Here is a 72,089-nt window from a genome sequence, read left to right on the forward strand (position 1 = left end):
ATTTGCTTAGTTTATTTTGGGCTTTAAGAATATTTACTTTTTTTTTTTCCCCCCCCCCCCCCCCTAATTATTCAGCTTTTCTTCACAGGAGTCCTAGACCACAGCAATGTATATATATAATATACAGCACTCCCACACATCCACCAGAAAACCTTTTCCCTTCCACAGTGATACTCTTACGCCCTATTCATATCATATTTACTTAAAGTGATGTACAGAGTCTGAGACATTAGCTTTCTAACAAGGTGACATCTGTGCTTACATTATGGTGCATACTTTAGGATACACAGTTCTTTACATTTTTAGTTATCCTATGTTTTACATTATGGTTTACATTATCAGTCTGTCATCTCCTATATGTTATGGTGTAATATTACATGTTTTATATCCATCCTTGTGTACTCTCAAGAAACTCCTCTCTTACCCCCCATTTACTTTGGTTCCACACATTTAACGTCCATTTTCCCTTCCACCTTGGTGCCCTCAGTGATAGCCAACCTCCCTTCTTTTTTATATAATTTTTGTCTTTGTTTTTTTTCATGTTATATTCTACAAGTATGAGTTTCCCATACACACCCCACCCCCCTCACCCCACTCCTCCCATATCAACAGCCTCTTTCATCATCATGGGACATTCATTGCATTTGGTGAATACATTTCTGAGCACTGCTCCACCGCATGGATAACGGGTTGCATTATAGTTTACACTTTCCCCCAGTCTACCCAGTGGGCCATGGTAGGACATAAAGTGTTCAACAACTGTCCCTAAACTACCACCCAGGACAACTCCAAGTCCTGAAAATGCCCCTGCATCATATCTCTTCTTCCCTCTCCCTGCCCTCAGTAGCTACTGGGGCCACTTTCTTCACATCTTTGCTACATTTTCTTCCATTACTAATCACAATAGTTCCAGAATAGAATATCAGTAAGTCCACTCTAATCCATACTCTATTCCTCCATCCTGTGGGCCCTGGGATGGTTATGTCCACTCCACCTCTATATCAAAAGGGGGCTTATATTCCACATGGATGATGGATGCAATTCTCCTGCTTGCAGTTGTAGGCACTCTTGGCTCCCTGGTGTGGTGGTTGACCTTCTTTACCTCTCTGTTAGCTGGCTGAGGTAAGTCCAAGAAACCAGAGGGTAGGAGTTACAAGTCTGTTGATGCTCAGGGCCTGGCTATCACATGGACAGTCCAGAGATGCAGGTCCCCTGAATATACACCGAACCCCAGCACCAACCACAAGTCCAGTAAAAGTAACAAGAGAGACTTATGAACAAAGATCACATCTCAGTACAACTCCATCACACTCAGGAACACAAACTCCAAAGTAGGGCCAACTGACATGGCACTGAACTCCATCCGACATGAACATAGAAACTGTGGATTTCTGTAGCCCTCAGAAGTACCAATATCTGGGCTTGTGTCTACTTTGGCTCTCTTTGGGACCCTGCTGAGGCATGCGTAAGGGCGTCCCCACTGATGACTGCCTGATTCTTTGTTGGAGACTCATAGCCATATAAAATAATTTGTCCTTTCCATTTCCCCTTTTATTCAGGGTCAAAAAGCATTTTTAATGCCAGACATTACATGTAGGCTGAGATAGTGTGCTGGTCTTGGGTGACCCTTTTATTCAAGGTTGCTTTCTAATTACACCTTCAGCTGGTACTTGGTAGTAATCCCTCGGTGCCAGGGAGGCTCATCCCCACGAGTCATGTCCCACACTGGGGGGAAGGTAATGTATTTACATGCTGAGTTTGGCTTAGAGAGTGGCCACATGTGAGCAACATGGAGGCTCTCAGGTGGTAACGCTTAGGCACCCTGCAACTCTAGGCCCAGTTCATATTTCAGATGCACAGGCTCATAAGCATAGCCATCAATATCAAGGGCTCATTATTGGACTATCATTCTTTATTGGTCTTTAACAAAGCACTTGAGACATTGTTGCTGTTCCACTGCAGAATGTGATAGAGCTCCCCTGGCTAGGAACTCAGCACTGCCTCAGTTATCATTTTTAACGGTTACCACTATGAAAATATCCAAACATTTTTATGTACCCTGTATCCATGCCCTGGAGAACTCCCTCCCAATCAAGTGCCCCCTATCAATAACACCCAACACGAGTGTTTCCCACCCTGCCACATTTGAACCTCTCTGTGGTCCAAAACTTCTTCGACATTGAAGCCTAATATATTGCCAGTTCCCATTAATAGTGAAATGGAATACAGTGATAGTTTTAAAGGTTAGATATAGAATACATACAAATTTAGAAAAATTAAAGTAAAAATAAATTGGGGTATCAAAAAATTAAAGAACAAAAAAGCTTTGTTTTTGATGTTTTGCCTTTTATCACTGCAATAAGTGTTGTCCTGTATGTCCAGTAGCAAGGCAATTTCTTCCATTTCTTCCTCCGAGACTACACCCTTTCTTTTTCTTTTTTTTCAATTATTAAGTTTGTCTTTACAAAATTTTAGATCACAGCAATTCATATACAAAATATACAGTACTCCCACATATCCAATATCCAACAATTTGTTCCTTCCCCATCAATGATCTTTTTACATGTTTATATTATATTTGTTGCAACTGAGTGCAGATAATGAGACAATAGCTTTCAAACATGGTTACATTTGCATTTACGTTATGGTTTATATTTTAGACTATACAATTTTCTACATTTTTATTTATCTTATGTTTACACTGTGGTTTACATTTTAGCCTATAGGCTTTTATACAGTTTTGGTCTGATTTAAAATGTCCTATATCCATCATTGCTTGATCTTGTGGAACACTTCCATCGCCCCACAGTTACACTGATTCCATCTATTCAATACCTCTTTCCCCCTCCCCTCAGGGCCCACAGTGACAATCAATCTTCATTGCTTGAAGGACCATATTCAGAGATACTTGCAACAATGTTGAGGGCTTGACATGCTCGACTGCCCTAACCCACTGGGAGCACCAATTCTTTCGAGAGATACAATTCCCTCTATTTGAGAATATCAGTCCTCCCCAGGATGTGGGTATACCTTTGCTATCATAGTATGGGAGTCCATCCAATGATATAACCCACTATGACAAAATGAATACCCACACACTCCCTAGAAGCCTGCCCTGTGTCAGATTCTTCTCTTTAAGCATATTAAACATGTGACCTGAATTATTAAAATTTGGAAAAGTTTTCTCAACAGTATAACTTAAACCACATACCTAATAATCTCCTATGTTCAAATGTTCGCCCTACCCTCACACTAATTTCTTGGGCCTTCTTACTATAATCCCATCCCTAGCCCCTCTCAAGCCTGCAAAGCCCTACCCAAAGCTATCCCTATGCCCCCATCTTATCCCTTCCCTGTACAAATACTTACCTCCAGCTTATCATAGATTTCACCCAGGTAGGTGTCAGCTTGAAACCTTCCTCTACCCCCCAAAAACCTTTAAGCCTATCATCCAGTCTTTAGCTCTCTAAGACAGCTTCGTTTACTCATTTCATATCAGGGAGGTCATGTAGTATTTGACCTTCAATGCCTGAGTTGCTTCACTCAACATAAGGTTCTCAAGATTCATCCATGTTATCACATTTGTTACTACTGTATTCATTCTTATAGCTTAGTAGTATTCTATTGCATGTACATAACAAATTGTATGTATCCATTCTTCTGTTGATGGGCATTTGGGTTGATTCGAACTTTTGGCAATAGTGAATCGTGCGGCTATGAAGAGTGGTGTGCATATATCGGTTTGTGTCCTTGTTTTCAGTTCTATTGGGTATATACCAAGCAGTGGAATTGTTGTGTCATATGGCAAATCTATAGCTAGTTTTTTGAGAAACCGCCAAACTGTCCTCCAGAATGGCTGGATCCTCCTGCATTCCCACCAGCAGTGGATGAGTGTTCCCATTCCTCCACATCCTCTCCAGCACTTGTAGACTTCCGTTTTTATCATAGCTGCCAATCTTATGGGAGTAAGATAGTATCTCATTATAGTTTTGATTTGCATTTCCCTAAGAGCTAGTAATTTTGAGCAATTTTCAGTGCTTTTTAGCCATTTGCATGTCTTCTTTGGAGAAGTGTCTGTTCAAATCTTTTTCCCATCTTTTAAATGGGTTGTTTGTATTTTTATTTTCGAGATAGGAGTTCCTTATATATGCAGGATATGTCTCCTTTCAGATATATGTTTACCAAATATCTTCTCCCATTGTGTATGCTCTCTTTTCACTTTCTTCATAAACTCCTTTGAAGTGCAGAAGGTTTTACTTTTGAGGAAGTCCCATTTATCTATTTGTTCTTTTGCTGCTTGTACTTTGAGTGTGAAGTTCATGAAGCCCTTCCTATTACAAGGTCCAGTAGAGGGTTCCCTACATTGCTTTCCAAAGTCTTTCTCATCTTCGCTCTTATATTTAGGTCTTTGATCCATCTTGAGTTGATTTTTGTATCTGGTGTCAGTTGGTAATCCTCTTTCTTTTTTTTACATAGGGATATCCAGTTCTGCAGGCACCATTTGTTGAAGAGGCCATTCTCTCCCAGTTGAGTGGGTTTGGTGGCCTTGTCAAATATTATATTCCTGTATATATGAGGATCTATATCAGAACTCTCAATTCAGTTCCATTGGTCAATCTGTCTATCCTTGTGCCAATACCACACCATTTTCACTGCTGTAGCTTTGTAGTATGTTTTGAAGTCAGATAGTGTGATTCCTCCAATTTCATTTTTCTTTTTCAATATGTCTTTGGCTATTTGGGGCCTCTTTCCTTTCCAAACAAATTTCATAGCTAGTTTTTCTAGTTCGTTAAAGAATGTTGTGTTCATTTTTAATGGGATTGCATTGAATGGGTAAATCAGGTTTGGTAGGATAGACCTTAATAATATTTAGTCTTCCTATGCTTGAACAGGGAATATTCTTCCACTTATTTAGGTTTTCTTTGATTTCATTGAACAGGGTTGTGTAGTTTTCTATGTATAAGTCTTTTACATCTTTAGTTAAATTTATTCCTAGGTATTTAATTTTTTTATTTACTATTGTAAATGGTATTTCTTTCTTGATTTCCTCCTGATCTTGCTCATTACTCTTGTACAGAAATGCTACTGATTTTTGCACATTGATGTTATAACCTGCAACTTTACTGAACTCATGAGTTCTAGAAGCTTTCTTGTAGACTTCTCAGGATTTTCTATGTATAGGATCATGTCATGTGCAAATAATGAAATTTTGACTTCTTCCTTTCCAGTTTGGATGCCTTTTATGTCTGCTTCTTGCCTCAGTGCTTAAGCAAGTACTTCTAACTTAATATTAAATAGAAGGGGTGATAGTGGGCTTCCTTCTCTTGTTCCTGATCTTAGAGGGAAAAATTTTAGGATTTCACCATTGTAAATGATGTTAGTTGTGAGTTTTTCATGTACACTCTTTATCATGTTCAGAATGTTTCCTTCTATTCCAATCTTTTGCAGTGTTTTTATCAAGGAAGGGTGCTGTACATAGGAGGTCCACAGTTCAAACCCTGGGCCTCCTTGACCCATGTGCAGCTGGCCCACGTGCAATGCTGATGTGCACAAGGAGTGCTGTGCCATGCAGGGGTGTCCCCGTCGTAGGGGAGCCCAATGCACAAGGAGCGTGCCCCGTAAGGAGAGCCGCCCAGCATGAAAGAATATGCAGCCTGCCCAGGAATGGTGCCCGACACATGCAGAGATGACGCAACAAAGAGAAACAGATTCCCATGCAGCTGACAGAACCGGACAAAGAAGACGCAGCAAATAGACACATAGAGCAGACATCCGTGGTGGGGGGGGGAGAGAAGAGAAATAAATAAATAAATAAATTAATTAATTAATTAATCTTTTTTTTAAAAAAGGGTGCTTGTTTTGTCAAATGCTTTTTCCGCATCTATAGATATGATCATGTGATTTTGTTCCTTCAATCTGTTTATATGCTGTATTACATTCATTGATTTTCGTATGTTGAACCACCCTTGCATACCTGGAATCAATCCCACTTGGTCATGGTGTATAATTCATTTAATGGGTTGTGGAATATAATTACCAAGTATTTTCTTGAGGAGTTTCGTGTAGAGGTTCATTAGAGAGATTGGTCTGTAATTTTCCTTTCTTGTGGTGTCTTTGTTTGTCTTTGGTACTAGGGTAATGTTAGCTTCATAGATGAGTTAGGCAATGTTCCTTCAGTTTCAATTTTTTGGAAGAGTTTCACCAAGATTGGTGCTAGTTCTTTCTGGAATGTTTTGTAGAATTCACCTGGGAAGCCATCTGACCCAGAGCTCTTCTTAGTTGGGAGGTTTTTAGTGACTGATTCTATCTCTTTTCTTGTGATTGCTTTGGTGAGATCATCAACTTTTTCTTTCATCAATGTAGGCTGCTTATGTGTTTCTAGGAATTTGTCCATTTCCTTTAAATTGTCCTTCTTGTTGGAATATAGTTTTTCAAAGTATCCTCTAACGATAGTCTTTATTTTTCTGGGGTGAGTGGTGATAGCTCTTTTCTCATTTCTTACTTTCTGTATTTACATCTCTCTTTTTTTCTTTGTTAGACTAGCTAAGGTTTTGTCAATTTTATTGCTATCAAAGAACGAGCTCTTGGATTTGTTTATTTTTTTTGAATGCTTTCTTATTTTCTATTTCATTTAGTTCTGCTCTTATCTTTCTTATTTCTTTCTTTCTTCTTCCTGTGGGGTTACATTGTTGTAGTTTTACTAATTCTTCCAAGTGTACAGTTAGGTCTTCCATTTTACCTCTTTCTTCTTTTTTGATGTATGAATTTATGGGTATAAATCTCCCTCTCAGTGCTGCTTTTGCTGCAGCCCATAAGTTTTTATATGTTGTGCTATCATTTTCATTAGTTTCATGGTAGTTATTGATTTCTTTTGAAATTTCCTCCTTGACCACTGTTTTTCTAAGAGTGTGTTGTTTAACTTCCAAATCTTGTTGCCCAATCTGGGTCTGTGGCCTTGCACATTTCCAGCTTCATTCCACTGTGATCAGAGAAATTATTTTGTATGATTTCAATCTTTCTGTATTCATTGAGACGTTTTCTGTGGCCTAGCATGTGGTCCCTCTTGGAGAGTGATCCATGTGCACTTGAGAAGAATGTATATCCTGCTGTATTTGGGTGTAATGTTCTGTATATGTCTATTAGGTCCAGCTACTCTAATGTACTGTTCAAAGTTTTTGTTTCTGTATATGTCTCTTAAGTCCAGCTCCTCTAATATACTGTTCAAAGTTTTTGATTGTCTTTTGACATCTTCTGTCCAAAGTTGATAGTGGTGTATGAAAGTCCTCCACTATAATTGTAGAGGCACCTATTCTTTCACTTAGTTTTTCCAGTGTTTGCCTCATGTATTTGGAGGCACACTTTTTAGGAGTATAAAAGTTTATGATTGTTTTTTCTTCTTGAGAGATTATACTTTCCACTAATATGTAGTGTCCATCTTTGTCTCTCAAAACTGTTTTGCATTTAAAGTCTATTTTGTCTTATATTAATAAAGCTACTCCTGCACTTTTTGGTTATTGTTTGCTTGTAAGATTGTTTTCCAGTCATTCACTTTCAACCTCCTTGAATGCCTGGGTCTAAGATGTATTTCTTGTAGACAGAATATAGATGGGTCATATTTCCTTACCCAACTTTCCAGTCTGAATCTTTTGACAGGTGAGTTTAATCCATTGTCATTCAGTCTTATAATTTTTAAGGAATTATTCATATTAGCCATATTTTCTTCGGACTTCTGTTTGTCATACTTTAATTTTTTTCTCTTTTTGTCGCTTTAGTTATTGTTACACTTTTCTCCAACTCTGCCTCTCCTGATTTTTTCTTCCTGCAAAACTCCCGTTAATATTTCTTGAAAGGCAGGATTCTTGTTGGCAACCCTCTTAGTTTCTGTTTATCTGTGAATATTTTGAACTCTCCATCCATTTTGAATGTTAGCTTAGCTGGATAGAGTATTCTTGGTTGAAAATTGTTTTCTTTTAGTACCTTGACTGTGTCATACCACTGCCTTCTTGCCTCCATGGTTTCAGATGAGAAACAACACTTAATCTTATGGAGCCTCCCTTGTATGTGATGCTTCTCTTTTCTCTTGTTGTTTTTAGAATTTTCCCTTTGTCTTGAGCATTGGATAATTTGACAAGTATATGTTTTGTGGTAGGCCTGTTGGGATTTATGTGTTCTGCTTCCTGGACATGTACATCCATCTCCCTTAGTAGATTTGGCAAGTTTTCAGCCTTATTTACTCCAACACCGCTTCTGTCCCCTTTCTCTTCTTTTCTCCTTCTGGTATGCCTATAATGTGTATGTTTGTGTGTTTTGTCTTGTCATTCAGTTCCCTAAGTCCCTGCTAGATTTTTTCTCTCTTTTTATTGATGAGTTCTACTATCTGTTCAATTTCAGATGTACTGTCTTCCACATCACTAATTCTTTCCTCTGCCTCTTCAAATCTGCTGTTATTTCTTGAGAGTGTATTTTTGATTTCTTGAATTGTGCTGTTCATCACCATCATATCCATTATGATTTTGCTTATGATTGCAATTTCTTCTGTTTTCTCTCCAAGTGTTTCCTTCATATTCTAAATCTCTTCCTTCACTTCATGAAATTGGTTACTAATATATGTTTTGAGAGCTCTCATTACTTGTTTGATGGTCTGCTCCTCTTCCTGGTTTTTAGTTTGTTCTTTCAATTGGGGCATAGTTTCCTGATTATTGGTTGGTTTGTCGTTTTTTGTTACTGTCTGGTCATCATTTTATCTTGATGGGTTTAATCAGTTCCTTAGCTTCCTTGTCTAGTCTTGGGGCTTAATTAGTTGTTGTTTTTGCTTACATGTTATGTCTTCTCTTTTTCACTTTGTTCTTCTTGTTCCATATTCTTGTGGCTAGCTAAGTTCACTTGAAGGAAAATATTAGCGCCAGAGGAAGCAAAAGGAGCAAGAAAAGAAAATGTCTAAAAATAGTATTGATAGTAAATGTTAACAGAGGAACCATGTGAGATCTAGGAGAATGGATATTAGACTCATGTAAGTTGTGTAGAGTTATAACAGTAAGTAAAGTAGAGTACCTATACTGAGACAGTCAACTGAATATGGGGAGGAATATAGTATGAATTAAAAGGCCAGTGTTTTCAGGAGAGAGGGAAAAAGAAAAGAAAGACAGTAATATTAAGAGTGAATAAAAGACAGAAAACAGAAGAAAGGTATTGGAAATAAAAAGTCAAAAAATTGGGGGCCAAAAAAGAGAGGTGGAATGTAGGAGAAATAATAAATGATGAAGGATAGAAAGATGTAGAGGAAAGGGGATAGTGCTGGTGGCCAACATCAATACACACTGAAAAGAGGAAATGGAGGATGAGGAAATACAGCAAATGTGAAGTGCTCCCTCCACCATCTAATGTAAAAAGAGAAAAGAAAAGAAAAGAAATAAAAACAGGGGGCAAAAAGGGGGGGAAGCAAGCAAGAAAATAAAAAGAGAAAAAAAAAAGAAAAAGGCCTTGGGAGGATAAAGAGGAAGGAAAAACAAGAAGACACACCATCAAAAAAAAAAAAAAAAGATTTAGCAAGGAATCCTCTTTGCAGTTAAATAAAGCACTTGGGAATCTGATGTTCCCCCTTTCTCCCTTCTTCACTTCCCTCTCTCCCAGGGCAGTAGGAAAGCTGCATGAGCGTTATGGTGGGAGATTCAAGTGGGTCCTTGCTGAATCAACTCAACACAGAAGACAAGGAGTCTATTTCCAGTGAGAGAGCACCTACACCTCACCAGGAACTCCAAATCTGTTATTGGAAGCATGGAAAGCACGTCCTACAGTCCCTCTCCCTTAGGTGTGCTAGGGGAGGGCTAATTGATTTTCTAACTCCACCTTCTCCCAGACCAAGTTTCCTATCCCAGGGCATTTAGGTAAATTGGGCTTTCTCAGCAGATTCACCTCTCCTTTCTTCTCAGGCTCTCCCCAAGCCAGCTGGCATGCTCCTCCCAGGTCAGAAAAAGGGAGGGAGGGGCCCAGAACATTGAACCCATACTCGCCTAGCCACTCTGTGTCTCACACCAAATCTCTCACACTAACAGAGTCAGCCCAAAACTGGAGGGCTATGGTAATCATGGACCTCAGGAAATGCTGGATTCAGGAATCGGAAGTCTGGGATATTGCGCACTCAAGGTATGTGTGTCTGTGGAGCATGGGTTATGGGGGCTTAGGGGACACGGACCCCGGAACCATGCATCGAGGAAACAGGGGGCTTGGGAACACAAACAACCAACAGTTTTCACGGAATGCTGTGGCCGCCAGCCATAGGGGGAAGGGTCCCACCTCCCCCACAACTTCTGACCTCCTTGTCAGAAACCTAAATTCTACCTCTAGCAAGAACCGCTTCTGTCACTGTCTCTCCGAATCAACGTCCAGACACCTCCTGATCTGCAAGCCCACAAAACAACCTGATCCAGCAAGACTCCAACCCTACTCAGCTGCTTCTTTGCAGGAGAGATTATGAGGTACACTCACTCAGATGCCTTCTTGCCCTGCCTCTCTTATATATATATATATATTTTTTTTAATATAGCAATTTTGTGATCTATGTATCTTTTTTAAAAAAAACACTATTAAAAAGTAAGAGACAAATCTTTTTAAATCAGGGGGAAAAAATTTCCTATTAACTTTCTGGTGGCTTGTGAATTTCCTCAAACAGCTGGACCCCTGTTTGTTGCTTGCAGGCCACATATCTTATTAATCACTAATTGGCAACTATTCCTGCATACTATTTTGACTAAATATGTATCAGTTGTATCCATCTCGTTCACATTTCATAAACGGTATAACATTAGGCCTCAGTTCTTGTTAACTTTTATTTGACAGAACAGTGTATGACAATGGATAAATTCTTCAGAGAGAAGTAAAGGAAAGGAGGGAGTGAAGGGTCAGGAAGGGCATGTGGTCAGGGATGGCGTTCCTGAGAAGGCACCACCTGAGCAAAGGCTCAAAGGAGGCAAAGGCTCAAGGATACTTGTGGGGAGACAATTCCACACAGAGAGAATGACTAGAGACTGCCTGGAATCCTCAGTGGTGTGCCAGAGACCAGCATGCTTGAGGGTGAGATGAGACTAATAAGAGAAGGAGAATAACAGAGCCCAGAGCAGGGTGGAACCTTGGAGAACTCTGGACTCAGCTCTACCTCTGATGGAAATGAAGGGGAAGGTTGGGAGCTGCGGAGGTGAACAGAGAGGACCATGATCGGGCTACTGAAACAAGACTGGCCCTATCAGGTGGAGAAGATTCAAGGCCTTCTAAGGCTAGGGAGAGGTGTATAGACAAGCTAGGGTGTGCCTGTGAGATGACTATGCAGAACGTCCTTGCTCTCAGCAGTAGGGGCAGAAAGGCGGGACCACATATGGCCGGGGGCTCCCCTCAGGCCTGGGCATCCTGCACCCTAGAAGGTCAGGACAATGCACATGCAGGGGCCACAGACTGGCGCTGGCCCACAGGCATGCTTACCCTAGGCTTCCAAGAGTAGGCAGGACCCTGATATTGCCACTGCCTCTGGCCCTGCCTGGGCCTGCCTGGCTTTCTCCTTCTTCATCCAACCAGGGGTGGGCCTTTGCTTTCTGATCTTGTATGCCCTTAGCCTGCTGTGTTTTTGATGCTCATCTGTTTCATTCACTCCTGTATCATCAGAGATCTGTACACAGGAATAAAGACTTTGGAGGCACTGAGGGAATAAACACTTGAATGAATGGTCAAGCTCTTGTCAAGGACCTATTTATGGAATGTAAATATGAATTTCTGGAGGACAGGACTTTTACCCTGTTATTTTTTTCAGTCATTTAATAGACACTTATTATGTGTCTACTCTGTCATTTCTCCAGTGTCTCCAGGTTTGGAGAGTACTTTCCTGCCTCCTTCCTTCCTTCCTGCTTTCCTCATCCCTCCCTCCCTTCTTTTCCCTTCCTTTGTTCCTTCTTTCCCTCCTTCCTTCCCCCTTCCTTCATTTCTTCCTTCCTTCCCTCTCCCTCCCTCCCTCTCTCCTTCCCTCTTTCCTTCCTTTCTTCCCTCTTTTCTTCCTCCTTCCCTCCCTCCCTTCTTTCCTTTCTCCTTTCCTTCTTGTTTCTTCCTTTGTTTACTCCTTCCCTCTTTCCTTCCTTATTTGTTCCCTCCTTCCTTTCGTTCCCCCTCCTCCTTCCCACTCCCTCCTTTCTTCCCTCCCTTCCTTCCTTCTCTCCACCCTTCCTTCCTTCCATTCTATTAGACTTTGCTCCTAGAGGCAATCAAGGTACCACAGAGACTGGTTCTTTAGGATTTGTTCAGTCAGTCCTTAACTGTGGCATGAAGGAATGAGAGAGGGTAGAAGGAGGGTTTGAGAAGGATGGAGTAGCCTCCTCAGTCCAAACATGAGGACTCCTCCAGTGTGTCCCCCACATTAATTCATCCTTCAAGCTGCTCCAAGGATGACATTGGAGAAAGAACAGGTTGCTGACATGGAGAGACAGGGAAGAATTTGGGTCAGACTCCACTCTTCCTCCCTCCCTTCTTCCCCTAGACCCATCTGGGTCCTTCTTTCTGAGGGTAGAAATGCCCCAGACATTATCTCCAGGGAACTCCCTCTGCTGCCTCTTCTAGTGTCCAAGGGACCACATCTTGTCTCCCAAGAGAATATTGACCTCCTGGCCTGAGGCAACCTGGCAGGAAGGTATCTGGACAGGAGTGGCAGTTTTCCCCCTCCTCTCTGGCGATGAGGTCCTGGAGGCATTAGTCCCACTCTTGAAGAAATAAGGGGATCAAGAGAGGGATCGATTAGAAGATCAAGATCTGTGATGCAGCTACTCTCACACCCCATCATCATCCTTAAAAGCCTTAGAGGAAGGGGGAAATGCTGGATCATATTCATAGCTCACAAACCAAAATCTCATATTCTTCTTACCTTAACATTAATATAAACTTAATTGCTTTTGCAACAAAAATTACAAAGTTGTTGTTAACTACTGTCTATAAATCACATAGTTGTATTTTCCTATATATCAGCACATTCTTAACACCCTGTAGAACATTCCTGTATTTATATTAATCACAATCCCCATTAACGCCAAAATAATGGTTGTACATCCCTATATTGTCTTCCAGCTGTCCTCCAACAAACATTAACCTTCCTAGACTACTTGTTTCAGCCAGAATCACATCCATAAAGAAACAGTGCTTCTTATACTCATTATAATGTAATACCATCAAGTCCATCCATTATTCCATATTTACATTTGAGGGGAGGTGGAGTTGGGACTCTAATCCCGCTTTGGGAGGGTATTAAATAGGCACCCTGAAACAGGACTGTGACATGACATCCCTGATGTGCATTGATTGCTAAACACTGTGGCAACCCTTCATGACTCTGGGTTTCAGGAAATGTAGCTGATGTGCCAGGAGCAGACACATTGACTTCCCATTGCCAACCTCCACTTCCTATTCCCATCAAGCTCCATGCTTCTCCTAATTTCCTAGAGATGCTAAAATAAAATATTATGGCTTAAAGCAACCGAAATGTATTGTCCCATCATTCTGTAGGCCAAAAGTCCAAAACCAGGGTCTCCCTGAAACCTGTAGATGAGTCTTTCCCACGCTTTGCTTAGCATCCAGTGTTTTGCCAGTACTCTGTGGTGGTCCACAGTTTCCAGCTGCAGCTTCTGTTGTTCCATGGTCTTCTCCCCTCCAGCTGACACTGTATCTAAATTTCCTCCCCTTATAAGCACACCAGTCATATGGGACTAGAGTTTACCTGAATCCAGTTTGGTCTCATCTAAGCTAAACACATGTCCAAAGACCCTTTATACAAATAAGGTGACACGCCAAGACCTGGGGTTAGGAGTTGAATATCTTTTAAGGGGAAACAATTGTGTGTGTGTTGCCTTTTGATTGATTGATTGATAATCGCCATGAGTATTTTTTTAAAAACAGTTTTTTAAAATTTTTTAAAAGACGCATACATTACATAAATGTTACACCAAAAATACAGGAGATTCCCACATGTCCCAATCCCATCCCACCATTCACAGCCCTCATTAGCATGACACACTTACCACAACTGTGAGCATGTCCTCGAGCACCACCACTAAGCATAGATGATGGCCCTCACCATAGTCCCGTTCTGTAAGTGATGACCAGATGAGGGGACATGATTTAACCCATGACAATCCCCCTTCTCTCCAGGCCAGCCCATATGCCTGGACTCTGCTGCCCCCCATCACCCTTGGGTGGCAACCCCCAACACATCCCTTGGTATGAGGGAGGAACATCAACCTCTACAAAGGGACAGGACAGGGCCCAGAATAGGATTAGAGGGAAGAAAGCAAGACAGAGGTTTCCTGTCCCAGACGGTGGAAAAGAATGCTGAGTACAGAAATGCCCAGGGGAGTTTATAGACAGAAAGTGCCAGCTCACACCCCAGTTGAGGACCAGATGGAGAACTGTCCCTCCTAGACAGACTGAAGCACAGGATACAGGAGGGAAGTGGAATCCCTTTGAGGAGAACTATATCTTAGTAGATATGGAGGGGAGAATAGGCTGGTGGCCATGACTTAGGAGCAGTGGAGGCTGGATCAGCCATGCCCTTGGGGGTATCATGTTAGGACTCAGCCTCACTGCTGTCCATGGTGCAGCCCCAAAACCTCATTGGTGCATTCTTTGGTCAAGCACTCATTAAGCACCGCTCCGCTAGGCATCCTAGAGGGGAAGATGGGAAATAAGTGCCTTCAAAACAAACAGATCCCAGGTGAGGTGAGCAGAACAAATAAATGTATAATCAGTTAAAAATAGAGCTTTTGGAAGAAGAAGGGAAAAGGCTCTCAGTGTTGCAGATTTGGGCCTGCAGGATATTGGGAATGAAACAAAGAGAAAGAGAATGAAACAAAGAAAAAGAAAGAAAGAGAAACCTGGGATCAGGGGGTTTGGTGAGTAAAGACTCATCAGAAAACTTTATTGTTTACAAGAGGCTTTATATATACCTCAGTCTACGTGAGAACAAGAAGGAACATGCAGTTAACTATTAGCATTATTCATGATCTAAGGATTTCAAAGAATCTTACCTCAAGGTACAAAGTGTAAATGTTCTACCTACAAAATGTATGTCCTCATCTTTTCTTTCAGCCTTTAACAGCTTCATCATGTTTGCTCAAAACTCTTAATTGCCACATTCTTAGGTTGCTAGTGTAACCATGGACACAACACATTTCTCCTTGTGAGACCACTATGCCTTAGTTTCCAACATTTCCCCCTTTTTGTTTTAGTCAAGGTGACCATGCCTGTCTCAGGTTGCACTCCTCTTGAGAGTCTTACCCATCATTAACTACCAGCCAAGCTCTTCAACTAGAGGAAGTTATTGAAGTGCTTTTGTTAGCACCAAATTATTCGTGTGTCCCGTGGCTGTTATGCTTTGCAATTTTCTTCTAAAGCACTGTCCAGCATAGGCAAAAATCATGAGCAACAGAACAAATATGATTAGCCCTATTCCGAAAGCTGACGACAGAAAATGCTGTGATTTCCACCAATCAACTGGATTAAACTTTGTAATATGTGAAATCAAGTCTGAAAAAATATCCTTATCATTCGCTAAATGAATTTGATTATGAGGCCTTTCTAATATTTTTCTTTGTCATTCAATTATTTCCAGCAAGATATTACTTTTTTGGCCTAGCAAATGAGTCTTAATTTTTTCCATTCTATATCTGATGAATTATATACAAATGGAGTTATACAGAAATTACTTTCACTCTAATTAACACACCTCGACCCCCTTAACAAATTTAAATTATACAATTGATCTCCAATATGTAACACAGCTGATTCCAAATCTTTAACTCAGTTATTTAATTACTCATCTAAATGCTCTTGACTATTCCACAAATCACTAGCATTTTTATGCCAATCATATACGTATTGTTGTGTTCGTACTGTTTCATGTAGAGCTACTGCAGCAGTAGCAGCAGCTGTAATGATTCCAGTTAGTCCCAAAATGCTTATAATACCAGTCCAATAAAGCAGCCAGTCTGTCTCAAGAATTCCTGTGCCATATGTAGCAATAACTGACTTTCAGGAGACAACTGCCAAATCCACATCATTCTCACAGGTATCCAGATGCCTTTTCTTTTTCTGGCCCTCGCTATTGTTTCTCCATCTTGCAACACACTTTATGATAGACATGTATGCAACGTACACTTTTCATAAAACAGTGACTCATTCTTAATAGTTATCCTACCAGTTATGAAAACAAATGGATCTCTAGCACAGGCATTAAGATGATATCTTTAATTAAGAGTCAAATGCTATCCTGTCTTGTCTTTATTTCCCAACCATTCATAAGGATGGGCAATTCCAAGAAAAAGTTTCCACAAATTTTTTTGTAAGTTATGACTATGAGTGTCATTAGCCCAAAGGGTCAGTATCCATTTTCCATTGTAATATTAACGGTTCCTGCCACAAAAGCATAAGGAGAAAGCACACAGCCCCAAAGTCCTTAGGCAGACACAAGCTGCAAGTTCACAGCTCCAGGATTTGTAAAGTTAATGCGATGTGTGGCAGCAATTGCCACAGTTCCCAGTGAAGTATTTTAACCTCTGGCCGTATCTCCACATTTCCCCCTTTTTGTTTTAGTAAAGTAATGAATACAGCTCAGGTGGTTTTTTGTTGTATTACTCTCCAGAGGGTTTGTAGTATACACCTGAGGACTCATTCCTCTCAAGAGCAGGAGGAATCTGATGTTACAGTCATTGGAGTAAGCACAAAAGAACTTATGGGGGGTGTCTATGCACTGTTGGTGAGTAACAGGCAGCCAGAATTGCTGAGCCAGGCACCACAAGGTTTGGTACTCATGATGTTCACCTTTTCAGTGGAGCCACTTTGCCTTTTCTCAGGTTTCAGGGGTAGGGCCCTGGATCTTCACAAAAGCATTTTCATCAACAGTCCTAAAAGGGATGTTAGTGGAGTGGGCAGGGAGATGACAGACAGTCACCTGTTACTACTAGCAGGTATCCCAGGTGTTTTTCCATAGATCTGAGGGTGATTTACAATAGTCCATCATTTCTGTCTTGCTTTTAGTATTTGCAATCCACCCCTGGATAGGGATGGCAGTCTTCAGAGTCTATCACTATCAGGGTTAAATCTTTCACTTTTAGCAGGGCCTCCCATGCTGCACACAACTGTGTTTTTATATTTTGCTTTTGGAATCCTTCCAGAATTGTGATTAAAATCCAAGGGGACTTACCCCACTCTGCTAAGATGGAGTTGAAGAATGTCAACCACCACACCATGGAGCCAAGAGGGCCTACAACTGAAAGCAGGAGAATTACATCTAGCATCCATGGGGAATCTAAGCCCCCTCTTGACATAGATGTGGAATGGACACAACCAATCCTGGGTCCACAGGATGGAGGAATAGAATATGGATTAGAGTGGACTTACTGATATTCTATTCATGAACTATTGTGGTTAGTAATTGAAGAAAATGTGGCATTGGTGTGGAAAAAGTGGCGATGGTGGCTGCTGGGTGTGGGGAATGGGAGGGAGAGATGAGATGTGGAGGGGTTTTTAGGACTTGTAGTTGTCCTGGGTGGTGCTGCAGGGACAATTACCGGACATTGTAGGTCCTCCCATGGCCCGCTGGATGGAACGTGGGAGAGTGTGGGCTATGATGTGGACCACTGACTATGGGGTGCAGTGATGCTCAGAGATGAACCTACCAGGTGCAATGGATGTGTCATGATGATGGGAAAGAGTGTTGCTGTGAGGGGAGTGGGGGGCGGGGGCAGTGGGGTTGAATGGGACCTCATTTTTTTTTAATGTAATTAAAAAAATATATTAATAAATAAATAATTTAAAAAAAAACAAAGTGATAGTGACATAGTTGGATATTAATTTTTTGCAACAAAGTAGCAATATTTGGGAATACTGCATACTACAGTGTTGTTACTTTAATTTATGACAAGAGGTTGTTTCTGTGACACACGCTTTTTTATAATAATTAACACCATAATTAACCATATTATACTTTTGTTTAGTATTATGTTGAAATATTGGTGAATGTATACACTCTTAAGCATTCATATGAATCTTTCACTCATACAACTTTTATTAACAGAGGGTTAAAAAAACTGTTAATTTTATAACCCTTTTAAACACCTTCCATTCAACTTATAATATATGAACTCAACTATTTTATTACTTTAATTTTGCTTTCAAGGTAAAAGAACAAATCTTTTGTAACCAGTTTGAAATAAAAAGCTACTTTTCAGGATTTGACTTTGAGAAAGCAGGTTTGAACATTATGTTCCTTTAAAAGAGATAAGGCCTTTTCTTCTTGGAGCACCGAGGAAGTTAAAGCACAAGAAGCTATTTTGATAAAACAGACTTTCTTTGTGTACTGATTATTCAGGATAAAAACTGTTCATAAGCTTTTACCAAAACAGACTAATGACTTGAGAGACTTTGAGAAAGAACAAAATTTTAACTTTGCATCTATATACTATTTGATACTAAAGCTTTTAAAACTTAATAGATAGACATAGATAGACCCATTAAATATTACTCAACTTTTTTCTTTTATTTTAAAAGAATTAAAATTTCTTTTCCATGACCCTTCCACATTTTCAGTATTCATACAGGTTTTGTCCCACACTCCACTCCGTCCCAGTAATCAATCATTTTTTCTTAGGACAAAATCATCTCCTGTTTCCTCAACAATAAAAACACATTCCATACATCCTACATACATAAGTTACCAGGAAAAATTCTTACAGCATATAATTATCATGAACACTAAACAAGATTGTTAAAATAATTAACTTTTCTTCACTTTAAATACTTAGAAGTACACAATACCAGAAACAGTCTTTTAGAAGCAAGTTGGCAGGAGAGGCTGGCCACTGACAAGTTTTCCTGTTATAAAATTACCCTTTATTATTATTATTATCAATTCAGGTTTTGTTTAATAATGACTTTTTGAGTTAGCCATTTAAATACCTTATTTTAACAATGTTTCATTAAACTTCTTATAATTACTTATAACTCTATAGACTATAATTATATTAATTTAAGACAAATTTTATCTTCAGAGAACACATTCCCTGACTTAAAGTTACCACAATACTTTCTACAACTTGCCACATGCATTTAAGTCCCACGAGTTTATGAAAATTAGCCATCCTATTTTAGGACAAAACACACCTTTTTGAAAAAATGTATTAAATTTCAGTCAACATTCCCACAAATTTTTAACCTTCTTTAATATTCATTTAAGTTTTACATTCTTCATTTCACCCTGTGAAGAAAAATAAACTATTCATTTCAATCTAGGCAAGAACTATTTTTTATGAAAAGACTTCTAGTAATTTTGTTAATCAAGACTTACAGTTTTTATCATTGTAGAGATCTTATTAACATTTAAGCTTATGTATTAATATAAGCACTTATTTAATACTTGGGCATTTGAATAGAGCTCTTTTTAAAATTTTTTATTTCTTAATTTATATCACTTTCCAAAGGGATCAAAATATACACTGACATTGAACAAACAGACAAACACAAAACAATTACAACACACCAATAGAAACATACACTTTACAATTCACTCTTAATTCTTACTTTCTTACTTTTTTGGTATAGCTGTTTTTAAGTTCTCCATCATTTCACATCTTAGATTTGACTGTTTTTAAGATTTCTTCTGGAACCCATGTTGCCTGTAACATGCAAGCTTGTTCTTGGAAACATTTTTATTAGTTATCAGCAATCAGTTAAGATAACTCGAGCAGCATAAATGTAGTTAAGCTCATATTTAGCAGTTTAGACAGACCGTTAACACATAATTTTTGAATTACTATTCTTTAAGACTACACTGAGACTTGAAGTTCAGGAGTAAACTATTGATTTAAAACTGAGAGTTCCTTTTAACACATCGATAAAAAAAATTTTGTACTAATTTTATTAATTTAGTTAAATAGGCCAATCAGAGGTAGCATGGAAACAAAACAGAACACCAGTGTTGCCATGTTTTTCTCCTTTTCCAGTGGTTTAATTCTGCTAACCCCCACTAGCCCACAGCTACATTATCATGTAGACAGCAGGGGGTTTGCAGAGTTGCTGCCAGAAGAGTTTCCTTACTTAGTTAACACTTTAACAGAGAGTTTTCTTACAAGCCTGATTTCACTAACAAGGAATTTATTTAGTACTTTTGCCTGTTTTAAAACTTTCAATAGTTTAAAAGGTATTGGCTCGGGATGAAACTCGACACCCCCTTGTGCATTATTTGAATCTGCTGGTATTGCATGTATTGTTACCTGGAAAGCAGACAATAATTGCATAGCAATAAACATTGCATCAAGAGTGTTTGTCGGGTTAGATAGGAACAACAATCTTATTAACATAAGGCAAAGCATCAGCAACATCTGAAAAAATTTCTAATTTAGGTTTAGTAGCACAAAGTAATTCAGTAGGTGCACAGGGTTGTACTGGATACATAGAAGATATTCCATTAGGACACTTCATAGAGTTTTTGTTGAGGAAAGAGTTAGTATCAGAATGAGAGAAAAAAACTGATGTTTCCCCATTCCCCGCAAGCTCCTGTTCTTCTTCCAATTTACTTTCTTTTATTTCAAATTTACTTATGGGCTTAGAAAATATAGTAATTTCATCTTTCTCTTCTTCTTCAGACTGTAAAGGATCTAAAGCTGCTGCTATCTAGTGGCATAAGGCCCATACTGAAATGGAATGAATTCCCTTTTTTGATGTGCTTTTCATAAAGCTTTTCATTGCGCATCTCCACTGTTTCAAATTTAAAACATTATGCCCCTGCGACTGAAACCAGCAACAATAATTTTGTATTAAAGCAAATAATTCTAGTAACTCAGAATTTTTTACAGTCACCTCTGTAGCTTTCAACAAAGTTTTTCACACTTGTGAATATTGTTCCACACGTCCTGTTTGATTACCCATTACCCTGATGATTCTCGGAAATGTTACTTACCAAGAAGACTCGAGTCAAACTTGTTTGGACATCATTCATGATGCTCGGAGGAGTCCTTTCCATGGTTCCTGATACTGTTTTGGAAGACATTTCTTCAGGACCCATATTGGGCACCAGATGTTGGAGATTTGGGCCCGAAGCATATTGGGAATTGTTGTAGAATTTGAGAGAGGTTCAATTATTTGCGTATAGAGAGGCCAGGACTCAGGAATGCTTTTGAAAAGGAAAAATGATTTATTGATAGCCAGCTGGACTCGGGAGCATTCTGTTTCAATCCCGAGCCCCAAACAAGATTTTTGAGTCCCTTTTGTACAGAGAGGAAAGGCCAAATGGTCCTTTTGTTTCAGTTCTCAATAGGCTTGAATTAGCATATATCTTCCACATCCTAGGTAAGCTTTGAGCATGGACTTCATACATTCTAGATATGTTTTTAGTACATTTGGTTTGCATTTTCCCTGAATATTTAAAATTTATAGACTTTGCATTGTTAAACTGTTTCCTGGGCCTGGAGTCATTGCCATGGTCACCAAGGGCAGGACTGCAGCCTCTTACCATCACACCCACAAGTCAGGACAGACAGTTTAGGTTAAGGTTATCTCTGAAGAGACAAAGAGCCTCCCACCCATAGCATACATCAGAATGAAACAAAGAGAAAGGGAGAATGAAACAAAGAGAAAGAGAGAGAGAGCTGGGATGAGGGGGTTCTGTGAGTAAAGACTCATCAGACAACTTTATTGTTTACAAGGCGGCTCTGTATATACCTCAGTCTATGTGAGAACAAGCAGCAACATGCAGTTAACTACTAGCATTATTCATGATCTAAGGATTTCAAGAACTCTTATCTCAAAGTACAAAGTGTAAATGTTCTATCTACCTACCAAGTGTATGTCCTCATCTTTTCTTTCAGCCTTTAACAGCTTCATCCTGTTTGCTCGAAACCCTTCATTGCCACATTCCTTAGGTTTCTAGTGCAGCCATGGACACAGCACGTCTCTCCTTGTGAGACCACTATGCTTTAGTTCCTACATCCCAGGAGCACAGGGAGGGGGCTTAAAGCAAGGGGCTGCCATAACACAACTTGGACTCGGAGCCATTGTGATGGATGTAGCCAAGGGATACTAGGGACTCATAGAGAGCTGTCAAAGGCAGGGCCAGGAGGGGAAGAGAGCAACTCTTGGCCAGTTTGGGGGAGGGAGTCTTGGCAAGAAAAGGCAGGAGGCTGGTGAGAAAGGCCCTCAGCCAGAATTGATCAGACTGGTTCCTTGGATGTGGATACTCAGAGGGAAGGAAGGTCTCAAAAAGCACTGCAAAGTGTCTAACAAAGAAACTGCACATGCAAAGGGCCCACTCAGCCCAGGTAGAGGGGCAGAAGGAAGGGTAGTTCTGGCAGGTGGGGAAAAGGACCATACTACAGGGTTCTGCCTCACTGTTCCCGGGGTACAAGCCTCCCCCATCTAGAACCTCTTCCCTACTGGACCCCACTGGCCCAGGCTAGAATGATCCAGAGACAGAGCAGGAAAGGGCCTATAATTAATGGGTAGGAGTGGGGACATGCAGGGCAGGACAGAGTCTGCGGACCTTCCCTGCAACTCTCAGGCAGACCTCAGGGACCCCATGAGTCCCACCTCTTGGAGTAGAAACGCAACCCATCTGTTAGAACCCAACAACTATATGGAGTGAAATTACTGGTATTCTGCTATAGAACCATTGTGACTAGTAATGGAAGAAACTGGAGCATTGATCTAGAGAAAGTGTTCACAGTAGTTTCTGAGGCCAAGGAGAGGGAAGAAGAGATGTGATGTGGGACATTTTAGGGACTTGGAGTTGTCCTGAATGATATTGCAGGGACAGATGGTGGACATTATGTATCCTGCCATAACCCACTGAATGGACTAGGGGAAAGTGTAAACTACAATGTAAACTATAATCCATGTGGTGCAGCAGCGCTCCAAAATGGATTCACCAAATGCAATGAATGTGCCACAATGATGAGGGAGGTTGTTGATGTGGGAGGAGGTATGTGAGAACCTCTTATATTTTTTAATGTAACATTTTTTTGTGATTTAGTTATCTTTGTTTAAAAAAAGACAGTTTAATTAAAGAGGAAAAAGAGAGAAGAAAGAACTCTATGGAGATCCTGTAAGTATTCCAAGGTACTCAGAGTAATCTCTCTCTTTCATTATGACTCCCTCCCACCTCTTCCACTGCCTTAACCCTAGGACTTCATTCCAAACCATAAATGGAGACACATCATTTGACAACTTGATTTTGGAGAGGACAAGGAACAAGAATTCTTGAAGTTGAAAATCTGGGTCAGGTGGTTTTCACATCTATTCTTCAGCCATTCACTTACTCATTCATCCAGAACATAGTCACAATGTGGCCCCAGTGGAGTCACGACCATGCTAAGTGTGCGGCAGAGAGACACAGCCCAAAGCAGATATCTGAGCTCCTCAGCGGCTCCCCCACACACACACCTCAGGACAGGATGCAGTGCCCTTCAAGGCGGGTGGTTGAGTAACTCAGGGGAGCACAGTTGGCCAGTGGGACGGGGGGTCACTCAGAACTTTGTGTCTGGTGTCCATTTGGCTTTGCAAATAGTAATTGCCTGTGCTGTGGAGCCCCACGGCCATGACAGTCTTTCTGGATCTCATTTTTTCACCGTGAAGTAAAGGGACCGTACCGGGCTTTCCTTCACCTCAAAGAAAATAGGCTCTACTTTTCCCACCAGCCAGAGAGGAATCCTTTGCCCTAATGTGCTGAATCTGGTGCACCTCTTTCATGCACAGCTCTTCCTATTTCGGAGAAGACAGCTCAAAGTGCCTGCACCAAAATGAGCACGTATTTCCTAAGGCAAGAGGGAGTGAGGCCATAGCCAGCCTCCCTAGTTTTCCCACAGTGGGGAAAGAGTCAGAGGTAAATGAGGTCAAGGATATTAGCTTGGAAAGGAACAGCAACAAGAAACCAAGGAAAATGGAAAAGCAGCCTTTCCTAGGGCCCACAGGGAAAGTAGTAAGGTCCTAGGAGGTAGAGCATGTCCTTCCTTGAAGTCAAGTCAGGAGAAAACATGCAAATGTCCAGAGGCAGATGGAAATGCAGGCTTTCCATCTGGAATATTCTTTTCTTTTCTGTCTTTGTAATTAAAGTTTTATTGGAATACTCATTCGTTTACCTGTCATCTGTGGCTGCTTTTTTGTTTTGTTTTGGTTTTTGGTTTTTGTTGTTTTGTTTCTCTTCTTTATTTTCTTTTAAAGGTTACATTCAAAACATATGAGGTTCCCACCTCACCCCACTCCTCTCACATTAACAACCTCTTTAACCTCAGCGAGGCGAGGCTTTCTGGGAAACGAGGCGCAGGAACAATCATGAACCCATAACGTTGAAAACAGAAGAGCCAGTGGCTCTCGGGGGCTTGGAAAGGATCTTCCTTCCACATCTCAAATCCTGTTGTATTATCAAATAAGGCCATCACACGCCCCATCTTCGCTCCTGTCCTTCCACAGCTCCAGATGAGTCAGAGTCTTCTCACTGCAATTACCACTGGTACAGTCTGTCTACTTGGAGAGGGGAGAGGGAAAGATGGGCAGCCCCCCACTGGGCGGAGGTCCTCATCCCCTGAGGGGACTATACAAACTGACAACAGAAGCTAGCAGAGAGAGGTGTGGGGCAGGCAGGGCCATCCCTGTGCCTGAAGCGCCACGGGGGAAGGAGGAAGGCAAATGGCAGTGATGCACTATTGCATCACAGGTGCAGGGATATAACCTGCGCTCGCTCAAGTGCTCCTCTGTGTTCCCGGCCGCTCACCTGACTGCTGCCTCCACCGCCATGCACCCAGGGTGGCTGTCGCTTCTGCTCCTGTCCACGGTGGCCCCAGGTGCCCGGGCCTTCAGCAGCCAGCTTCTGAAATGTTTCGAGGACCCCCAGTATGAAGAGATGGTGCAGCTGGCCAAGGACGGGCTGGGGCAGACAGCAGAGAGGAAAAGCATCGTGGTGATTGGAGCGGGCATGGCCGGGCTCACTGTTGCCAAGACCCTGCAAGACGCGGGCCACCAGGTACACTAGGGGTGCAGGAGACCTCTACGGGGGGCAGGGGAGAAGCAGGTGGGATGTCCCCCGAAGCTAGTGCAAGCGATGGGTTTAGGGGTCTAGGCAAGGGCAGGGCGAGGGGCACTGGTTGGTCTGACTACTGGGTTCTGAACTGAGTTCTAACTAGGAGAGGCAAGCAAGGGCTGTGGCAGCTGGGTGACCCTCCCAGAACCAAGTAGAGGGTGTGGGAGGGATGTGTTTGGGTTTGGTGAGGCCAGGCAAGTCTGTCCTTCTAGGTGACTGTCCTGGAGGCCTCGGGGCATGTAGGTGGCAGAATTGAGACACACAGAGTGCCTGGATCCCAGTGGTACGTGGACCTTGGTCCCATGAGGATTCCTAGCAACCACAAGTAAGTGTCGGGAGACTGGCGGGGCAGCTGGGAAGGACAGGGCGGGGTCAGCACAGGGGCCAAGAGGCATAGGGCAGGCAGAATGCTTCCACCGGAGTGCCGGTGACTGCGAAGCAGGACCACCCACCTCAGGTTCAGAATCGGTCTTCTTTTTTTTTAATTAATTAATTAATTTATTTTTTTTTAATTAAAATTATTTATTTTTACAAATGACATTCAAAAAATACGAGGTCCCAATCAACCCCACCGCCCCCACCCCCCACTCCCCCCACAGCAACACTCGCTCCCATCATCGTGCCACATCCATTGCACCCAGTAAGTACATCTCTGAACATCACTGCACCCCGTAGTCAATGGTCCACATCAAAGCCCACACTCTCCCCCATTCCATCCAGTGGGCCCTGGGGGGGTCTACAATGTCCTGTAATTGTCCGTGAAGCACCACCCAGGACAACTCCACGTCCCAAAAACACCTCCACCTCTCATCTCTTCCTCCCATTCCCCAAACCCAGCAGCCACCATGGCTACCCTTCCCACACCCATTCCCCATTTTCTCTGTGGACATTGGCTTGGTTGTGTCCATTGCACATCTATGTCAAGTGGGGGCTTCCACATGGATACTGGATGCACTCCTCCTGCTTTCAGTTGAAGACACTCTAGGCTCCATGGTGTGGTGGTTGACCTTCTTCAACTCCATGTTAGCTGAGTGGGGTCAGTCCAATAAATCAAAGTGTAGGAGCTGAAGTCTGTTGAGGCTCTGGGCCTGGGTGTCTTACAGAATCAGTCTTAAATCATTATGCGGCCCCAGGTCACTTGCAGAGCCTCCGGGGGCACCCGGTTTTGCTTGTTTTTTTAAATGAAATTATTTTTATTGTCTTTTTTAAAAATGATATATAGATCACACAAAATGTTACATTAAAAAATATAAGAAAGAATTTGATGATGTCGGAGGAGTGGAGGGTGTGGGGAGTGGGGTATATGGGATCCTCATATTTCTTTGTCTTTTTTTAATTTAATTTTAAACTTTTTCTTTTTAAAAAGATACCTAGATCACAAAAATGTTACATTAAAATTATTTTTAATGTACCATGGGTATGATCTATGTATCTTTAAAAAAATGTTTTTAAGCTATTAAAAACAGAAAAAAATATGAGGTTCCCATATACCCACACCCCACACCCCACTCGTCCCACATCAACAAACTCTTTTTTTATTATTATGAAATTGTCTGTTTTTAAGATACAGAGATCACAAAAAATGTTACATTAAAAAATATAAGAGGTTCCCATATACCCCACAACCCACACTCTCACTCCTCTGACCACAACATATTTTTTAGATCATTTTTTTACTAAATTGCCTTTTTTTAAAAAAGATACATAGATCACAAAAAATGTTACACTAAAAAATATAAGAGTTTCCCATATACCCCACTTCCTACCCCTCACTCCTCCCACATCAACAACTTCTTTCATCATTGTGGCAAATTCATTGTATTTGGTGGATACATTTTGGAGCACTGCTGTACCACATGGATAAGAGTTTGCATCATAGTTTCACTCTCTCCCATTTCCTTCAGTAGGTTATGACAGGATATATAATGCCCATCATGTGACCCTGCAGTATCATTATGGACAACTCCAAGTCCCAAAAAAGTCCCCATATCTCCTCTCTTCTTCCTTCTTCTGCCCTCAGCAACTACCATGGCCACGTTCTCAAGATCAATGCTACAGTTTCTTCCATTACTTGTCACAACAGTTCTATAGTAGAATAAAAGTAAATACACTATTCCATATTTTATTCCTCCATCCTGTGTACAATGGGATGTTGATGTCCACTCCACCTCTATATCGAGAGCGTGCTTAGATCCCACATGGTTGATGGCTACAATTCTCCTGCTTGGAGTTGTAGGTACTCTGTTTCCTGGTGTGGTGGTTGACCATCTTCAGCTCCCTGTTAGCTGACCTCTGTAAGTCCAACAAACTGGAGAGTAGGAGTTGCAACTCTGCTGAGGCTCAGGGCCCAGTGGGCACATGGCCAGTCCAGAGATTCAAGTCTCCTGGGTATACACCAACCCCCTATCCAATCACAGTTTCAGTAGAAGTGACACAAAAGACATGTGTAGAAAGATCACCTCTGAGTCCAACTCTATCACACTCAGGAACACAAATTCCAAAAATAGGGCCCGTTGACAAGGCACTGAACCCCAGAGCCAACTGCCATGACCACAGAAACTGTGTTTCTCTTAGCCCTCAGGAGCATCAGTAACTGGAGTTCTATCTACTTTGGATGTCTCTGGGATCCTGCTGAGGCATGCGTAAGCATGACCCCTCTGATGACTTCCTGACTCTTTTTGAAGACTCTTAGCCATATAATCTCATTGGTCTTTACCAATCCCCCCTTTCATTCAAGGTTTTTTTCTAGATGCATCACCCATTAGTGATTGGTACTAATCCCTCAGCACCAAGGAGGCTCATCCCTGGGAGTCATGTCCCATGGTGAGGGGGAAGGTAATGCATTTACATGCTGAGTTTGGCTTAGAGAGTGGCCACATGTGAGCAACATGGAGACTCCCAGGAGGTAACTCTTAGGCACCCTGCAGCTCTAGGCCTCGTTCATCTTTCAGGTACACAGGCCATAAGCATAGTCATCAATATCGAGGGCTCATTGTTGGACCATCCACCTTCCCTGGTCTTTGCTGTTGCACTTGGGAGATTGTTGTTGTTCCATTGGGGAATGTGACAGAGTTCCCCTGTCTAGGAACTCAGCACTCCCGTAGTTGTTATTTGTAACTGTAACTACTATGAAAATATCCTACATATATCTGAACATTTTTATGTACCCGATATAATGCCCCAGAGAACTCCCTCCCAACCACATGTCCCCCATCAATAACACCCCATGCCAGTGTTCCTCCCCTGCCATTGTTGAAACTCTCTGTGGTTTAAAACTTCAAAAGTGAAGCCTAATATATTGCCAAGTTCAATTAATAGGAAAATGAAATAGTAGTGGTAGGTTTAAAGATTAGAAATAGGATACATACTAATTTAGAAAAATTAAAATAAAGTAAAAATAAATGAAAAATATCATAAAACATTGTTTTTGACATTTTGCCTTTCATCACTGTAATAGTTGTTTCCCTGTAGGTACAGTGGTAGGACAATTCCTTTTGTTTCTACCTTAGTGTCTACCTCCTTTTATTTTTCCTACTTTTTAATTTTGTCTTCAAAAAGGGTTTAGATCACAGTAATTCAGATATACAACATAGGGGACTCCAATATATCCAACATCCAACTCTTTTCCCCTTCCCCAGCAATGATCTTTCTACATGTTCATGTTATATTTGCTGCAGTAGATGTACAGATATTGAAACAGAGCTACCAATCATGGTTCCATTTGGGTTTACATTATGGTTTATATTTTAGACTCTATACTTTTCTAAATTTTTAGTTATGTTATGGTTTACATTATGGTTTACATTTTAGCCTATAGACTTTCATACATTTTTGGTGAAATTTAACATGTCCTATATCCATCATTGCATGATCTTGTGGAACACATCCATTGCCCTCCCAGTTACCTGCTTCCATCTATTTTATTCCTCTCTCCCCTCCCCTCAGAGCCCATAGTGACAACCATTCTTCACTGTTTGAAGGCCCAGATTCACAGATACTTGCAACAATGCTGAGGGCTTGACATATTACACTCTCCCCCACTGGGAGCCACCAATTCACTTGGGAGACACAATTTCCTTTATTTCCAGAACTTCAGGCCTCCCCAGGATATTGGTTTACCTTCCCACTCATTGTATGGGTCTCCACCCAATGATATAACAATGATGTAACACACTATGACAAGATGAGCACTCACACACTCCCTAGAAGCCTGCCCCTCTGCCAGACGCTCCCCTTAAGCACCTTAAGCAGGTAACCCTTCTTTATTATATTTTCTAAAGAGTTTTCTCACCATTGTAGTTTCAACCACATACCTAACAATCTCCCTTGTTCAACTGTTCCCCCAAGTCCTCCCACCAATTCTTTGGGCCATCTGACCCACCCTCCCAAACCGAGCCCCCATCAAGCCTGGAAAGCCCCACTCAAAAGTATCCTATGCCCCCATCCTATCCCTTCACTGAACTACTTACCTCCACTTTATCATAGATTTCACCCTTGTAGGCATCAGCTCACAAACTTCCTCTCCCCCACCCCCCACCCCCAATTTCCTGTAAGCCTATCATCCAGTCTCTAGCTCTCTGAGACAGCTTGGTTTGCTTATTTCATATCAGAGAGGTAATGTCGTATCTGTCCTTCAATGCCTGGCTTGCTTCACTCAACCTAAGGTCCTCAAGATTCATCCACGTCATTCCATGTGTCTGTACTGCATTCCTTCTTATAGCTGAGTAGTATTCCATTGTATGTATGTACCACATTTTGTTTATCCATTCATCTGTTCAACAACCTTTTTCATCATTGTAGCGCTATCATTGCATTTGGTGAACACTTTTTGGAGCACTGCCACACCACATGGACTACAGTTTACTAGTAGTTTACACTCCCTAGCACCAGTTTTGTTGTGCTTTTAAAAATATTTTTTGTTTTTAAAAGATACATAGATCACACAAAATGTTACATTAAAAAATATAAGATACCAAACTTCACACCCCACTCTCCCACATCAACAATCTCTTTCATCATTGTGACACATTCATTGCATTTGGTGAATACATTTAGGAGCACTACTTCACCTCATGGATTATACTTTACATTGTAGGTTACCCTCTCCCCCAGTCCATTCAGTGGGTTATGTCAGGATATTTAAGTGAGAGCAGAACTGATTCTTCTCTGCCTCTCTAGAAGGGCACAGTTGCCGAAGTTAACTGGGATTGAAGAGGCAGAGGGCAGTGTTTGCTATGGCAGGAGTAGCAAGGTGCCCTCCTGGGCAGGAAGGTCTGGGTGCCCCCTGGGTAGGCTGGGGTTCCAGGAGGGACACCTGGGCATTGGCTTGGGGCGGGCTTCCTCTACAGGAGACCCTGCCCTTCAGAGCAGAGCCGGTCAAGCACAGGACCTGTTAGAGACCAGAGGAAGATGCCTGTGGTGTCCAAGTGGCACAGCCAACAGACGGCCAGAGCTGGAGTCCCAGGAACTGTAGCCAGCAAGGAGGGGCCGGGAGGTGTGGAGAGACCAGAGAGCACTGAGGGGGGGGGGCCCAGGGGCCCTGCTCCTCAGGAGCAACGCACCTGTGCATCGAGGCCTGGGGGGCCCCAGGGAATCCTTGAGGGCAAGGAAGGGGCAGGCGGCACGCTCCACCAGCAGGAAGGAGGCCAGCAGCTTCCAAGTCCTGGCTCAGCCCTCTCTGACTCACCCCACAGGCTGTCCCGTGAGTTCATCAGGAAGCTGGGGCTGAAACTCAATAAGTTCATCATGCACAATCCGCGGACCTGGGTGCTGGTCAATGGGGTGCGGCGGCAGGTTAGGGAGGTGGAGGCCCGTCCCCACCTACTGGACTACCGCCTCAAGGCGGATGAGGAGGGCAAGACGGCGCAGCAGCTGCTCATCAAGTCTCTGGGGAAGGTGAGTGGAGGCGGGCACAGGCAGCCCTCATGCGTGGCAGGCCTCTGACCCTTCCCCGTGAACCCCGGGAACTCCTGGGTCGCCGCATCCTCTAATTTCTCTCTCATTTGCCCTGACCCTAGGCCCAGCCATAGGGGCATCTACTGCTCTGATCTTTGTCGTCCTTCCCTCTTTAACACCCCAACTCAAACCTGTGCTCAGTAGGCTCCGACACCCCAGCATCTCCACATCCCAGCACCGACACTGAACTTGTGCAGGAAGCAAAAGTGCTTCCGTTAATCTAAGACCCCTCTCGATATAGAGATAGAGTGGACATCACCATCCCAGGGTGTACAGGATGGCAGAATAGAGTATGGATTAGAGTGGACTTACTGATATTCTACTATGGAACTATTGTGATTAGTAATGGAAGAAACTGTAGCATTGATGTGGAGCAAGTGGCCACGGTATCTGCTGAGAGTAGGGAGAGGGAAGAAGAGATATGATGTGAAGGCATTTTCAGGACTTGGAGTTGTCCTGGGTGGTACTGCAGGGACAGTTGCTGGACATTGTATGTCCTGCCATGGCCCACTGGGTGGACTGGGGGACAGTGTAAACTACAATGTAAACCACTATCCATGTGATGCAGCAGTGCTCCAAAATGTATTCACAAAATGCAATGAATGTCCCATGATGATGAAAGAGGTTGTTAATGTGGTAGAAGTGGGGTGAGGGGGCTGGGGGGTATATGGGGACCTCTTATATTTTTTTAATGTAACATTTTAAAAAATTTTTTAATAAAATAAAATAGAAAAAAAAAGAGCTTCCATTAAAACTGTCTTCCCAATCGAGGTGTTAGGTAGGTGTGCTAGAACCCAGACTCTTCAAACACTGCCCCAGCTGCTTCTGCCTGTGGCCTCATTTGTCAGCACTGCTACAGGCTGGGGTGATTCAAAAGCACAGAAACACATTGTCAGTTCTTGAAGCCAGAATCCAAAATCAGTGTGTCCCCAGGGTCGTGCTGGTGCTGAAGTCTGCAGGAATCTGCCAGGGGCTTGAGGTCTAACTCTACCTTGCCTTCCATCATATGGCTATCTTCTCTCTGTCCGTGCCTAAATTTCTTCTTCTTATAAGGACACCAGTCACATTGGTTTAAGGCCCACACTAACCTGGGTATTACCTCATCTTAACTAAAGAGCCTCTTCATATATCTAGGAGAGGGACGTGGACTCTTCATTTGGGGGGACACAGTTGAACTTTTAGTAGGCCATTGAACCTGCCTGGTTTCTGTAGAATGACCACAGGTTGGTGGTGGGGATGAAACGAGTGAGCGTGGGAATGTCAAAGTCCTGGAAATGTGGTGAGGGCCGGGGTGATAAGAATCATCAAGTCAGATGAGTGCTAGAGAGGAGGAGCAATGCCAGACTCTGCCTGTGGTAGCTGCTCACCTTTCTCTGTTGAGCTGGGATTCCCTCCGCTTTGAAAACCCCTTGAACTCCCTGCAGAGGAGCCAGGCTCTTTCACAGGAATGCGCTCCTGCGAGGCCTTGCCCACAGCCTGGGTTTGCCAAGATGGTGCAGAGGCTCTGCAGGGACACGCCCAGCCCTTGGACAGCTCAACTGGAGCCTTACTCAGCAGCTCAGGGGCCCCAACATTTTCATTTCCTAGGTTGTGCAAAGCACCTGCCATGAAATGAGTTCGACTTAAGCAAGGGAAATTTATGAGCTTATGGTTCGGGGTCAGGAAAATATCCACATCAAGGCCTCATCAAGGCGATGCTTTCTTCCTGGAGCTTGGCTGCTGGCGATCCTTGGCTTCTCTGAAATGCGGCAGGGCGCATGGTGGCACCTGCTGGTTTCTCCCTTCTCCCTGGGTTTCCTCGCTGCTGTGGCTTTCTCTCTGTGTTTATCCTCTTGTAAAGGCCTTCAGAAACAAGATGAAGACTTGTCCTGAATAAGGCAGGCCACACATTAACTAGACAGCCTCATCAAAAGAGAAAGTGGTCACAGGAGTTGCTGAGGCCAGGGAGAGGGAAGAAGAGATGTGATGTGCGGGCGTTTTCGGGGCTTGGAGTTGTCAGAAATGATATTTCAGGGACAGGTGCTGGACATTATCTATCCTGCCATAACTCACTGAATGGACAGGGGGAGGGTGTCAAACTACAATGTGAGCTATAATCCATGTGGTGCAGCAGTGCCGCAAAATGTATTCACCAAATGAAGTGAATGTGCCACAGTGATAAAAGAAGTTGTTGATGTGGGAGGAGTGCGGGTGGGAGGTGGGGTATGTGGGAATCTAATATTTTTTAATGTAACATTTTTTGTGATTTATGTATCTTCAAAAACATACTGTTAAAAAATTAAATGCTCAAAAAAAAAAGACCCATCCTGAATGAGAGTGGTGGGTCACGCCTTAACTGAACAGCCTCATCAAAAGCCCTGCTTCCAACGGCTTTACAACCACAACCGGGGGCCCCAGCCATTCCTGTACCATTCACCATGACCTGGTTAAGACTAAAGAAGTGTGCCCCACACAGCAAGAGGGTGGTAGACTTTCCTCCTCCAGAACTCCAGTATAATGGCCTGGCCCTCACCTCCACAATCCTCATCGTCTGTCCAGAACCAGAGGTTCAGTTTTCACCACCTGAACTCATCTAGCAAGTTTCACGTGCCTGCACAATTAGAAGGGAGTGGATGGGGATGGGCCAAGGGGCATGCACAGAGCCTTCAGATCTGATGGGCACCAGTCCCCAGCATCTCTCCTTCTCTCTTTTCCCCATGCCCAGGTGGAGGAAGAGCTGAAGCAAGGTACCACCTGCAGCCAGCTGCTGGCGAAATATGACTCCTTCTCCACCAAGGTCAGTCCCCCTGGAACCTCCCTTCCTGCAGCCCACACCCCATCAAGCAGGGCTCAGTCCCCTCCCCAGGCTCAAGGCAGAAGTTAGGGATGTTCAGCATTGAGGTAGTCCCAGATCTTAGAGGGAACCTGTGCCCAGAAATCACCCTCCCATTGGTCAGGGATCCCCAAGAGTGAAAGCCACATCCTTCCTCTCTGCCCTTTACCTGTGGCAGTCACAATGGCCCCTGCAATTTCCTAAGTACACCAAGCCGACCCTTCCTTCAGGACATCTTCCCTCTGCCTGGAGTCACTCACATGTCCCCTTTGAGTTGAGCTTTCCCTCTCCACTCTGGCAGTCCAGTATTGACTGCCCTTCCCTGCTTTGTCTCCCTCCACAACACTGTTTACACATTTCACCATGTGTACTTTACTTAACATGTGTGTGATCTGTATCGCACGATAGAAGGTGAGTTCTATGAGGGCAGGAACAGGCTTTCTTCTTTATTATAGAAGTGGTGCATTTAGAGAAAAATCATGTAGAACATACAGGGTCCCCATATACCATGCCATGATTAACACCTTACATGGGTGTGGTACGTCTGTTGCAATTGATGAAAGCACATTTTTATAATTGTACTATTAACTGTAGTCCATGGTATAACTTAGGGTTCACTGTGTTGTGCATTCCTTGGATTTTTAAAAAAATTTGATTCTAGTAACCTATATAAATCCAACATTCCCCCTTTTAACTACACACAAATATATAGTCCAGTATTACTGATTACATTCACAATGTTGTGCTACCACCACCATCCATTACCAAAACGTTTTGATCATCCCAAATTAAAAATTCTGTACATTTTAGCCTTAACTCCTTATTCCCTACCCTCTCGCTATCAGTGCCCTTGTGTTACCAGATTCTATCTAGGTTCTTGGCTATGCTGCAGAAGTGAATTTCAAAAGCATGCCGGGTGAGTTAGGCCAGTAAGTTATTCAGGTAGGGAGGGAAGAGAAATGGGAGAAAATAACAGAAAATAACAGAGCAGGGGTCCCAGGTAGAGAGAAAAGTGGTGAAAGGGATGCAGAGGGCTGATTTTAAAACCACAATTCCCCATTATAGATTATAAAAAGTCCCCAGGTTTACTTGTGTGGCCATATGAAATGTAGTGGAGAAATTCGGGTATGCGCGGTTTCGAAGGCCAGGACACGAGAATACCGAGAAGGAAGTTGGTTTATTTCGACAGGCCGGGCTCGGCGGACTCTTGTCCTAATAAAAACTGAGCCCCGAACAGCCTTTTCCAGACCCTTTTATACAGAGGATATAGGATTAGGAAGACTAACAGTGATGGTAAATAGACCTTTGGTTAGGTTCTTCAGATCTTACTATCAGATAGGTTATTTCCTCCAGGTGAGTTACATATTCTCCACATCCAAGCCAGTTTGGATTAGCATAGCTCCACATTGTCTGGAGGCAGCCCTGAATACACACTCAGTCTCACATCCCTTCTGAACATTCAAAGACTGTAGGGCCTATATTACTTATCTGGCCATCTTGGAGACTAGGTACTCTTGGAAATAATTTTGATTTAATGCACAGGCTATATCAATATGGTGGAGGAAAAATGGCAAAAATGACACAAAGAGGGCAGGATGGATCTGTAGACAAAAAGAGCAAGGCAAGCACCTCCACTTTGTGCCTGACTTTTAAACTGTTAATTATTTTGTCACTTTGCTAATGGCAGGGGAGGGGGTTCCAGCTGTTTGCTGTTTGGATGGATTAGCCCACACATCAGTACCTTAGTGAAGACACAATGATAAAGTTTCTAAGGAACATCCAGGGTTTTCCTTGTTGTTGGAGGAAGACTGTTCTGGGTGGCAGAATCCGGGGGTGGGGTTCCTACCATCTTGGGGGTTTCTGAAATCCACGTGGACTCTCTGTCAGGTTCCAGATCCGTCTATTCCCTATCTTACTAGCCTGCCTCATTGCCCCCTCAGCGAGTTCTACACCTTTAATCTTAAAGCGGTGCTGAAGGAAGATGATCTTTCTTCTGTAGCTGCTTCCTGCCAGTTACGGGCTCACAGACCCTGCCTGACAAGGCATAGAACTCCCTTGCTACTCTATCTCGACTGGGAGAAGATGGATCTTGCATCCTGTATGAAACTGGATGAAGTCCCCATATGGTTAACAAGATGTTGATCCTGGAAGAAATAAATTTAATTAGAACTTTAAGAATACACGGGTCCACTAAGAGGACACTGGACCATAAGAATAGAAAAGGCCAGGTGTTTATAAAGGCTGCATTTTCTTGACATTGGTGGGTTTTATTTTGCAGGTTTTGATTACTGTCTAGGACTGTTTTAGAGTAATTTAAGTAGAGATGACATTTTTCATTAAGGAAAGGACATACCCTTCCCTGTGCTGCAGTTAGAATGTCAAGTTCCCTGTGACTTTGCATTACCATAGCAGCAAGAGAGTCTGCCTGCTGTTACGGAGCGTTTAAGGCACAGTTGGTTTTATTCATGCTGTTAGTTGTAGGGAGCAATTGAAATAGATAAGGAGTTTTAGTATAGACTGCCAACCCCAATTTTCAATACTGCTGGTTATGCTTAAAGCAGCTAAGAGGGGGATGAGAAGGGACACTGCCTTTTTTAAAAGAAAAAAGGATGAGGGGTTTTTAAGGCAATGGGTTAGAGATTTAGATGATACGTAGCTTCATTTCTTGAAGAGATGTTTTAGGTCATCCAATGGCTGGCACTTGCATGACCTGTCAGTTGCTTCTGCTGAGTTGATCCCTCCTTGGACAGCTGGTTTCACTCGGGATAAAAGTACCCAGCTGGCAATTCCTTTAGCTTTAACAGCTATGGGAGTGGTTAAAACCACAGGATAAGGTTCCTTCCATTTAGGCTCTAACTGAGAGTGAGGCCTGTTTCCTTGCCAGGTTTTTATTAGAACCTGGTCTCCAGGGTTAATTTTAGGTAAAGATAATTCATGGATTTGTTGAGTTTTCCCTAGGTTGATAAAATATTTTGTGACTTTGAATTTCTTGATCTAGCATGAGGTCCCGGATAAGGAAAGGCCGTCCATAAACCATTTCAAAGGGGCTAAGCTGAAGTGGGTCTTTTGGAGCTAAACGTGGCCTACGGGTAAATTGATGACTTAATGAGATGCAGTTTCCTGGCAGAGTTTAGCTGGAATTTCCTTTAAAGTGCGGTTAACTCTCTCTGCTTTCCCTGAGGATCGGGGCCTCCAGGAACTATGGAGATGATATGTAATTCCAAGGGCAGCTGATAGACCTTGGGTTATTTTACTAGTAAAAGCTGGCCCATTATCACTTTGGAGGGACTTAGGCAATCCAAACCTGGGAACTATTTCTTTTATGAGAGCTTTAAACACTTGACTTGCTGTTTCTCTCCTGGTGGGAAATGCTTCTACCCATCCAGGCAAAGTATCTACCAGTACCAAGAGGTACTTACAGCCCTGGCAAGATGGCATGTGGATGAAGTCTATTTGCCAGCTTTCCCCAGGGTATGATCCCTGCATCTGGACAGGAGGGTTTAAGGGGGGAGGATAGTTGAGCGTCCCATTGTCTGAGTTATTAACTGTATACAGGGAGCAACTCCTGATAACTTCTTTGACTGTTTGCACTAGGCCCTGTCCTTTGAAGACCCACTTGGCAAAGCCAGTTAGGACATCCTTCCCCAGATGAGTGGCTTGGTGAAGTCCATGAAGGACTTTCCATTGCAGTGCTTCTGGAAGGTAGTCTTGAGTATTTCTAACAAGCCACCATCAGCCTCCAGGGTGAACCCCAGGCTAGCTGCCCTGGTTTGTTCATCCCAGGTATACAGTGGGACTTCAAGTACTGGTACAGGTGTTGGGATAAGGGGTAGGAGGGAGACCTGGCTTTGTGCTGCTGCTTTAGCAGCTGCATCAGCTCAAGCATTTCCCTTTGCTATAGCAGTGTTTGTTTTCTGATGTCCTGGGCAATGCATAACAGCTATTTCTTAAGGTAACAGTGTGGCTTCTAGTTAATCTAGGGTTTCTTGTCTATGATTAATAGGTGACCCACTGTTTGTAAGCAAGCCTCGTTCTCACCAACAGCAGAGTGAGCGTTAAGGACAAGGAAAGCATACTTAGAGTCCGTGTAAATATGAGCCCATTTCCCAGCTGCTAGTGTTGGAGATTTGGACCCAAAGGGTATCGGGAATGAAAAAAAGAGAAAAGGTAGAAGGAAACAAAGAGAAAGAATGAGCGAGAGAGCTGGGATCAGGGGGTCTGCAAGTAATAACTCCTCAGACTACTTTATTGTTTACAAGGGACTCTTTATATAACCCAGTGGACGTGCCAATAAGCAGGAACACGGAGCCTACGTGCCAATAAGCAGGAACATCACTTGATTACCCATAGTCTAAGGAATTTTTTACAATCTTATCTCAAGGTACAAAGTCTAAGTGTTCTATTCACTACAAAAGGTATGTGCTCATCTTTTCTTTCAGCCTTGAACAGCTTGTTCCGATTTGCCAGAAACTCTTAATTAGCTGAGGTTTCAAGAGTAGCCATGGAGACAGCACTAGCCTGGAGACAGCATGTCTCTCCTTGAGAGGCCACTGCACCTCAGTTTCCAACAGCTAGTTTTAAACTTTCGGTAAGAGCAATTAGCTCTGCTTTCTGGTCTGAAGTTTCAGGGGGAAAGCTTTGACTTCTATGGTTTCAAACTGAGAAACCACTACATAGCCTGCCTTTTTAATTCCTTCCTTCATAAAACTGCTTCCATCTCTGAACCATTCAATGTCCGGGTTCACAAGAGGCTCATCTTTATATCCGGCCTGCTGGAATAGTTTTGGTTATGTTTCGAGGCAGAAGCAGAGAAGGGGTCCGTCAGGATCTGGCTTTGGGCCTTCTACTGGTGATAGGGTGTCTGGGTTAAGAGTCTGACACACCCTCATGTACACATCAGGGGTTTCTAGCAATTGAACCTGGTATTTAATTAACTGGCTACCTGTAAACCACTGGTGGCCCCTGGCCTCAAGCACATCCTTTACCTGGTGTGGGGTGAAAACTGTGAGAGGTTGTCCCCAAATTAGTTTGCCGGCTTTCTCAATTAAAAGGGCTGTTGCCCCCACTGCTCTTAAGCAATGTGGCCATCCCTGTGCTGTACTGTTTAGCAGTTTAGAGAAATAAGCTACAGGTTAAGAAACTTCACCCAGTTTTTGGACTAACACTCCCAGAACTATTCCTTTCTTTTCAGTTATGTATAGAAAGAAAGGCTTGCTTAGGTTAGAAATTCCTAGTGCTGGAGCCCTAACTAAGGCCTCTTTTAGGGCATTGAAGGCAACTTTCTGGCTTGTTCCCCACTCTAAGGGTTGGTTATGCACTCCTGCAATAGCACTGTACAGTGACTGGGCTATTTTCCCAAACTTCGATACCCACAGTCTACAGTAACCAGCCATTCCTAGAAAAGTTCTCAGCTGTTTCTTTGAGGTAGGAGAATACTAGTGATAGCTTGAATTCTTTCTGGGGAGAGAGGCCTTTCCCCCAGGGTAAGAAGGAACCCTAAATAGGAAGCTTTTTGCTGAGAGATTCATGCCTTGGATGCTGATACCCTATAGCCCCTATCAGCTAGGTAATGAAGGACTAAAACGGTATTGGCATCAGAAACTTCCTTCATTGGACGGCAAAGCAACAGATCATCCACATATTGTAAAAGGACACTCTGTGGCAAGTGGCGGTCAGCTAGATCCTGAGCTAAGGCATTCCCAAAAATATGGGGGCTGTTTCAGAACCCTTGAGGCAACATAGTCCGTGTAAGTTGGACTGGGTCCCTAGTGTTGGACTCCTGCCATTCAAAGGCTAAAAGGAATTGAGAGTCCAGGTAGAGAGGAATGCAGAAAAAGGCATCCTTTAAGTCTAGAATGGTAAACGAAACTGCAGTTTCTGGAACCCGGTTTAGCAGAGTATAAGGGTTGGGTACAACTGGGTGAATTGGTATTACAAAGCTATTGACTGCTCTAAAGTCTTGAACTAGCCTGTAGGTACCATTGGGCTTTTTCACAGGTAGAATTGTCATGTTGCAGGGAGATTGGCAGGGAATTAGTAGGTTATTCTCCAAGAATTTTTAAACTGTGGGCTGGAGGCCTTTAACAGCATCCTCCTTGAGGGGGAACTGCTTTTCATGAGGGTTTGGCTAGTTAACATCATAAGAAATGGAAACTGGGGGAATCCAGAGGGCCCTTCCAGGTATCCCAATTTCCCAAACAATAGAATTTATGTTACTTTTGATTTCCTGGGGAATGGCTGTTGATGAAACAACAGACTCTTGATCCAGAACCATGGCTAAACACAGAGTTCCACGTTCTTCCTGGGATCACTGGGCTACAGGCACGTTAGAGGTTCTGTTTATACTTACAAGTTGGATGCATGCCCCCAGAGTACTAAGTAAATCTCACCCCAGTAAGGGGGTGGGACATTCAGGGACAATTAAAAATTGATGGCTTATAATTAGGTTTCCTATCTGGCAAAGAAGGGGTTCAGTAAAAGATCAAACTTTAGTTCTACCATCAACACCCACTACCGGACAGGTTCTGGTGGGGGGAGGTTTGGAGTGACAGGTCAGAACTGAGTAAGTGGCTTCTGTATCAATTAAAAAGTTAAATTTTTTACTTGCCACATCGAAGATCACCTGTGGCTCCTCTAGTTCGATGTTCCATGGAGTCATCCACGGAGATGCTCTGTGTCCCAGGCCCCCTCAGTCCTCCACAGGGAAGCTGCTGCCACCAGGGGCCTGCGGCCTGTTTCCCCATACTGGGGGCAGGAATGGGGGGTAGGGGGGTCCTTGTGTGGGTTAGGGCAGTTTTTCTTCCAGGGGCTAGTCTCTTCAAAGTTGAAGCGGGATCTCGAGGGTCTGGAGCCTGAGCTCCGGTGACCCCGAAGTGGCCGGCTGCCATTTATGGCAACTGCAAGTAGCTGAGCCTACTGCCTGTCCCTCTTTGCCCTCTACTCTTTAAAGGCCTGGACAGGGTTGTTGAAGACAGAAAAAGCTACTTTTCAAAGAGAATTCATTGAGGTTCCAGGACCTAGAGCTAGCTTTTGGAGTTTTCTTTCCATATCTGGAGCTGCCTGGCCGATGAAATAGGTTTTTAATATAATCTGTCCCTCCGCTGAGTCTGGATTAACTTGGGTGTACTTTCTCATAGTTACTACTAGTCTCCCTTGAAACAGGGCAGGGTTTTCCTTTTCCATCTGGGTTATTCCCTGCAGCTTATTATAATTAACAGACTTGACAATTCACTTGTTCATTCCCAGTAGTAATCATGTTATCAAATAATCATATAGGCTCTTGCTTGCCCTCTGGTAGTTCCTGTTATGAACTGCCGCAACCCCTACAGCATATTGCTGGGGCTGCTGGGCAGCCATCCCATCCCCATGCCCCTGGGCTGCTTCTCAAATGCCACGCTTTTCTTCAGGGGTGCAGCACGAGACTAGGTAACATGCACGTCTCCCCGTGTTAGCTCAAAATTTAGGGTTAACTTTTGGAATTCCTCAGTAAACTTTTCTGGGTCTTCTGAAAATTGCCCTGACTGTTCCTTACACTGAGTTAAATCTGTCATGGTGAAGGGAACATGGACTCTAATTGTTCTTGCTTCTCCATTTGCTCCTTCCCTTACTGGGTAGAGGCCGTCTTTGTGTTTCCTAATAAGGGTGGAAAGATGCTCCACTTCTTGTGACTCCTGCTGGGGTAGCATAGGCACAGGAGGCATGGAAGCAGAGGCTGGAGGGAGGCGGGACCAAGGAGGGGATCATCTAAGATGATCCCTTCAGGAAGTGCTTTCACTTCTTGAGCATAACATAACTTGCAAGATCCACTGAACCTTGTATCCTCATATAGAGCCATAAAAAGTTGAACATATGAAACCTCTGACTGCTTTCTTTCCTTCTTACAGAGGAGGTCTATTTGCAAAATGCAGTCATAATATAAAGTACCATTTACATGCCAATTTTGACCACCTTCAAGGCTATATTGTGGCCATGCAGTATTGCAGAAGATCAGTTTGTCCTTCAACCCTTCAGTTGGTAGGGTTGTCCAGTTCATGAGAATACATCCAAATGGGGAGCCTGCTAGTATGTTAGAGGTTGCACCCATTATTCTAGGAAGATTGAGAAGTACTTTTTAGTCGACCATTCTGGCATCCCAGGATTCTAGCCTGACTAAACTCACCAGTCCACATAATTTGGAGCTGAAGCCCTGTCTCAGCATCCTGAGAATATTTATTTTCAGGGCGTAAGTGGCCCACAAGCATCCTTGTGGGCAGGTCTTGGGGGTATCTGATTCCGGATATCAGATAAATGAGCCCAAGCTGACTGGGAGGCCTGAGCAGTGACCCCAAATCAAAGCACCTGAGATGTTTGTCCCAGGGGATATTTGGCTGCTCTCTGAATGGATGGGCCCAAGGAATGGGGGCCATTCAGTTTCCTGCTCTGGTTCTCGACTCCCCTACTTTCCAGGGTCCGAGACCAACCCAAATAGAAGTTCCTGAGTCAAATCTCAGGATATGTTTGGCTGCTCACTGATCGCCACCACCCCAGGAAATCAGAGAGCCCCTGCCACAGGGATACCCGGGGCAGGCTGGACTTGGGAGACAGGCCGAATTGATTTCTAACCTGAAGCTGCCAAGCCGAACTGTGCTTCTTCCTCCTATCCTTCCAGAATTATTAAGCGCAGCCTTAGTTCTTACTTTACTGTGATACTTTTCCAGTTAAACCAGTTATTAAAAGACCATTAAGTAATTAGAGGTTAATCGTACAAAGTTAATAGATTCTGGGGTCCGGAGACAATAGCTTCCCTGCTAAACAAAAGGCACTTTCCACGAGAACTTTATTTTACCGGTTTTTAAAACAGACCAAAGCATCCTAACAAACCTGCAAAGAGAGATTCAGTAAAAAATTAAAATATGGGTAAAGGTTAGAAATTGCAAGGGTGTTCTCGCCACGTGGCCACCCTGAGGAGAACGCCCATGGCATCCGTTTAGACTCTGCCCATGGTCTTCGGGCTTCCTTCCTCCAGGTGGGTGCGGTCAGTAGGAAAGCCGCTTGCAGAGGCCTGGGCCCAGTGGAGGGGTAAGTTCGCAGGCCTCCACTACTGCCCTGTGCCCTCACGAAAGGGCTGCGGGAGAAGGAAGGCAGCGGTCTCCAGCGTCGAGGGCAAAGTCTTGCTTGAAAGACCAGCCTCATAGTGAACTCCCATGCTGTGCCCCAGCCCTCCCGACTGGGGTTAGATCTAACAAGATGGGGTGGGTGGCACAGACACAAAGAATTTCCAGACCTCAGCCCCTTCCCTCCCAGGATCACAACCTTTCGGGACTCAGAAGCAAACCCGTTTAAAATAGAGAACCAAAGGAAGGCATTAAGCAGGCTGTAGCCCATAGTTTCACTTACCAATAAACGCCTCGACCTGGCTAGCCAAATATGTTACCAGATTCTATCTGGATTCTCAGGTGTGCTGCAGAAATTAATTTTGAAAGCATGCCAGGTGAGTAAGGCCAGTAATTTATTCAGGTAGGGAGGGAAGAGAAATGGGAGAAAATAACAGAGCAGGGGTCCCAGGGAGAGGAAAAAGGGGTGAAAGCAATGAAGAGGGCTGATTTACAAGCTACAATTCCCCATTATAGATTATAAATCCCTAGGTTTACTTGCGTGACCACGTGGCAGAAGAAAAATGATGAAAACAACACAAAGATGGCAGGATGGGTCCCTAGGCGAAAAGAGCAAGGCAAGAGCCCGCGCTTGTGCCTAGCTTTTAAACTGTTAATTATTTTGTCCCGTTGCAAATGGCAGGGGAGGGGGTTCCAGTTGTTTGCTATTTGGATTGGTTACCCCACCTGTAATTCCTTAGTGAGGACCCAATGATAAAGTTTCTAGGGAACATTTGGGCTTTTCGTTGTTCTCAGGAGGGAGTCTTTGTTCTGGATAGCAGAATCTGGAGGTGGGGTTCCTCCAGCAGCCATCTTGGGGGTTTCTGATGTCCACGTGGACTCTCTGTCAGGTTCCAGATCAGTCTATTCCCTATCTTATTAGCCTGCTTCACTTGTAATGTGTATTCTAGATTCTGGTTCTTTGCTTGCTTATTCTAATTTTGTCATACTAGTGTGACCTTACATATTTGTCCTTTTGTGTCTGACTTCTTTCACTCAACCTGATGTCTTCAGGGTTCTTTCATGTTGTCATATGTATCAAAATGTTACACCTTTTTATGGCTGGATAATACTCCATTGTGGGCATTTACCACATTTTGTTTATCCATTCATTGATTGATTGGCTCTTGGATTGCATCCATCTTTCAACAGATGTGAATAACACAAATGTTCATGTTTGTTTGAAACACTGCTTTCAATTATTTTGGGTATATACCTAAAGTGGAATTGCCAGGTCATATGGTAAATACATACTTAACTCTCTGAGAAACTGCCAAACTGTCTTCCCACCAGCATTGAATGACTCTTCCTGTATCTTCATATCTTCTTTAATACTCGTATTTTTCTGTTTAACAGTAGCTTCTAGAGGGTATAAAATGGTATGTTCTAGTGGTTTTGATTTGCATTTCTTTAATGGTTAATAATGTTGAGGATCTTCTCGTGTGCTTTATGGCCATTTGTATATCTTCTTTGGAAAAATGTCTATTCAACTATTTACCCATTTTCAATTGGGTTGCTTTTCTTTGTTGATAATTTAAAGGATTTCTTTATATATTCTAGATATTAAACACTTGAGATATGTGATTTCCAAACATTTTCTCCCATTGTGTAAGTTGTCATTTTACTTTCATGATAAAGTCCACTGAGATGCAAAACTTTTAAATTTTGATGCGGTCCCATTGATCTATTTTTTTTCTTTTGTTATTTGCACTTCAGATGTAAAGTCTATGAAACCGTTGACTGACACAAGGTCCTGAAGATGCTTCCCTAGGTTTTCTTCTAGGAGTTTTATAGTCCTCATTCTTATATTTAGGTATTTGATCAATTTTGAGTTGACTTTTATATATGCATGTGGTAGTGTTGTCCAATTTGAGAGAGGTTTAATTATTTGCGTATAGGGAGGCCAGGACTCAGGAATGATTTTGAGAAGGAAAAAAGGTTTATTGATGGCCGGCTGGACTCAGGAGATTTTTGTTTTAATCCCGAGCCTGGAACAAGATTTTTGAGTTCATTTTATACAGAGGAAAGGCTAAAAGGTCTTTTTGTTTCAGTTTTTAATAGGCTTAAATTAGCATATATATCTTCTACATCTTAGGTAAGCTTTTAGCATGGACTTCAGGCATTCTAGATAAGCTTTTAGCATATTTGGTTTGCATTTCCCCTGAATACTTAAAATTTATAGACTTTGCATTGATAAACTGTTTCCTGGGACAGGAGTCCTTGCCATGGTTACTAAGGGCAGGACTGCAGCCTTTTATCACCGCACACTCACAAGTTACAGATAGTTTAGGTTATCTCTGAAGAGACAAAGACCCTTCCACCCATAGCCCACATTATTTCCCCCTTTTGCCAAAGTTTAACTTGTTAAGCTTTGGCATAATTATTGTTGGAACTATGAGGTGGATGGCTGTTTGTTGTTTTGATTGATTATTAATCTTTAGTGTAGCCTTCAGGACTGTTTTTAGAAGTTTAGAAGTTTTTATTTTGGACAGCAGAATTTTGGCGCAGGGCCCCCTGCAGTTATTCTGGGGCTACAGGTGTCACGTGGATTTTTAGGTAGGTTTTAGATCTATGTATTAATTTGTTTTATCTTTAAATAAGAGTTTACACCTTTAATTTAAAAGGGATGCTGAAGGGAGATGATTTTTTTTTTTTGTAACTGCTTTCTGTTGGCTATGGGCTGTAGTTATTGCTTAATAAGGTGTAAACTTCTTATTTTATTTTAACTGGAGGAAGATGGATTCGGCATTTTGTAGGAAGTTGGATGAAGTTTTTATATGGTTAATAAGATGTTTACTCTGAAAGCAATGAACTTAATTAAAAATGTGGAATACCTTTTTTTAAAAGAGGACATTGGATTACAGAGGTAGACAAGGTTAGGTGCTTATAAAGATGGCACTCTTTTTAAAAAGCTGGTGGGAATAGCATAGGTATATATTTTTTTAAGTTATTTATTTTTTAGAGAGAAATTGCAACAGACACTTAGCTTTGTCTGAAGATACATTTTAATCTGTTTAATGATTGGCATTTATTTGCTTCGTTAGATGCTCTTGGTGAACTAGCACTTCTTGGGCAACTGGCTTTATTTAGGATTAGAATACTAAGTTGGAAATTCTTTTAGTTTTTAGCTGTGGGAGTGATTAGAACTACAGAATAAAGGTTTTTTACACTTTGGTTTTAATTGTACAATTTTTAGCAATTTTGACTTGTTTAATAGGTGACTTAGTATTAGCAAGAAAGCTTTACTTTTGCTTCACAGTAGAGTACAGTAGAATATAGTAAGCTGACTGAGCTTGGCTGAGACTGCTACTTCACTTTACAGACATGTTTATTAACTGTTTAGAAAATGAATTTACTAGGAATTTAACATGTTTAATATATTCTCGCACTTGATTTAAAATAGAAAAGATAATGTTATAATTACTAAGCATGTATTTAGTACGGGATAAGAGTACAGCACTTAATATTAATTAATGTCTTACTTAATGCATAAGGATTTAGAGTTGCAATTATTAGTTTTAAGTTTCAGGTTTGTAATACTTTCCATGTTATTTTTTCATGAGAGCAGGCTATAATGCCAATTGTGTTTAAGGTTTATTTACAGTATTTTGGTATTATGGCTTTACTTAGCATGTTTTTTATGCAGTGAGCAAGTGGCAGCATTGTTGATTCTAGAGATTTTTTAGTCTTGTACTAGTTTGGTGCATAGTGCTTTTGGCACTATGGAATAGTGCCATTTTGGAGGCGATGTCTATTGTACACTTGGTTGTACCGAGTTATTATTGGCTGCTGCAGGAGCTTGAAACTGCAACGTAGTTTCCACTGACTTTAGGAGCAGAACTAGAGGCTGATACAGCAAATATTTTAATTGAGGGGTTAGTGACTACCTTAGCCAATAACACACATGGAGAGGAAAAATGCAATGTATACAAGGCCTGGTTTGAATGCACAAAAGAGTTTGATAATGTTAAAGTTTATTTCTTGTTTATATATATATATTTTAGACAATTTAATGCCACACATTATATATTAAATGACTGTTTACTTACACAATTTTACTATGAAGATAATAGTAGGTATTTTACTTTAGTAACAGGGAAAAATTATTTTTTATTGTTAAAATGAAAACAGAATATTTCTAATAGAATTAAGACAACTTTTTATTACTATTTACTTACATATGTACTTTGTGGTGGCCTTTAGACAGATTTTATTATTATGCCAAAGTTATTTTTTTGCAACTAATACTAATTTAAGTTTTAGTTAACAATGACTTTTAGAACTAGAACTACTTGAACATTTTTAGTTTGGAAGATGTTTTATAAACTCTTTATAATTGATTATAACTACATTGACTAGCTACTTTATGATTAAATAAATTTATTTAATTACAATTATTAACTAAAGAAATTTACTCTATTTAAGAGAGCATATTTACAATTTTTTCTTTGGCTTAATTTTACTAATGTGAACTTATAATTTTTATTACTTTAAAGATTTTGTACATATAGTGTTAATTTAGTTTCTAAATTAGCTATGGGAGATTACACTCAAGTTAAATAAAATTGAAACGATTATAGTTTATTTCAGGAATGTCTTTTTTCTTACAGGAAGCTAAAAACTTTTTTTCTTTGTTTAAGTTATGAAAATGAATAATTTAAGAGCATACTGATTATCAGGTTTTAAAACACATTACACAATTACCTAATTTGTTTATTTATAACCTAGGAAAGATTTTTCTGTTGTTTTTATGGACTTTACTTACTGAAATTTGTTAATAGAGCCACTAATTACTTTTATTTTGTTGGGAAGAAATTTTTTGGAAGAAAATAAGGCTCACCAGATTGTGGAGAAGAAGAAAATAATTTATTCTTAATTGTGCAATAAGGGGCGCAGAGCCAGATATGGCTGGCGCCTCGAACAAAGAAAAATGACACAATTTACACGCTTAAGCCTAGCATGCAAGCTCTTCCTCTGTTTTTTTATAGATTGGATACTTTAGAAGTTATAGCTTATTTGAGAAGATTTAACTTTCTCTTGCAAAAGTTTGTGATTTAACTGCTTCCTTTATTACATTTCAATCATTTTAGCTTTTACTTGCTCTCTTTTGTTAAATAAGGAATAGAATTTAGTGCTGAAATAGCACTGACCTAGCTACTTTTTGGGCATTCTTTTATTGCCCATAGGATTGGCTTAAGCTGGTTTTTTCTACTGCTGTTCAACTCGGGAGTGGGAGACTGAGGCAGCAGGCTGCCAGGTTACACTAATTAACTTTTTTTTTCTTTATGTGGAAATTAACTTAATTTTTGTTTTTTACATTTTATGGTTGACAAAAGGTTTACACTGGGAAATTACAGGGCAAACTGATTTTCAATTTCCTAGCCTAGTAGATAGGTTTAATTTGCTACACCTAGTTTTGCCTTTAAAGCTCTTGCAAAGAGGAGGCCCTTTTTTAATTGTTTTTATGATTAGATTTTTATATGACTTTTTCAATTTGCTTAGTTTAATTTGGGCTTTAAGAATATTTACTTACATATGTAACTGCATATTTAATTTTCAAATTATTAAAAATTAAATATGTTTTTAATAATTTGAATTGAGCTTCTTTAAGAATTTTTATTTGTTAATTTGATATTACTCTGCTGTATGAAGATATACACTGAGCAAATGGGCAGATACAAAGAGACAAAGAAATAACTTGTTGATGTTACTTATAATTTGCATTATTTTATATACTCTTTAGCTTAATTTGGGGTTTAGAAATATATATTACTTCTATAACTGCATATTTAACAATTGGAGCAAATAGGCAGACATGAATAGTTTGACACAAAAATGTAACTTTAGTTACTTTAAAAAACAAGTGTGACTGCAAAACATTTTAAAGACTTTTGAAACTTTTTTTAAATTTGCACTATGACTGCAGTTTTATACAAGAATTTTTTTTTATTTAATGGATTGTAACTAAAATGTTTTTAATGCTTTAGCACTATTTTTTATTTTAGAACTTTATATTTTATTTTGAATTTAGCAGAATTTTGGATAATCAACAAGATTAATCTTATATATATTTATTGAGGCTATTTGAAGCCTCAGGGAGGCAGACTGGTTTTTCTCATGAATTGCCACTCTTAGGAGCACTGACTGTTAGGGCAGGGGACTTTTCCCCCTTTCCTTATTTTTTTTTTAATTTTTTATTTTGGAGATAATAAAACTTCAGTGGTTGTTTAACTTTATTTTATCAGGCAGCAATTTATTTAGTTTATACTTGAATTCATGAGAGAAAGGGTTACTAATACTAGGACAGTTGACAGTGATGTTTTAGCTTTTTTTTGGCTTGTAGGGGCAGAAGCTATTATGAAAAAAACTATAGGCAAAGGCAAGGGGTGAGGTTAGGCTTGAAGTAACCATAAACAAAGGAAAGATTAGTTTAGAATTTACACTTCAATAATAGTTTTAGGCTAAATTCACTTAGCTATAATTTTAGTTATTATTTTTCTGCTGTTTTAAAATATAAATGCATTTATAAATGTTTTTAACTCTTAGTTACAGTTTTTATTAAATTTTTAAAACTTGTTAATTTTATAACACTTTTAAACAATTTTTATTTGACTTATAATATATTAAATGAATTTAACTCTCATTTTAATTTTTTCTTTTAAGGTAAAAGAATAAATTTCTTGCAGTTTGAAATAAAAAGCTACTTTTCGGGATTTGATTTTTAGAACATAATGTTTTTTAAAAGAGATAAGACTTTGTTTTTAAACACTGAGGAAATGATGAGGTTAAAGCACAAGAAGCTATTTTGATAAAACAGATTTATTTTGTATATTGATTTTATTTAATTTTAATTATAAAAAGTTTTTTTCCACAAACCTACACTTTTAGTATTCATTCAGGTTTTGTTCCACACTTGACTCTTTCCAATAATCAATTATTTTATCTTAGGACAAAATCATTTTCTGTTTCCTTAACAATAAAAACATATTTTATATATCCTATATACTAAGTTACCAGGCAAATTTTTTACAATATATAATTCCCATTAATACTAAACAAGCTTGTTAAAATAATGAACTTTTTTTTTACTTTAAATACTTAGTAGCATGTAATATTAGAAATAGTTTTTTGGAAGCAAGTTGGCAGGGGAGCCTGGCTGCTAAAGAAAAGTTTTTTTGTTATAAAATTACTTTTATTATTAATTCAGTTTTTGTTTAATAATGACTTTTTGCAATTAGCCATTTAAATACCTTAATTTAAAGAATGCTTTGTTAAACTTTTATAATTATTTATATTTTTAAGACAAATTTTACTTTCACAGAACACATTCTCTTACTTAAAGTTACTACAATATCTTTTAAGAACCTGGGCAGAATGCAAACATATTTTGGCTTTGACACTCTAGGGAGGGAACTGCATTTATTTTGATTCTGCTTCTTACTCCCTTCACTTTCTCCCCACCCCCACCCCTTCCAGGCAGTTGGGTACACAACAATCAAATAGGAAAGCCACTTATGAATAGAAAGTATGTGGACTCACTAGAAAAGGGCAAGCTGCTCTTTTTTTTCTAGCTTTCTGTTAAAATGGGCAGACAGAACCTACTTAAATTCGGCAGCTCTTTTAGGGACTCAGCCACTCTGACTGGGACAGCCCTAACAAATTTGGGTGTGTGGCAAGGACACAGATGGCTTCCAAGCCCCGGCAAAGGGGCAGACCAGAGACAAGACAGCAGAGTATACACAAACATCTAGACTCTGCAAACATCCAGACTTTTCAGTTTTGCTCCATAATTATTTCACCTCTTTGCTAATGGCAAGGGAGGGCTCCAGCTTTACTGATTTCTACTTTACATAACGACACAACTCTAACACTAGCATTGAGCTGACACAGACAGAAGCACAAAGGTTACTAATTTGACCCACAAATTTTACATATATATTTTCAGCATGGATGCCCCTACAGCCATCACAAACCTTAGAACACTTAACATTTGGTATAAAGCGAATTCATTTATAATTTAGCACCATAACAAAAGATTTCAGCTAGACTTTTTTTACTGTTTAACTTTATACCCAGACCAAGCTCCACTAGAAAAGCTGATTTATTTTCCTGTAACTAAGTTGGTTTTTTTTTTTTTTTAATATTAGACTAATTTCTAGGACATTAGGACTTGAACCTATAAACAACCCTTTTTATTAAAATCAAGCCTCCACTCCTTTAGTGGATATAAGACCAGTACCAGATTTTAACATACAGTTAGACAAACCTAAAACACCAGGGCTTTTTCCTGGTTTTTCTCCTGGATATTAGGACTCAAATCTATTAACAGCCTTTCCTATTAAAATTAAGCCTCCACTCCTTTACTGGGTATAAGACTAGTACTAGATTCTAACATGCAGTTAGACAAACCTAAAACACCAGGAGATTTTCCTGGTTTTTCTCCTTATTCCAGACTTAAGAGAGAACGGCTTTCCCCCAATTTTCTGTGGCTACTAGGGTTCTCTCGGGAGGTGATCTGCCTCTCCTTCCTACCAATTAAAGCTAGGGCTTTCCAGACTGTGCTCACCCAGGGAGTTTTACATTCCTTCATGTTTGGAGTTTTTTTTCATTTCCAGAATCTTTTTCTTCAGACCTCAATTACCCTCGATTTTGTCAGGAAGATTCTGGTAGAGCTCACATCTTTTCTGGATTAAATTTAATCCAGGGACACCCAGATTTGGGGTCCACCTGAGTCCTCCTGGCTTCCTCAGGGATTTGGAAGGTGCAGCAAAATGCTACTGTCTCTGGCCTTCGTTTGCGATCCCTTTGTGGACCGAAAATGTTGTAGAATTTGAGAGACGTTTAATTATTTGCATATAGAGAGGCCAGGACTCAGGAATGATTTTGAGAAGCAAAAATGGTTCATTGATGGCCAGCCAGACTCGGGAGTTTTTTGTTTTAATCCCGAGCCTGGAACAAGATTTTTGAGTTCTTTTTATACAGAGGAAAGGCTAAAAGGTCTTTTTGTTTCAGTTTTTAATAGGCTTGAATTAGCATATATATCTTCTACATCTTAGGTAAGCTTTTAGCATGGACTTCAGGCATTCTAGATAAGCTTTTAGCATATTTTGTTTGCATTTCCCCTGAATACTTAAAGTTTATAGACTTTGCATTGATAAACTGTTTCCTGGGACTGGAGTCCTTGCCATGGTTACTAAGGGCAGGACTGCAGCCTTTTATCACCTCACACTCACAAGTTACATATAGTTTACGTTATCTCTGAAGAGACAAAGAGCCTTCCACTCATAGCCCACATTAGGAGGAGTCCTCTTTTATTCTTTTGCAAATGAGTGGAGATCCAGTTTTCCTAGCACCATTTGTTAAAGATACTATTCTTTCCTAGTTGAGTGGTTTTTGCCCCCCTGTCAAAATTCAATAAGTGACAGGCATGATTTCTGAACCCTCATTTTGATACCAGAGTCAGTCTATTCTTGTGCCAGTACCAGGCTATTTTAATTGCAGTGGCTTTGTAATCAGTTTTATAACTGGAAAGTGTTCATCCTCCAACTTTCTTCCTCTTTTTCAGGATGGCTTTGGCTATTTAGGGCCCCTCACCCTACCATATAAATATGATGATTGTCTTTTCCATTTCTGTAAAGCAGATTGTTGGAATTTTTAGTGGGATTTGTTTGAGTATATTGCTTTCAGTAGAATTGCCATCTTAACAATATTTAGACTTCCATTCCATGAGCATGGCATGTCCTTCCATTTGTTTAGGTCATATTTAACTCATTTTAGCAATGCATTTCAGATTTCTGTATACAAGTTCTTTCCATCTCTGGTTAGATTTATTCCTTCATATTTGATTCTTTTAGTTGCTATTGTAAATGGAATTTTTTCTTGATTTATTCTTCCAATTGTTCATTAATAGGGTGTAGAAACACCACTGATTTTTACATATTGATCTCATACCATGCCACTTTGCTGAATTTGTTTATTAACTCTAGTAGCTTTGTTGTGGATTTTTCAGAATTTTCTGGATATAGAATCATGCCATCTACAAATGGGGAAATTTTATTTCTTCCTTTCCAATTTGGATGTGCTCTGTTTCTTTTTCTTGCTTAATTTTATAGTTAGAACTTCCAGTACAATGTTGAATAAGAGTGGTGACAGTGAGCATCCTTGTCTTGCTACTGGTCTTAGAGCAAAAGCTCTCAGTCTTTCACCATTAAATATAATCTTAGCAGTGGGTTATTTTGCATATCCCCTTTATCATGTTGAGCAAGGTTACTTCTATTCCTACTTTTATAAGTGTTTTAATCAAGGAGGGTGGTGAATTTTCTCAAATGACTTTTCTACATCCATTGAGATGACCATGTGTGTGGATTGTTTTGGTTTTTGTTCCCTATATTCTGTTAAAGCGGTGTATTACATTAATTGACTTTCTTATGTTGAACCACCCTTGCAGCCCTGGGATAAATCCCACTTAATTATGGTGTATGACTCTTTTTTTTTTAAGATTTTTTTTCTCCCCTTCCCTCCCGCACCATTGTCTGCTATCTGTGTCTATTCGCTGTATGTTCTGTGTCCGCTTGCATAGTCAGGTGGCACCAGGAAACTGCATCTCTTCTTTTTGTGTCATCTTGCCATGCCAGCTCTCTGTATGCTCAGTGCCACTCCTGAATGGGCTGTGCTTTTTTCATGCAGGGTGGCTCTCCTTGTGCAGCACACTCCTTGCACATGGGGCACCCCTACGCGGAGGCACCCCTGTGTGGCACAGCACTCCTTGTGTGGCAGTGCTATGCGTGGGCCAGCTTACCATATGGATCAGGAGGCCCTGGGAATCAAATCCTGGATCCTCCATATGATAGGCGGATGCTCTATCAGTTGAGCCATGTCTACTTCCCTCTGACTCTTTTAAAGTACATTCAATTTGCTGGTATTTGTTGAGGATTTTTGCATCTATAGTCATTAGTGTTATTGATCAGTCATTTCTTTTCTTGTGGTATCTTTATCTGGTCTTGACATGAAGATTTGGTTGGCCTTGTGGGATGAATTAAGAGGTCACATTGTCAACCAGTCTGGGGGCTCTTAATGCCCAGCACAGTCATTTCAAAAAGGGGATCTATCTGGTTGAGTGTATCTAATGTTTCCTGTCAGTGCCAAGACTGCAAGTGAAAGGGATATGGCTACTACAGGAATACCTGTTTGGGGACAAAATGGGGGTGGGCATGGACCCAGAATTTATTCTGATTGGTTTCCTTTGCTCTGTGGTGGTATACAAAGGAATTGTGTTCAAGATAGGAGTACATAGTGCAAAAATAGGGTAAATAGGAGATAAAAGGAAATCATGGAAAAAATAAAATAAAAATTTAAAAATTTATAAAAAGGAAATCATGGTGAAGATAGGATATTTTGGGGGTGGAGATTGGGAGTTGGAAGGGGTATAGGATGAATAAGAGAATAGACTGAAAATAAGATAAGGAAATTCAGGCATGTCTTCAAAGCGTATGGCTTAGTGTTTGATTCTGAGAATGCAAATATGTCAGGGAGATCCTAAATAGGATTATAGGTCCCTGATAAACAGTAGTTGTTTACCAACTTAACGAAAGTGATAATGAAAGATTTTAAAATTAAATATAGGAGGTAAAATTATTGTTTTTTAAAAAGGAAATAAAAACTTAGTTCTTTTTAAAGTGAGAAGACATCCTCTTAAACAAAAAAGGATGATAAAGTCAATATAAGTATCAGTGAAACTATTCTGATATGACATAGAATCTTTGCCTTCTAGACATTTTACTCCGATAGTTAAGTAAAAGCTTTTATAACCTCTCACTAAAAGCAGCCCATAATCCAAAAAAATTTTACAATTTTAATAGAGAGAAATGCAAACTCTAATTTTACATGAAAATATTGTCTTATATGAAAGCCCTTTAAAAAAATCTTATAAATAAGCCTTTCAAATCTTATCATTGAACCTGACAAATAAAATCCACTTCTCCACATCCTCTACAACTTTTTATATTCCTTTGTGTTTTTCCTACACTTTTCCTATTTCTCATTCTGCAACATCCAGTCCATTTACTTTAGGACAAAACTACTCTTTTTCCTTAACAAAACTCATCCTGTATTCCTTACATACTTAAATTATGAAAATGACCTTAGAAATCGTCTTCAAGTCAACATTCTACAAAACACAATAACTCTTGAAATAAAGCTTGTCAGAATAATATTTCAATTTGGTTAAACACAGATTTACATTTTCATCATTTTAAACTTCTAGTAGATACAATTCTAGTTTATTTCATCAGCAAATCTGTATAAATTTAGGAAGAACATACCCAAGTAGATTGCAACCTATTACCATGTAAAATTGGTTATATTGCACTTAATGTGGATAACTCAGAAGATATAGTTATTTTTCATTTGATTAACAATAGTCAACTACTCCTGTTTGCCAAAGGTTTACCTAGATTAAGTATGCCTGAATTTTTAAAACATTTGGATTTAGTTATCAGAATTTTTGTTCTTAGCAGATGGGACAAGTTGAACTTCTTTGTTTAATATGAGATGTAAAGCTTTTCCATTTTAATCTGTAGAGGAGACTTTTAAGGTTTTCTTTGCCCTGACAAGTAATCTTGTAAAATCTTTGCCCTGTTTCCCAGCCTTATTTGACTTTCAGATTTATCATGGAAAGAGAAATTTTGTAGGTCCCTTTCCAGGTCTGATCAGCTTTTGCCATCCAGGATTTAGCATCAGAATTCTGACCAACACATGCACAAGCTGATAAAGGTCAGATAATCCTGGATCATAGGCACCCAAAAGAATTCTAAATTCTCCCATGAATATTTGGGGAATTCTTTAATTAGAGCTCTTCATTTAGTTTAGGCCCAAGGTTTAAGTGCTCTAGTGGATGGCAGGTTTCCCTAGAAGTCTTAACCTTTTTGGAGCCGGGACTAAATAATTTTTCCTCGGGGCACCAAGAGGAATCAGATAGACACTGGTGGGGAAGGGCTGGGTAAGCAAGATGAAGATGCGGCAGCTTTGGCTTGGTTTGCAGTTCAGTACCCTTTGTTCTGTTTTTGCTGTTCTTATGCCCCTCCACTCCCCTCCCACATTTTCCCACGATAACAACATCCTCTATTAGTGTGGTCCATGTGTCACAACTGATGAACACGCCTTGGAGCATTGCCACTAAGCGATGACTGTGGTGTACATACAGTTTATGCTCTCTCCCGCACATTTCTTACCAGATGTACAGTGACCTGTATCTGTCATTGCAATGTCATTCAGGACAATTCCCGAGTCCTGAAAATGCCTGCAAATTACCCCTCTTCCTCCCTCTCCCCGCTCAGAGCCTCCAGTGGCCATGGCCTCCACAGCCCTGATAACATCTCTGAGCATAGTTCTCAGATCTCTGTGCCCAGCTGAGTGTGCCCTTGTCCTGCCATTCCACCCTGATCCTTTCTGGTGCTTGCGGTCTCTGGCCCTCAGCTCCACAGACACCCTGACCCTCCTTCTCTCCCTTTGCATGAGGCTGCAGGAGTTCCTGATCAAGGTGGGGAACCTGAGCCGCGGGGCCGTGCAGATGATCGGAGACCTGATGAATGTCGATCTTGGCTACTGCGAGGCCTTCATGGAGAGCCTGCGTAGGATCCTCTCCTTCTACAACCAAACGTAGGGATTGGGGTGGGGGGGAGAGAATGGGCATGGGTGTGTGTGTTACTAACCAGAAGAGTGGTGGAAGAACTTGTTAGAGCAGGTGAGGATCCCCAAAGGAACAGATAGGGGAGCAAGGGATGAAAGCAGGTGTTTTCAAGCTCTGGAAGTCCCAATCCTCAGAGTTTCTGACTCCAGAAATCTGGACCGGGCCTGAGGTTCCCAAGTGATGCACATAGTACTGGTCTAGGAACCCCACTTTAAGAACCACTGGCTAAGGGACAATCGTGCCAGGAGGTTACAGATGTTGTAGGACGATGGCCACAGCTCAAGCTTGAGGCTTTCAGCACAGAAAGATGCACTAAGGAGGCTGGATCTGGACCCACAGCCCCCAGCCTACTGGCAGCTAGCCATCCACTCTGGGGCTGTAAAGATGAAATAAAATGGAGTATGTGCTCCCTGGTTCCATGAGACCCCACTCAGACAGACAAGGCTGTGGATATCAAGAGGAGGGCAGGCTGTGGTTGCTGGAGAGCCGAGCAGACTCAGATATTTGAGCTTCCAGACCTCTTCTTTCCCCAGTAGTGTCCTCTCTGCCAACCCCCCAACTTAGGTAGTCTGGGCAAATCAGTTTAAATTCAAGCCAAGGCCCGCTTGAAGGAAAAATGGAAGGGAAGGGGACTCCCTAGACAGACCAGGGCTGGGGGATAACCCTGGACCTCGCAAGTGGGAAGCCGGTGCTCAACTACTGAACCACACTGGCTCCCCTGAGTCAACTGCTGAACCATGTCGGCTCCACATAGGTTACCCGGAGTGAACTACCAAGCCACATAGGTTACCCTGAGTCAACTACTGAGCCACATCAGCTCCCCTGAATCAACTGCTAAGCCACATAGGTTACCATGAGTCAACTACTGAGCCACATCAGCTCCACTGAGTCAACTACCAAGTCACATAGGTTACCCTGAGTCAACTACTGAGCAACATTTTTTACCCTGAGTCAACTATTAGCCACATCGGCAACCCTGCATCAACTGCTGAGCCACATCAGCTCCCCTGAGTCAACTATTAGCCTCATAGGCTCCCCTGAGTCAACTACTGAGCCACACAGGTTACTCTGAGTCAACTACTGAGTCACATTAGCTCCCCTGACATTTTTTAGTTTGTTGATTTTAGGAAGCATGGGGAATCAAACCTGGGACCTCCTGTGTGAAAGCAGGTGCTCAACTTCATGAGCCGCATCTGCTCCTTAATGGGGAATCTTAGTGGTACTACAACTTCATGCATAGAGAGCCCACCCTGTGCTAGGCTCTCACAAAGGACATTGTGTAGAAGGGGCTGAGAGTGACTGCAAGGGTCTTGTGTCCTTGTCAGCCCTGTGACTAAGAATCCTGGCCATGACATGGGACTTTGGAGCACTGTATGGAGATGGCCACCCAAAGGGGCAAGAGGGGAGTGGCTGGGTGCCAGACCACTGTGCATCCTCTAAATCTTGTACCCAGCACGGGGCCGGACCTGCCCACAGGGGAGGCCTTTGTCTGACCTGTCAGCCTGAAGGTTCCCCTTTCACTAGCCCCTTGTAGCTAATGGTCATTTGGACTGGCCTGTTCTCCTTCTTCCAACGGCTCATCTTTCTAGCCCTGGGCCCAAGCAAGTTCTTTAAAAGACTCAGCCCATGTCTAGCCCCAATGGCCTTGCCAATCAGCTCACTTCCCTCTTTCTTGTCTATTCATCCTTAGCCTTGATGAAATTACTGGAGGCTTTGACCAGCTCCCCATTGCCCTGCACGACTCCCTCTTGCCGAAGACTGTACAGCTCCACTCACCAGTCGAGGAGGTGGAGGTGTCAGGTGACCACATCCGCATCAGGTACCAGACCCCCAACCCTCTGCGGCCAAGAGCACTGCTGACTGCGGACTATGTCGTCGTGGCCACCACGAGCAAGGCAGCCCGGCTGCTCCGCTTCCAGCCACCCCTCTCCCCAAGCAAAGAGGATGCACTGCGTATTGTCCCGTACCACAGTGCTGCCAAGGTGGCCCTGGCCTGCACACAGCGCTTCTGGGAGCGTGATGGCATCTTTGGTGGCTACTCCACCACAGACCGGCCTTCCCGCTTCATCATCTATCCCAGCCACATCTTCCCTAATGGCACAGGGGTCCTCTTGGCCTCTTACACCCTGGATGATGACACTTCAATCTTCACTGCCATGGACCCTGCCCGAGTGGTGGATGTCGTCCTGGATGACCTGGCTGCCATCCACAACCGGTCCAAGGAGGAGCTCCGGGCCCTGTGCCCCTACTCCAAGGTCAAGGACTGGAGCCAGGACCCCTATTCCATTGGCGCCTTTGTCTCCTTCACCCCCTACCAATACGTGGACTATGTTCGGGAACTCTGCCAACCTCAAGGGCGGATCTACTTTGTCGGCGAGCACACGTCCCTGCCCCACGGCTGGATTGACACAGCCATCAAGTCAGGCCTCAGGGCCGCCCAGGACATCCAGGAGGCTGTGAACTTGGCTTCCTCAAAGGGCCCCAGAGACCCGGAAGGGTCCCACCCCAAAACTGAGCTGTAGGCAGCATCAGGGCGCACAGGAATTGGCTTACTGGGAGAAGTCTGAAAACCTAGTACCTTGTGATAAAATAAACACTCTTCATGCAAGAGGCTGTATTGGCTCTTCATCTCGTGGCTATACTGAACGATTCACACACACAGCAGCATCTCATTGAGAAAGCAGGAGGCAGCTCCTCTGAGGGAGTGGGAACGTGGAGACTAGTGAGGAGATGTTCCAATTGACTGACGTTAAGTTCCCGTTTTACATGGGAGAGTCTTACAAAGTTGGGGTGGGGAGGGGCAGATATAAGCTGATTACTATGGTGTGCTTGTCCCATCTGATGAGCTATCTCTATTGACCCCAAAACAGTTTATTAGCAGGTGTTGCTTTTCACCAACCCTGTACCATGTGTTCCTTTTCTTAGGCAAGCCCTTCTAAAGAGGGTGTGTTAGCCAAAAGGGGTGCCAATGCAAAGTACCAGAACTCTGTTGGCTGTTATAAAGGGTGTTTATTTGGGGTGGAAGCTTACAGTCACAAGGCCTAAAGAGTCCAGCTCAAGATTAGTTCCTCACCAAACTCTGTTGCTACAATGCCAGATGGCGTGCCATGTCTGTGAGGATTCAGCCTTCCTCTTTCCCCTAAGACTCCATGGGCCCAGCTTCTTCTGATCTGAGCTGCAGGCTGGAGGGCTTATTTCTTCCTAGGCTTAGCTGCTCTGGTCCCTTCACAAGGTCAGCTATAGACTGTCATGCTCATCCCGGCACCACAGGATAAAAGTTCTTTCCTCTTCTGTGTTTGTGGTGCTCTTTCTATTCCTCTGTGTGTCTTTTTTGTTTTTTCTGTTTATTTCTTCCCCCCTTCCCCATTGTCTGCTCTGTGTCCATTCACTGTGAGTTCTTCTTTCTCTGTGGTATTTTCATTGGGCTGCTCCAGGAACCCATCCTGGGACCTTCTAGAGTGGGGGAGAGGTGATCATTCACTTGCTCCACCTCACCTCCCTACTTCGCTGCATCTCATGTTGTCTCTTCTCTGTGTCTTTTTTTCATTGTGTCAGCTTGCTGCATCAGCTCTTCCTGTGGAAGGCAGCACCACTCCTGGGTGATCTACCGTCCTGCACCAGGCCGCACTCCGTGTGTGGGGGCCATTCCTTGCACGGGGGGCACCCTGTGCAGGGTGACACTCCTTGCATGTGGCAACATTCCACATGGGCCAGCTCACCACATGGGCCAGCAGGCTTTGGATATTGAACCCTGGACCTTCTACATGGTAGGTGGAAGCTCTATCCATTGAACCACGTCCAATTACCCCTCTGTGTGTATCTTATTCTGGGTTCTCCTTGAGTGACTGTCTGTCTATATAGCTCACAAGTGGGGAGGGGAACACACTGAGTCACCCTAATCACGTGGTAGAATCAAAACCCTAATCTTGTTTCAATAAAGTAAGTGAAAATTCTGAATTTTAATACACTCAAAGGGCTATCACACCCAGAGGAACAGACCTGTTTACAAACATAATCAATATCTCTTTTTGGAATTCATAAATAATATAAAACTCCCCCAGAGGGTTTCCCCGGCAGCGGCCCATGCAGGTGGCCATTTTGTTTTCCTTAACACGAGCTGTATCTCCACCTGGGCCCAAAGATTGTACTAGAAGAAGCTAAATAAGTCCAAGTAACAGAGTAACTCCACTGTTTGGCTAAGTGGCTATTAAATCCTAGCCTCTGGCACTGTAGACAGTCTTAACAAGAACCACAATGCATGACGTAGTCATTATTTTTTTTTTTTAAAGATTTATTTATTTCTCTCCCCTCCCAGCCCACCACAGTCCCCAGTTGTCTGTTCTCTGTGTTTATTTGCTGCGTCTTCTTTTGCCTGCTTCTGCTGTTGTCACCATCACAGGAATCTGTATTTCTTTTTGCTGCATCATCTTGTGTCATTTCTCCGTGTGGGAGATGCCATTTTTAGGCAGGCTGCACTTTCTTTCGCGCTGGGCGGCTCTCCTTACGGGGCACACTCCTTGAGCGTGGGGCTCCGCTACGCAGGGGACACCCCTGTGTGGCACAGCACTCCTTGCGCGCATCAGCACTGGCATGGGCCAGCTCCACAGGGGTCAAGGAGGCCCTGGGTTTGAACCATGGGCCTCCCGTGTGGTAGACGGACGCCCTAACCACTGGCCCACGTCCACCACCTGATGTAGTCATTAAAGCAATAAAGCACTCATGATTTAAGGCTATCACTCAGTACTTTATCTGCCTTCTGGGAGGCATGCAGATAACCACAGAGCTGAGTGCTGAGGCCTAAGAGGAAGGGCCCTGACTTCAAGAGCCTTATCTTGGGCCCTCCACTCCTCTGTTATTTCATCTGAGTCTAACCCTAGCATTCCTCTCCCCCTCCACCTCCCTTGACTGTGAATTCTAAGAGAAGTTGGGGATTTAGGTACTTCAAGAGAGGCAAGTGTGTATGTGTGAGCAGCAAGGCAAGACGCTGGATGCTGTTGCATGTTATCACAACAACCCAGATGTACACATTCTAGTAGTAAAGACTCCATTTTACAGGGGAGAAAAACTGATTCTCAAAGAGGTTAAAATAACTTGCCTGAGATAGAGGGATTGAGAGGTGATAGCTAAGGTGTGGGGAGTTTTTCTTGTTGGAGTAATGAAAATGCTATAATATTGATCATGGTGATGAACACACAACTCTATAATTACACCAAAAGCCACTGAATTTATACTGTGGGTTGATGCTCTGAGAATATACCTCAATAAAATTTCTTTAAAAAAAAATTAATGGGGAGGAGATATGGTTCAAGCTGTGAGTGCCTGCTTCCCACATGGGAGGTCCCCAATTCAGTTCCCAGTGTCTCCTACTAAATAAAAAAAAACTAACAAACAACAAGTAAACAAACAATAAAACCAATTTAAGTCCACAGAATGTACAAGGCCAAGGCCACATGTCTGCCCCTAACTTTTCCCCTGTATCTTTCTTGTCTGGCAAACCTGAGGTTAAAGAAGCAGAGAGATGGAGTAGATATTGATGAGCTCTTTCAAGAGACAGACACAGAGATGGCAGGGTAGATAGATAGATGAGTTCTAGAGGGGTCCATTATTTGGCATTTACCTGGCTTGGATTTTGTCCCTATGGGAAACTTTGGGTGTGAGCAATCAACCAAGGGCCACCAGAAGGGGCCAATGGGCTCTAAGTTGAGCAGACAGTTTACTACCATGGGGTAACAAGAGCCCAAAGGAAGTCCCTCTCAATTAGAAGCAGAGTGAGCATCACCGTCCCAAAATCCTCAAGATTGTGGAATGAACAATGGACTAAAGTAGACTTGTTGTTAGTCTACTATAGACTCATTCTATATTATTCTAGCAATGGAAGAACTTTTATCTTTGATATAAAAGCAGGGACCACCAGAGGTTCTGAGGGTACTGAGAGGGATAATAAGTGTAATTTGGGAGCATTTTGGGGACACTGGAGTTGTCCTGCATGACACTGCAGTGACGGATACAGGTAATTGTATATTTTGTGATAACTTAAAAATTTGTGGGGGATAGAGTGTAAATTATAAACTGTTACCCATGGTTAGTAACGAAGCTACAAATATATGTGTTCATCAATTTCAACAAATGTACCACACTAATGAGGGATGTTGATGTGGGAAAATGCAGGGGAAGGAATGGGGCATATGGGAATCCCTTATATTTCTGATGTAACATTTATGTAATCTAAAGCGTCGTTTAAAATTACAAACAAAAAACAAAAAACCAGCTCAGTCGGTGTCATTCTCTTCAGATCCTGAAGACTGGACAAAACAACACACTATCCAGGAACCGCACTCTGTCAAGGTCTGGAATTTCATCCTACTTGCAAACGAACAAGCTCGCCTGCTACAGTTTCATGGACGTGGGCAGAAGACAGACAGGAGGCCCCTAAATTAGAGACAAAAGTCTATATTACTCATAACTAGCAATCGGCATGAGCACCCATGCCGCTAAGTACACAGGTGGCAGCACAGAGAGGCTCAGATAGACACTATGCATGCAATGGGCTTCCATTACAGCTGAGGAACACTAAGCCTGCCCCTTGTTTAGGGGTTAAGGGTCAAAAATTACCTTCCCTTCAAGGTTGCCTGCTGAAAAAACAACTCTGAGAAATGGTTCATGCAAAGAGCCATCAAGCCTTGCATTTGAGGCATACCCAGCAGAAATGTGCAGGGATGTGCTCTGGCCACATGGCAGATGGCCAGCGCATCACTGACCCGTCGAAACCCCAACAACCTCCCTACAAAGTGTAGTTATCTGTCTCCTCCCTCACTGTCAACTCAGCCCACAGGGACCACTGGCTGCCACAGTCTCATAAGGGCCCCACTCTTCCACACTGCTTGCATAAGGTTCAATTGTGTTAAACAAATACCCAGACAATTGCCCTGAAATTCAGGGAATCAGGCCCAAGTCTTGCCCTCAGTGATCTGGGGGACAGGCTTAGGGACATATTTGGTCATATGTCCAAGTCCATGTGAAAAGTGACAGATGATGGGGAATGTCACTACTAAAACAGGAACCCTGGGATGCCATGGGTGAGGTTAATGCCACCCATTTCGTAGGGGGCAGGTTTTTTTTTCTTTATTCTTCTGAAATAATTATAGATTCATAGGAAGTTGCAAAGATAGTACAGATAATCCTGTATATCGTTCACGCAGTTTTCCCCAAAGATTTCATCTTATGTAACCATCATACAGTATCAGAACTGGGAAGTTGACATCAATATGAAGTGTTTGGATAGTTCTATCATTTACGCACACAGGTAGATTTGCGTAACCACCATCACAATCAAGATATAAAACTATACCATCACCTCACAGATGTCCCTCATGCTACCCCTCTACAGTCAAACCCACTGTCCCTAACCTCCCTGGCAACAATTACCTCCTCCCACCATCGCTACCCTTGGCAACCACTAATCTGTTTTCCATATCTATAGGCTTTCATTTTACGAATGTTAGGTAAAGGGTGTCATACAGTATGTGGCCTTTTGAGATTGATTTTTACACTCATCGTAATGCCCAAGAGCCATCTAACTATGCATGTATCAATAGTCGATTCCTTTTTATAGCTGGGTAGTATTCCATTGTATGGATGCACCATTGATTATTTAACCATTCACTTGTTAAAGGATATTTGGTTATTTTCTGTTTGTGGCTATTACAAATAGCGCTGCTAGGAACACTCATATACAGGTTTTTGGTCCCAGACCCTTCCATTCTCAGCTGTAGGCTGGCATAAGGCTTGTCTCTCTCCCAGGGACTCATTTCTTTCCAGGCTCAGCTACTCTGTTCTCTTCACAAGGTCAGATGTAGACTAGCAGGTTAACCTTTCTTCCCAGGGTCTTTGCCATGCCTAATGAGCTGTCTTTCCACCTCTGTGTTCTTCTTCTCCTTTGTTTACTGCCATGTGAAAGTCAGTTTTATCAGCTCACCAAAGGGAAAGGAACTCAATGCAGAGCTGCACTCTAATGATGTGGTTGAAGCAAAGTCCTAAAGTTTTTTTTCTTTTCTTTTTTGTCTTTATTTATTTTTTTAATGTTACATTAAAAAAATATGAGCTACCTCCCTCACCCCACTCCTCCCCCCATAACAACAACCTCCTCCATCATCATGAGACGTTCATTGCATTTGGTGAATACATCTCTGAGTACCGCTGTAACTTCATGGTCAATGGTCCATATCATAGCCCACACTCACCCACAGTCCACCCAAGGGGCCATGGGAGGACATACAATGTCTAGTAACTGTCCTTGCAGTACCACCCAGGACAACTCCAAGTCCCGAAAACGCCCCCACATCTCATCTCTTCCTCCCACTCCCTACCCCCAGTAGCCACCACGGCCACTTTCTCCACACCAATGCCACATTTTCTTCGAAGACTAATCACAATAGTTCATGAATAGAATATCAGTAAGTCCACTCTAATCCATACTCTGTTCCTCCATCCTGTGCACCTTAGCTTGGTTAATGAGATGTCTCGGCTGAATCTAATACAATCACAAGGTTATCATGCCCAGAGGAACAGACCAGTTTACAAACATAATCTCTCTTTCTGGAATTCATAAATATCAAATTGCCACAGTTTAGGAAACATAGGTCAATGAGGTATAGTATCAGTGTCCTACTGCTGCTAAGACAAATGAACACAAACTGAGTGACTTAAAACAACACAAATATGTTATCTTACCATTCTGTAGACCAGAAACCTGACAAAGTCTTGCTGTGCTAAAACCAATGCACTGCAGGTGCCTTCTGAAGTCTCTGTGGGGGAATCAGTTTCCTTGCCTTTTCCAACTCCTACAAACTGTCATGTTTCTTGGCTTATAGCTCCTTCCTCCTCCTCAGGTCAGCAATGAATGGCCAGCCAAGTCCTACTCACAGGGCATCACTCTGACCTGCTCTCCTGCTCCTTCATCACATTGCCTTCCTGGGAAAAGCCACCTGGGAGCCTGCAGAGCCCACCATTGCACCAGCTGACATCTAACAGTTCCAAATTTTACCTACCTCCCTGTTGACCAGTTTTCTAGAGAGCCAACCTGGGACACAGCTGGACCAGATTTTAAAAAAACATGATAGCATAGTATATAAGAATGATACTTATATGTGCTATTACTTTGACATAAAAGTATGAAAATAGGTATTTATTTCAAATTATATTTCATTCTGCATTACTTTTCTGTTATATAAATGTACTAATTTTTGAAAAACAACAATAGGGCTACTTAACAATAGCAACTAATAATAATTAATAGTATGGATAATTAAACAAATGATACATGTGAAAATTGATTGCAAAGCAGCTTTTAGCTTCGTAACTCTTTATTGGATATTTAAATTTTTAGGCTATATTATTGTACATTCTTTAGAGACATGGATGTAAGCCTTTTTAAAAGGATACCAAAAGCACAATAGGACTAACTAAAAAACTATTTCCTATATTAGATTAAAAATAACTATGACATGTTCCTTTCTGTATTGAGATACAGTCATAAATTTTTCTTCTTTCTGTTTCCACTAAACTTCTCTGATCTGCCTGCACACTTTCAGGACATGCTTCTTTTCTTTTATGCATTGGTAAAATGGAACCCAAACATAACATTCACTCTGAATGTTACACTTCACTTTGATGGATTTAATATCTGCAAATATTGTGAGATTTTATAAAATCTGTCTCACACATTGTGGAGAAGCATGAGTTGAAATTCTGTAGGGCAGTCCACAGGCTAGGAACTCCAATGAAGGCTTTCAATGAATCCACCAAGAGAAGCTGGTTCTCTGAAGAAGATGGAAATGGTCTCTTGTGACTTTTGAAATCATCACTTCTCCTTTTAAAGCCTTCAGCTGACTGGATGAGACCTCACTCATTGTAAGACAATCTCTTAAGTTTCTTGTAGATGTAATCAGCCATAGATGAAATCAATTACTGATGATTTAAGTCCATGAAATGTCCTCACAGTAACAATCAGGCAGTGCTTGCTTAACCAAACAACTGGGCACCTTCAGCCTGGCTCGTTTGACACATGAACGTAACCATCCCATAGCCCAATTCTTTAAATGGTCAAAAGACTTGAATAGACATCTTTCCAAAGGAGTTATGCAGATGGCCAATAAGCACATGAAAAGATGCCCACCATCATTAGCCATCAGGAATATGCGAATCAAAATTCCAAGGAGACCACTTCACCCCCACTAGAAAGGCTACTGTTTAAAATGGAATGTGGGGGAATGAGAACACCACTCAGTCATTGCTGGTATGGATGTAAAGTGCTGCGGCCATTGTTGAAGACAGTTTGGCAGTTTCTCAGGAAGCTAAGTATAGAATTGCCATATGGTCCAGCAATCCCGCTACAAGACACATACTCAATAGAATTGAAAGCAGGGATATGAACTGATATTTGAACACCAATGTTCAAATATTGTTCAAAATTGCCAAAAGATGGAAGCAATGCAATTGTCCATCAACCGATGAATGGATGAAAAAAATCTGATATATACATCCAATGGAATATTAATCTCTCATAAAATGGAATGAAGTTCTCATGGATGGGACAATATGATGAACCTTGATGATATTGTTTCGAGCAAAATAAACTGAACTCAAAAGGAAAGTATTTTATAATCTTACTTTTAAAAATAATTAGAATACGCAAGTTCATAGAGTCTGAAACTAGAATGCAGGTTACCAGGGGTCATGGTAGAGAAAGCAAATGGGAACTTAATGCTTAATTGGTACAGTTTCTACTTGGGGTGATGGTAAAGGTTTGTAAATGGGTGGTGGTGATGGTAGCTCAACATTGTTAATGTAATTAACAGCACAGAAACATTTTTTTGAATGTGGTTCTAAATAATGTTACCAGAGTAAAAGTCTTTTAAAAAACATGTAATTGTATAACACAAACAGTGAACCCTAATCAAACTGTGGGCTATAGTTAATAATGTAATTATGACAATATTGTTTCATTACTTGTAGTATTAGGTGCTACACAAATGCCAAGTGTTAATCATAACAACTGTATGTATTGGGTGGGGGTGGGGTTATGAGGACTGTACTTTCTGTGTGATTTTTCTTTATAATTACAACTTCTCTAATAAAAAAGTAAAAAAGTGTCTGATAATGCAACACTTGGGATTTTACTTACTAGCAACATCAGATTTTTAGACCTGTGTGAATTCATCTCCATTACTCCAAAAATGTCCATCCATTTTGTATCTTCAATCTTGTTTTATAGGCCAACAGTTTGTCAATCATATAGGCTATTCATGTCTAAAATGTCCATCATTTTTAAACACCCTGAAGCACATTGAACATAATCATAAGTTAAACCACTCTTTCTTAGCAAAATTATTTTAAAGTACAGAGATTATTTGGATTTCTGAAATTAAAGTTGGATTCCAAACATGTCACAGTTTTATTGAAGAAATTCACAAAGTCCTGTTGACCTCAACTGCCATTTTCTTGCAGCATTTTTTAGTACTGAATCAGTCTTATTTTCTAATTTTTTTCTATATGAGCTTTTATTGCAACCTCCACAAAACCTTAAACAATTAAATGCAGTCAGTTCTTCCTTTTTCCTGTTCAATCAGTTTTAGAGAAATAGCATATGAATTTCTGTTTAACTATAATCCTTTTTTTCATTCTCATCCTCAATGAATTTCCAAGTTAAAGGATATTCTTCTTGTCCCACACTTTGAAAATATGATTTTACTTCAGTGAAACATTTTAACATATCGCCAACAAAAAATGATAGCCATCTTGTAGACACATGTCAAAGGAAGCTATCTCCTTCTGTTGCAGCAAAGTCAGGAGTTCTGAACCACAGAAAAACCCAAAACTGGCACTCAGGAGAAGTGGAGGAACATATTTATTATGCACGGCATAGAGGAGAGTTAATCTCCAATTTCTGAGCCCCGCTTTTCAGTTTTCTTCAGTTTATATAGGATTTTATGTGGGATCAGCATGACTTTTGCTCACTGGCTAATGCGTTGCTAGACAAAAGTTTTTAAGTGGGGTTACAGAAGCAGAACACAGGTGCAAGGCTGTGGGCTGATTTACGGAAGTGGGGGGCAGGAGAGGTTTGTTAGATTACAGATGCAGGGGGCAGGAGTTGTTCTGTGATATTCTCCTGCAAGGCCATGTTCTCACAGGCTGATTTACAGAAGCTGGGGCAGGAGTGAGTCATTAGGTATTTTTCCTGCAAAGTTATGCATTTTCTTCCTCAACACTTCCATTTCTATAAAAACCAACAACCCCTCCAAATATTTCTGCAGGTTTGGAGGAAATTGAAAAGTGATCAAAACATTCATTAGGAAAGCCTCCCTGTCACTGGTAAGCAAAACACGTCCTTTGACAGCAGTGCCGTGGACAGGACTTGGAGTGAAATATACAACACTTTACTTTTTTCAGTGCCTGCCAATCGTGCAGATAGATAAGCAAAGTCTAGTTTGTATTTGGAGAAGATATCTACATCGTTTTGTTCTACAATTTTTGCAGTTCCATTAAAATCGCCACAGAAATGAAAACAGTTTGAAACTCCCTTTTTCAAATTAAAGTCTTTAAGAGCTACAGGGAATATATTTTTTATGCCATGATTTGAAGCATAACTTGATATACTGCAGAAAGCACAGTCATTGATAAGAACTGACAGAATCATCTCTTCATATAAGGGGCCAAGACATGCTATCCAAATTGTCCCTTTTTTTTACCCACAGGACATTTTAGTTTCAACCTCTCAATCAAGAAATATTTCTTTATTGAGTTTCAAAGAGGCACTAAGAAATTGGTATGCTTGTGTGTCTTAGTTTGTGTGTTAAACCAAAGCTAATTCAGCAGTCACTGTTTTCAATTGAGCATTGGTGTCTTGGGGGGAGACAAAAAAAACACTAAAACTATTGATTAATTTAAAAATACTTGCCCTGTCTCTTCCTGTACTTGTGAGTTTTCCTTTCCATGTGCGCTTTGATCCCCTCTTCCACCACACCCAATCCTGAATTCTTCCCAGCCTATCATGCAGGATCTCTGGTTTTGTTTATTTACTTCCCTAACCCAGGTATATGTGTCCCTCCACCTGTCATTAAAATAACATAATCCTTTAGCCTTCTTTTTTGGTGATGCGTGGGGCATGCTGGCATTAGTGTAGTAGTTGTTCTCATTTTCATTTTCTGAACTCTTGGAAAGCATGGCGACAATATACATGGTGTTAAAAATTAAACTAAGGAAGTGGATTTGGCTCAATGGATAAAGCATTTGCCTACCACATGGGAGGTCTAGGGTTCAAACCCCTGCAGGGGTGCCCCCCACATAAGGGAACCTCATGTGCAAGGAGTGCACCCCATAAGGAAACCCACCCAGGTTGAAAAAAAAGTGCAGCCTGCCCAGGAGTGGCACTGCCCACACTGAGAACTAATGCAGCAAGATGATGCACCAAAAAGAGACACTGATTCCTGGTGCCACTGACAAGAATACAAGTGGGCATAGAAGAACACAACATGAATGGACACAAAGAGCAGACAACTAGGGGGAGAGGGGAAGGGTAGAGAAATAAATAAAAAATAAATTTTTAAAATAAAAATATAATAAAGATTAAACTAGCACTATATCAGTACAAAACACAACAGTTCATTCGCAAAGTCAAAGATGTACTCTAAATGTCCACAATTACACGGCACTTGAGTTGCATCACTCTGATGATGAAACAATGGATGATCTATTACTGCAAACTGCAAATCATGCTTGACGACATCAGTGCTCAGGGGGACAGGGAGTGGCAGAAACTTTGGAAGGCAGATTTTCAAAGTCATACCCATTTGACACTAAAAATACCCTTTCTTTCAGCTTCTAATATTGAAGGCCAATGTATGGTAGGGTAGATTGAAATACATAACTCAGTTCAGACATGTTTTCAATCTACATTCCTGTGGGTGTGAGCCTATTTTAAATGGGATCTCTTGAAGATATTCTTTTTAAATCTCCTCACTCCTTTTACATTGTGCAGATTTGGGCCTATTAGAAATAACAAGCTGACCATTTGCTATTTCCTTTTAATCACCACTCTTTTAACTACATTGACAAAATGGAAGTTTTGAAGAGACCCTTTTGCAGGGCTTGATTAAATTATTCAGGAAGAGCTCTTTCTCTCAGTCTCTGCTGGATAAGTAGAGGTCAGGAGTGAGGCAGTGCGAACAGGCAGGGACCGGCTACCTACATACATGTGTAGTACAAATCTTATATAATTCTCATTTTAGAATACAAATGCATATACTCAGTTATTTTTTTTAGACTTATTTTTTATTTATTTCTCTCACCTTCCCCTTCTCCCCTAGTTGTCTGCTCTCTCTGTCCACTCGCTGTGTGTTCTTCTGTGACCACTTCTATCCTTATCAGCAGTACCGGGTATCTGTGTTTCTTTTTGTTGTGTCACCTTGTGTCAGCTCTCCCTGTGTGTGCCACCATTCTTGGGCAGGCTGCACTTTCTTTTGCTCTGGGCGGTTCTCCTTATGGGGTACACTCCTTGGTCATAGGGCTCCCCTACATGGGGGACAACCCGGTGTGGCATGGCACTCCTTGAGTGCATTACCACTGCCCATGGGACAGCTCCACATGGGTCAAGGAAGCCCAGGGTTTGAACCGCGGACCTCCCATGTGGTAGGCGGATGCCCTAACCACTGGGACAAGTCCACTTCCCCTCATTTATTTTTAATGAATTGTTTTATACTCTCATGAAGTCCTCCACATGCATTGGTACATATAGATGGCTAAACAAAAGGATGAAGATTTTTTTAAGAAGGATGGTCCAATGATGGGCCTTTGATAATTTTGCTTATGCTTATGAGCCTGTTGCCCCTGAAATTTCAACTAGGCCTAGAGCTGCAGGGTGCCTAAGAGTTACCTCATGAGAGCCTCCGTGTTGATCAAATGTGGTGACTCTCTAAGCTAAATTCAGCATATAAATGCATTACCTTCCCCCTAGCATGGGGCATGACTCCTGGGGATGAGCCTCCCTGACACTGAGGGATTACTACCAAGCACCGTCTGGTCATGCAACAAGACCTTGAATACAAAGGGGAAATGGTAAAGACAAATGACTTTAAATGGCTAAGAGACTTCAAAATGAGTCAGGAGGCCATCAGAGGGTTGTGATTATGCATGTCTTAGTAGGATCTCAGAGACAGCCAAAATAGATAAAACTCCAGATAGTGGTGCTCCTGAGGGCAATGGGACAACCATGGCTTGTAACCAACAGAATCTGGTAAAGGTGATGGAAGGCCACTCTCTGGATTGCATAGCACCATGGAGGAGTCCACCTTAGCAGACTGGAGTGAGATAGCACCCCTTGATGGTGCTAAGGAAGTAAGCTGCCATGTTGTGGAGGGCCCATGT

The 72,089-nt window shown here is 41.7% G+C and overlaps 1 protein-coding gene across 1 annotated transcript; it reads left to right on the forward strand.

Annotated features, from left to right (window-relative positions):
- The first annotated feature begins 24,799 nt into the window (after positions 1–24,799).
- Positions 24,800–59,202, forward strand: LOC101445014 (L-amino-acid oxidase-like). Its single transcript, XM_058277899.2, has 6 exons — positions 24,800–25,027; positions 25,297–25,409; positions 30,778–30,979; positions 33,744–33,815; positions 56,505–56,638; positions 58,360–59,202. Exons 1-6 carry the CDS (start codon positions 24,800–24,802, stop codon positions 59,189–59,191), a joined length of 1,581 nt encoding a protein of 526 aa, XP_058133882.2. The 3' UTR covers positions 59,192–59,202.
- Positions 59,203–72,089: the final 12,887 nt, after the last annotated feature.

The sequence above is a fragment of the Dasypus novemcinctus genome, chromosome 16 (assembly GCF_030445035.2).
Source record: "Dasypus novemcinctus isolate mDasNov1 chromosome 16, mDasNov1.1.hap2, whole genome shotgun sequence".
In the NCBI taxonomy this organism is placed as follows: domain Eukaryota; kingdom Metazoa; phylum Chordata; class Mammalia; order Cingulata; family Dasypodidae; genus Dasypus; species Dasypus novemcinctus.

Coding starts and splice junctions, on each gene's coding strand:
- LOC101445014 (XM_058277899.2), top strand. CDS start 24,800: ATGCACCCAGGGTGGCTGTCGCTTCTGCTCCTGTCCACGGTGGCCCCA. Junction 25,028..25,296: donor TGCAAGACGCGGGCCACCAG/GTACACTAGGGG, acceptor CTGTCCTTCTAG/GTGACTGTCCTGGAGGCCTC. Junction 56,639..58,359: donor CTCTCCTTCTACAACCAAAC/GTAGGGATTGGG, acceptor ATTCATCCTTAG/CCTTGATGAAATTACTGGAG.